This window comes from Calidris pugnax, unplaced genomic scaffold (genome assembly GCF_001431845.1).
Source record: "Calidris pugnax isolate Ruff unplaced genomic scaffold, ASM143184v1 scaffold156, whole genome shotgun sequence".
NCBI lineage: Eukaryota > Metazoa > Chordata > Aves > Charadriiformes > Scolopacidae > Calidris > Calidris pugnax.
Genome location: NW_015090889.1, coordinates 2864554 through 2936642, shown reverse-complemented (window position 1 = coordinate 2936642; position 72089 = coordinate 2864554). Strand labels below are relative to the sequence as shown.

The 72089-nt window shown below is 38.6% G+C and overlaps 1 protein-coding gene across 2 annotated transcripts; it reads left to right on the top strand.

The window, feature by feature from the left end:
• The first annotated feature begins 37006 nt into the window (after positions 1-37006).
• SYK (spleen tyrosine kinase) lies at positions 37007-71606 on the top strand. Of its 2 annotated transcripts, XM_014947566.1 has the most exons (14): positions 37007-37063; positions 39207-39661; positions 41103-41263; positions 47362-47500; positions 48980-49061; positions 49863-49912; positions 54608-54676; positions 61683-61773; positions 62130-62307; positions 63556-63765; positions 64210-64399; positions 65762-65902; positions 66139-66251; positions 69343-71606. In XM_014947566.1, the coding sequence occupies exons 2-14, from the start codon at positions 39248-39250 to the stop codon at positions 69413-69415; spliced, it is 1911 nt and encodes a 636-aa protein (XP_014803052.1). In that variant the 5' UTR covers positions 37007-37063; positions 39207-39247; the 3' UTR covers positions 69416-71606. The 2 variants fall into 2 exon arrangements, with proteins under 2 accessions (XP_014803052.1, XP_014803053.1); XM_014947567.1 differs by lacking the exon at positions 54608-54676.
• The last annotated feature ends 483 nt before the right edge of the window (positions 71607-72089 follow it).

Genomic DNA, 72089 nt, shown 5'->3' with positions numbered 1-72089 from the left:
TTCTGAAAGGAAGCTGCAAAGAGCCTTTAATCTAACTCAGCTTTTAAGAATGTTTTATGTTTGTCCAAGAAAGCAAGGTGACTCCTTAATATCAGTGGCAATGACTATCATTTATTCATTGTTTCCATCCCTTAGCAAGTTTGAAGAGGCCTCCTGAAATTTGTAGTTCTATTTTCACCTAGGACACCAGTGACAGCATCTGCACACAAGGCTCATGGTCCTGTCTTACTCAAAGTAGCACACATCTGTGCCAGACCAGGTTAACCAAGCTAACCGGATGTATCTTTCTTTAAGAAAAAAATTTTTTTATATATAATAAAAGCAACATTTGTGCTCTTTTTTTCAAGAGTCTCAGGCCATATATATTCACTCTCAAGCTCTTTTATTCATTCACAAATTCTGCTCCTAGCAGAAAATGATTCAGAGACTCTTAGGCTTCCCTCTGTTATTAAAATTAATATTTTATATGGCAATTTATATATTTTAAAAACAAGAATATTCAAGACCACAGAGGAACTAGCTCAAAGTCCTGTTTCCAACAGTGGCCAAAAGTAAATGATGAAGGACGACTTTATGAAAAGGGCAAACTTGCTGAATATTTTCCTGGCTGTGAAATACTCGAGTCTGAGGGACCTCCTGATTCATATATGATGTCTTTGAATAGAAAGATCTTTGCATGGAAAACCCTTCAGAGCATGGCTATTTGCCTCTTAATCTAGCACCAACTCTGAAGTCTAGAGCAATGTGTAGCAAGGCCTCCCACAGCTTAACTAGACACTGTGTGAAGAACTATGCTTTTGTTTTGAACTTGTCTGCTCAGTTTTAATTGGTGCCGTTACCCAGTCACTCTTATAGACCTCTATAAAATCTTTCCTGCTTGACTGTTTCCTAGGCTGAAGAGGCTTAGTGTTTTCCTATCTTGGTTATTGCTTTCAAAATAGAACCGTTCACTGCAGCAGCTATCACAGCGTAAAAGGTTGCCTTTAAAGTACAAATTAAATGCAAAGGTAAAGACTCAGAATAAAACAGTGAAGTGCCAATGTAGAAAGTTTTTCTACAACAGTCATATGACACAAGATTATTCTTAGCCAAAGCTGCTTTTCCCCTGAAGTGATACAGCAATGTATGAAAAAAATCATAAGGTCTGCGTTTGCCCCTCTACCTGACCTACCTCACCATGACAGAGAAAATGTCACAATAAACTTGCCTCAGAATCCATTTTTCATGCTTTCTACTTTACCTTGTGATTTTTTAGCCTGGGATCCTCCTGAACTCCAGCTATGAAACAAGTAGGATGTTCTTTCTATTTTTCACATGGTGTCCATCACCATAACACCAGGGAAACTGATTTAGGATACAATGTTGTCCCACACACACCCCACACGCTTGCACTCAACAAGCACCAAATATTTTCCCTTCATTTATGGCAAAAGATATGTGACAGTGGAAATTTTTCTTCTAAATGCATGGAAGTTTCATATTCTAGACTACTCATTCACAACAATGTCTTTTGTGATAGAGTTTCCAGTCAGTAGATCATTTTCTCAAAAACATCCCTCTTAGATGTGGAATGTGAATTTATTTTCTGATGTGAAAAAAACCAAAATCTCCAAAGACAGGTTCTGTCTGGTGAATGAAAACCAAGAAATGTAACTAAAAGGCAGATCGTGTACTTGTACAGAAGCATCTACATGCAAACTAGCCTTAGATAATTTTCATGAGCTCAATATAAACAGATGCAAAACCAAAAGTCTAAAGATACTACATAAAAGCTGTGGAAAAATGAAATTGCTCCAAAGTGCCCAAGGAAAAACATAAGGCACAACTTACTCTACAGGCCCTACAAAAATTATATTATAGATGTGGAACATAAACTATATAATATAATATAGAGAGAGCATGAAATAAAATTTTCTATCTAGAATGGCTAAACAATTGTGCAAAAAAAGTGCCTTTTTCTTTATTCTTTCAGTGAAAAAAGTGTGTCATTTTGTAAAACTGAAACAAAATGTTACCTTTCATATGTATTTAACACAAAATTGTAGTTCTCCACTGTGATGCACTACATATAGTGATTATTGTCCAGGTTTTTGAAAACCCTAATTTTTTCCTATGTGTTAATGCTCAGATCAGATTATATCACATATCATATCCCTAAAAACATGGATGAGAAAGACTTTGCATTGTTGGACATATAACTGAAGAAGAAAAGCTGAAAAAGAAGCAGAAACTGAATCCAAAATCATTGTGGTGATACATCAACTGCAGGCAAATGTGGGCAATTACATTTTTATAGATCACTCAGCAGCCTGGTTTACCAAACATGATTTCGGCTATCAAGACTGTTAGTCATATTAACAGAATGCTGGTGCTAATCTCGCTGCACTTTACACCAGGAACCAGGATTTTGTGAGGGTCAGAGACAGTGCCATTTACAAATCCCTAGACACACACTTGGTCAGGTCAAGCTGAGCTCTCTATGCTGAGTGTTGTCAGCAGCAGAGCCAAAAGCAAGATGAGTGAAAAGAATATGTTGGAATTCTCATAAATGGGAAGACAAAATAAAGGAATAGAAACTTTTAATATGCTGCTGAGCCCTAAAGCACCAGCAGCAATCTGGAGGCAGTGAGGTGAGGAGCACTGCCGGTTTTCTCTGTTGAGGCCTGCTTACAGCGAGATTGCAAACTACTTGCCTCTCCTTTAATACTGTATTAATCGAGCACTAAGTGAGGGACTGAGCTCTGACATCACTTAATGGCACTGCTTGCAATAGCTCTGTGAACCTGGCATGTGAACTACCTCCCAGTGCATGCACCTGTCCTGGCAGAATGGAGGAAATGGACCAAATAATCTGGTAACTAACCACAGATTTATTCCACCACGGATGTGACACTATAACAGCACAGAGATCTCTGGCAATTCCTCTGAAGCATCGGAGGAAATGCTCTTCCTGCAAGACAGGATCATAAAATCAGAGATACATAGAACCATAGAAACATTTTGGTTTGAAGAGACCTTTAAGGTCATCAAGTCCAACTGTTACCAAGTTACCAAATGTCAAACGCAGTAACAAACTCTCTAAGCATCCTGAAAATCAAAGTATTTGACATGACTTAAATGACATCAAATGGATAAGTAGGGCACAGAGGAAAACATGTGCCTCTGTGACACTGCTCAGAAAAGTGCAGACAGATGGAGGAAGAAAAGGAAGGGAGGGTTTTCAGTGGACTTTTCCCACTCATATTGGTGTTCAATATGATATCTTAGTTCTGCTAAAGCTTACTAAAGGCCTACTAAGTTTTGTTCAGTATTGAAATCTGATGTGTTAGGAAGCATTGTTTATTTTAAAAGCATTACTTATGGTTTTCCATAAGTATGTCCTGTATTATGGAGCTCTGAATACAGCTTTTGATAGCAAATTAATTTACCTTTTGACCAGTTTAGAGTGGTAAGACATGGATTAAGTAAATGAACTGTATTTGCAGGAGTAATATTTTACAGTAATATTGAGAACAAGTTGTTACAATATGCTGTAACTGCCTAAAAATGAATCAGGTCCTATACCCAAATTTTTCCACAGAAATCTCACTATGTGCCCTGTTTGAATACTAGCTTATGCTTACTTCCAAAGAAAACTATTCAAAGGAATAAAACAAATTTACTTCAGGCAGGTGCTTTCCCACTGCCAGGAAAGATGGAGACTCTTCCAAGCCACTCCACCTTGAAGGGTTCTTCAGTGACGATAGCATTGTAAATACAATAGTATGTATGAAACCATTGCAGACATCTGATTATGGAAGTATTTTTTCAGGCCAGCTGAAAAAGAATTGTTGAAGTTTTAGTCTTTGCTTCACATCTTTAGAATAGCAGCCATCACCATCTCTCCCTGAAGGGATGTTACATAAAAGGCAGTGTCCTAATGGATACAGCAGAGCATGCTCTATGTTCACTGAGGAGATTAGGGACTACTAATACAAGCTCTAAGAAACATCAATTGTCCTGTATCCATAAAAGCTGCCTTCTAGGTTCCAGTTTGGGTATTATATTGATTTCTAAAAAATGGGAAATGCTATTTAAGACATTGTATCAAAAGCAGTGATTCCCAAAATAAGTTATGACCTCAATAGGACCTGTGGCATGTAACAGTAGAGGGATGAACTAAACAAAAATAAACTTGCAGAAGTGAGAATCCTAAAAGGAGTTGTAAATCAGGAGGCGGAACCAAAAATTGAGGTCACATTCAGAACTGAGAATCGAGGATGTGTTGACTCTTGACCCAGTTCACCTTTATGGATAATATATGCAAGTATTTGTTATGAACTCGCCAAGATCTTACAGGAGCATTTTACAACGCTGCTTTAGAGCTTACCACTTAACCTGGCACTCTGCTGATTATTTGAAATTATTGATTATTGGCTATCATGCTGTGTATGATTATACTCTGAATAGGAGTCTTCCCCTGTAATCCAGAAGCAGCAATACTCAGTGTCATGTTTTAACCCCAGTCAGCAACTAAGCACCACACAGCCGCTTGCTCACTCCCCCTGCAGTGTGGATGGGGAAGAATCGGAAGGATAAAAGCAAGAAAACTCATGGCTTGAGATAAAAACAGTGTAGTAGCTGTGGTAGCTAACTTACTGATGTTTTACAGCAGTTTTTTACTCATTCTGACTTGTTCTAATTAACAGACTATTAAAATACACGGACAACTTTCTCTCCAAATATTTTGGAAGACAGTTTTCCTGACTGATCTTCCTATTCATGTTAAAAAATATACAAAAAATAATTATAATAATAGAAAGAAGACAGAATAGAGGCTTGTCACACTCATACTTGCAAAATCTTTTGTTGTTGACACACCTCTCAGCTAAGACATCAAGACTTTTTGGTGTCAAAATAAACTCATCTGACTTCACGTATAATTCTATTTACCTTCATTTGGATTGCAAAAAATGTAACCCAAAGCAGAAGTTAGTATTTTGTTTTTAGACAATACAAACTAGTTTGGGCATTGAAGAGATTAATGAGTTTCTTTTTTAAAAAGGAAGTTGCATGTTTGTCTTCACAACTATACCAATATTAAGGAAAATGCATTGTACAATATTTAACATCTATGATGTCTTTACAGATAAATTGTGTGATAGACACACACTTTGATATAAATAGTGTGATAACCCTTAACTTTACGTAAGTATATAAATGTCCCTAATAATTTGTAAGAATGCATATAGTCAATAGAAAATGAGATTTATTTAATTATTTATGAATGTTCTCACATTTCACTGAAAGAAATTCTAACATATGTTGAGCTCATTAATTCAAGTAAGCTACAGTCTTCTCATCTTAATCACAGTCCTTCTCTAACAACAATTAACGAGAAATCTCCTGTTTACTTGAAAAAATAATTTCTGAGTTGTTAGGAACTTTATTTGTTTTATGAGAGCAAATATTTGTCTATAGTATGTTATTCCATGAGAAGGAAAATAGCTTGCATTTTTTGCTCCTCTATTTTTGTCCCTTTCCTTATCCATTTATACATAAAAATCCTATTTTTGTCCCTTTCCTTATCCATTTATATGTAAAAATCTAAGTAAGTTAGGACACAATTTTAGAAACTAATGAAACAGAAGCTTATGTGTCAAAATGTATGTCCAGTATCTACCTTGCTATTCTTCCAACTGTGTGATCTAGCAGTATAGGTTGCTAACCCTATAACTGAGATGACTCCACATGTTAGGCTTCAGTTAGGCCTTCATTAAGCCAGTTTCAATGAAGAAAGGATCACAGCTCTCAGATGGCATGCCACTCCTGTAACTTCAGCCATTCAGAAGTTAGACGTCTTGCCTAAACTGTCTTCACAGTTTAAAGAGAGAGTGAGGTACACAGATGATGAGTTGTTCTGCTTACATTAAATGCTTACTTTGCTATATAATTAATCAACTTTCAGCACTGCCTCTCTCCTTTGTTGGATTCTAGATGACTGACCTATACTAAAAATACATACCAGCTAGATCTGAAAGAAACCTGAAATTAGACGGGATGACTCTCACCCTTTCTATGTGTTGTAGATTAACATAGAATCTTCATGAAGAGTATAAACTGTATAATGTAAATTTACATCCTAGCACATCATGAACTATTTTCCACAAGTAGGCTACCTCCAAGCATGACACACTCATTCTGTCACACTGCCTCTCTCCTTTGTTGGATTCTAGATATCTGAAAGATATCTGAAATTAGACGGGATGACTCTCATCCTTTCTATGTGTTGTAGATTAACACAGAATCTTCATGCAGAGTATAAACTGTATAGTGTAAATTTACATCCTAGCACATCACAAACTATTTACCTCAAGAAGGCTACCTCCAAGCATGACACATTCATTCTGTCGCCTGGAATATGGTCCCTACAGACTCATCTTTTCACTTGGGCATTTTACTTCAAAATATTGAGCTATTCTGGTGTTGGATGGGGTTCATCTTTCTGAATGAGGGAAGAGGGATTTCACTCATGAGCTAGTGAGGTTCATTGACCAAGGTTTAAACTAGACTTGTTTGCAAAGGAGAATATTATCTGGCTTCCCTGTCACAAGCCAAAGTATGATGCTCCAAGTTCTGAGGGGTGGGTTGCTAGTGAACGCCCTTAACCTGTTGCTCTGAGATGTGCTGGGTGAGCTGCAGGACACTCGAAGTCTTATGGAGATGAACCAGGGGCTCCTGAGGCTATAGGAACTGGGGAGTCACAGATAAAACACCTCAAACGAAGGCCACCTGAAGAGTAGCATGAAGGAAATGCAGCCATTCCAGCCAGTAACTCAGCTTCACTGGGTACCCAGCTAAATTGCCTTTATGTAAATGCACATAGCATGGGAAACAAGCTCTTCAGGACTCCAGGTCTCTGATCTTACTGGCATCACAAAGAAATGGTGGGACGGCTCTTATGACTGGATTGTTGGAATGGAGGGATACAGGTCTTATGGAGATGAACCAGGGGCTCCTGAGGCTATAGGAACTGGGGAGTCACAGATAAAACACCTCAAACGAAGGCCACCTGAAGAGTAGCATGAAGGAAATGCAGCCATTCCAGCCAGTAACTCAGCTTCACTGGGCACCCAGCTAAATTGCCTTTATGTAAATGCACATAGCATGGGAAACAAGCTCTTCAGGACTCCAGGTCTCTGATCTTACTGGCATCACAAAGAAATGGTGGGACGGCTCTTATGACTGGATTGTTGGAATGGAGGGATACAGACTATTCAGGAAGGACAGGCTGGGGAGACAAGAAGGGGGTGTTGCCCTCTGTGTCAATGACCAGTGGGACTGCATGGAGCTGCATCTGCGGATGGATGAAGAGTCAATGATACAGACTATTCAGGAAGGACAGGCTGGGGAGACGAGAAGGGGGTGTTGCCCTCTGTGTCAATGCCCAGTGGGAGTGCATGGAGCTGCACCTGCGGATGGATGAAGAGTCAACGGAGAGCTTATGGGTCAAGATCAAAGGGAACACAGGGGCAGATGATGTTACAGTAGGGGTCTGCTACAGACCACCAGACCAGAACGATGTATGAAGAGTCAACGGAGAGCTTATGGGTCAAGATCAAAGGGAACACAGGGGCAGATGATGTTACAGTAGGGGTCTGCTACAGACCACCAGACCAGAACGATGTAGCGGATGAGGCCCTCTATAGACAGATAGGAGTAGCGTCATGTTCACAGACCCTGGTCCTCATGGGGGACTTCAACCACCCCAGTATCTGTTAGAGGGACAGCACAGCAGAGCACAAGAAATCTAGGAAGTTCTTGGAATGTGTCAACAACAGCTTTCTTCTTCAAATGGTAGAGAAGCCAATGAGGAAAGAGCCATACTGGATCTTGACCTTAGCAACAATGGAGCGCCGGTGGGGAATGTGAAGCCCAAGGGTAGCCTTGGCTGCAGTAATCATGAAATGGTAGAATTCAAGATCCTTAGGGCAGTGAGCTTATTACCCTGAACTTCTGGCATTTTGAGGGACCTGCTTGACAGGTTAACACGGGGAAAAGTACCAGAGGGGAGAGGGGCCCGCGAAAGCTGGTTAGTATTCAAGGATCACCTCCTCCAAGTTCAGGAGCAGTGCATCCCAAGAAAGAAGTCAGGCAGGCAGAAGGAGGCCTGCACAGATGAACAAGGAGCTTCTGGACAAGCTCAAAAGCAAAAAGGAGTCCTAGAGAGGGTGAAAGCAAGGATGGGTAGACTGGGAGGAATACAGAGAAACTGTCCAAGTGGCCAGGAACCAGATTAGGCAAGCTAAAGCCCATGCAATCTGCAACCTCAATCAGCTTCAAATTGTTATCTTCTACTGACTTATAAATGCTTTGTGTGAAATGAGGTGCAGTTTTCAATATTACTGTCAATGGGCAGGTATCTGGGTATCTAAGGTGTTTTACTTTTTATCACATCAGGCATCACTGGTGCCACCAGAATGTCCAAGAAGTGAATGTTATTAGGCAACAAAATAATCCTGCTGTTCCTTCCTGAAGTAAACTTGTTCATATGGTCTGTTGAACATATTATTGAAACTCTATGTAGAATTCACATTTAAATCCACTTTGGCCAAACAATCTGTGCATAAACTGTTATCTTTGGACTACTAATCTGAGTAATTGGAAAGGAACCAATGCAAAAAATGTCAGTGATATCACAGTGATCAGAGAGTCAAAAATTCTGGCTTTACCTTTTACGAAAATCAACCATCAAAGTCCATTAGCTGTAGCCTTTACTGACCTTTAGCTTCTTTTTATATGAAACATCCTAATGAATACAGTAAGGCAAACCGAAACCACAGTGAATGGTCAGACTATAGCTTAACTGTTGAGAAGCTGTACAAGTACAGCTTCATCTTTCAAATCTCCTTTTTCACAGAGATTCAGCTAAGGACAGCAGAACAGCTGTTGCTGAAAGATATGATGGTAATAGAAGAAATTTGCCAAAAAAAAGATGTGTTACCAGTGTACAGTTGTAGAGATTTTTCCAGCTTATTTTATGCAATTTATATCTTCCTGAATAACAGTTACCAAAATATCATCTTGGGAGCAGTTTCTAGCCTATACCTTTTTAGTGAAATGAGATTTTTATTTGAACTTCTGAACCCACGAAGGCCAAAAGCTTACTCAATGTGCAGTCTGGAAACAACTAAGGATTGTGAATATTTGCCTATGGCTGGGGCTAGGAGTTTCAGCTGCCTGCTGAAAACATAAAGCAAACTATTGTGGATCTCTATTAATCTCAGTTTCACCAGAGAAGTAAAATTTAATACATTCCCTTGTACAGACTTGTAGAAAACCAGACCTGGAAGGAACATTGAGCGAACTTCCATGTCAGGCTTCTTTCCCAACACAGGATTGTATGAGGTATATATTGAAGATTTGTTTCTGAAGATTTTATGATACTGTGATTACACAACCTGCTCACACTACTTACTCCAGTTACTTGCTGCCCTCCTTATTAGAATGATTTTCCTCATTTCTATCCTGGATGTCTTTGGTTGCAGTGTAAGCATATTATTTTTGCCCTAGCTACTTTTCAGAGACAGAGAGGACTCATTATTTCTTTCCTTCTTCCATAGCCCTTTTGGTATATAAAGATCACCATCATGTCTTCTGTTCAGTATTCTTCACTTTAACAGTCCCACAGGGCGTGGTTCCTGGACCTCTTACCAGTTCCGCAGACTGGACTGGACTATCTCTGAATCTTTTTGCTCTAGCAGTTTCCCTATACGTTTCTGTAAATGCATGTGCCCACAACTGAAAAGAGCACTCCAACCACAACTTTAGTAATGCTTCCTAGAGAAGAAGGAGAATTTCACGTTTTGCTGGCTGTTCTCCTCCTCCCAAATTCCACTACAATGGTTGGGTTGATTTGTAGTAACATGATACTTTTAATTCACATTGATCTTGTTATAAATTGTACCTGCTCAACAACTTTCAGAAGGACTGTTATCTCCAGCTGACTCTTTTCCTTCATTTGTGCTATTGATACTCCTTCTTATATGTAGTTCCTTGTATTTATTTCTGTTAAATTCTGGATTAATTTTCCTGAACTTTTCTCCAATTTGTTTTCCATTTTGAATTCTAGTACTGTTTTCCAACAGTGCCTCTCAGTTTCATTTCACCCACAATTTTATTAAGCACACTATGTATTCAGACATAACTGAATAAATATTCTGTGCAGAAAAATTACAATATTATGATGTGTGTTCTACTTTGTCATTTGAGTAAAAGCCTGCACCACTGTGTAACTCCATACTCAACTACACCTCTCTGAGTGTCTATGGTTAAGACTGTAGAAGTTGTTCCACTGCTATTAGGGAAGTTTGGACCATCCTATGGCTTTTTATGATCTTTTCCGTGCAAACTACGTTTTTATTTTAGCTGCCACATTTTATAGATAAAATAACAGCAGACAGAGATTTGTTGCAGTGAATTGCACTGTTGTACCATATAGCTTTCTGCCTCACAGGCATTTTCAAGGTAATTTTTTTCTCACACCAGAGAACAGTGAAAAGGCAGTTCGATGTTATTGCCTGTTACTGTAACTGAGTAGCACTTATGGTGAGGTCAGAATGACATTCAAGGAGTCCTCCTCATCACAGCAGCTGACTTTTCTTGATTGATGTTTATTTTTTCTAAATCATCAATTATTTGCATAGCTAAATATTATATATCTCAGACTGACTGAAGTGTGGATTTAAAAAGAAATTTTAGACCCCAAGGTCTAACTAACCCACTATTTTTGGCATCCAACAGCGAACTTCGTATTAGGTAATCTTACACTGTCATTCATTAAGAATGTACAGGTGGACATGGCAGTAATTACTAGTACTGGACTGGCAGTCCAGAAGAAAAATGTTTTTTAACTGATTTACAGAACAGACATAGATTCAGCTTGGTGACACTATTCAACTACTGTGTCTTAGGTAAAATTCAGCTCAATTGCTTTTAGCGTCCAGTGTATGTAGACCCCAGTGCCCATCATTCTCTGTTTTATCCAAGACTACCAACTGGGTTATCAGTTAAATACCTTAGCGGACGTAATGATTTTCGTTATGCAGATATTCCATTTTTTTCAAGTAGATGAAGACATCTATATAAATCACCAGTAATTATCCATCTGTTTCATGTTACCCGTATTTATCTGATATATACGTTGGCTTTCTTCAGTTTGCACTCCTGGGATGAAACTGTTCAGCTGATCACATGGTTTACAGGTTTTCTTAACAACACTTAACAAGAAAAGCTTTCAAGAACAGTTCTAAAAGAGGAAAGAACATTTTAATAAAAGAAAATAATATTAAACAGTTGTTTAGCTCTTTCTCACTTTCTAGTCCAGAAGTCATCTCTGAATATTTTTAGCCTTTGGGAAACAGGAGTACAATCAAAAAATAGAAGGCAAGTGCTGTAGATGGAGTTGTAGCACTATATAGAGATGAGTTACATGACCTTTACAGAAGGCCATGATGTCAGCTGCTTATAACTTCACCAGACCATGACCTCTAAGAGTGATTTTTTGCACAGTCTATTGTCTGCATTAAATGGAATCTTAAAAGTCAGAATTGAAGTCACATACTCCACTGTATGCATGCTGTACAGTACACAATCACTAATTGTATAAACACAAGCTAATTTTCCACAAGAACCCTGCTTCATTCAGTTCATAAGGGGTTTGCAGTTATTAATTCAGTTCATTCATAAGGGGGCTGGCAGTTACTTAATAAGTGACTCATTAATATTTCATTTTGTTTAATGCCTGTCTACAATCAAAAATATTCAGTAAGCTATAATCTTAGAATCATAGAATGGTTAGAGTTGGAAAGGACCTTAGAGATCATCAAGTTCCAAGCCCATTGCCACGGGCAGGGACACCTCCACTAGAGCAGGTTGCTCAAAGCCCCATCCAGCCTGGCCTTGAACACTTCCCAGGATGGGGCATCCGCAACTTCCCCGGGCAACCCGCTCCAGTGCGTCACCACCCTCACAGTGGGTGGTGAAAAAAGAATTTCTTCCTAATATCTAATCTAAATCTCCCCTCTTCCAATTTAAAACCATTACCCCTTCTCCTGTCACTACACTTCCTGACAAAGAGTCCCTCTCTGGCTCTCCTGTAGGCTCCCTCCAGATATTGGTAGGCTGGAATGAGGTCTCCGCGGAGCCTTATCTTCTCCAGGCTGAACAACCCCAGCTCTCTCAGCTTGTCTTCACAGGAGAGGTGCTCCATCCCATCTTTGTAGTCCTCCGCTGGACCCATTCCAACAGGTCCATGTCCTTCCTGTGTTGACGACTCCAAAGTTGGACACAGTACTCCAGGTGGGGTATCACGAGCACAGAGCAGAGGGGCAGACACACCTCCCGTGACCTGCTGGCCACACTTTTCTTGAAGCAGCCCAGGATGCAATTGGCTTTCTGGGCTGCCAGTGCACATTGCCAACTCCTGTTGAATTTCTCATCCACCAACACCCTCAAGTCCTTCTCCTCAGAGCTGCTTTCCAGCCATTCTCCGCCCAACCTGTATTTGTGCCTGGGATTGCCATTACCCAGGTGCAGGACTACAGGTGCACTTGGCTTGGTTGAACTTCATGCGGTTTGCACCAGCCCACCTCTCAAGTCTGTCCAGGTCCCTCTGGATGGCATCCCTTCCCTCCAGTGTGTCGACCATGCCACTGAGCTTGGTGTCGTCAGCAAATTTGCTGAGGGTGCACTCTATCCCACAGTCCGTGTCTCCAACAAAGATGTTGAACAGCACTGGTCCCAGTACTGAGCCCTGAGGAACACCACCCATCACTAGCCGCCAACTGGACACTGAACTATTGAACACAACCTTTTGAGTGCGGCCATTCAGCCAGTTCCTTATCCACTGAGTGGTCCATCAATCGAAGCCATGAGTTTCCAATTTTGAGACCAGGATGTCATGCAGAACAGTGTCAAATGCTTTGCATAAGTCCAGGTAGATGATGTCTGTTGCTCTGCCCTTGTCCACCAAGTCTGTGGCAGTATCATAAAAGGCCACCAAATTTGTCAGGCATGATTTGCCCTTGGTGAGGCCATGTTGGTTGTTTCCAATTACCCCCTTATTTTCTGTGTGCCTTAGCAGAGATTCCAGGAGGGTCTGGTCCATGATCTTGTGAGGCACAGAGGTGAGACTGATTGGCCTATAGTTCCCTGGGTCTTCTTTCTTTCCTTTTTTGAATATTAGGGTTACATTCCCCTTTTTTCAGTCAGTGGAAACTTCACCAGATTGCCATGATTTCTCAAATATGATGGAAAGCGGCTTAGCAACTTCGTCCACCAGCTCCCTCAGGACCCGTGGATGGATTTCGTCAGGTCCCATGGATTTATGCACCTTCAGGTTCCTTAAGAGGTCTCGAACTTGATCTTCTCTTACTGTGGGCAGTTCTTCATTCGCAGAGCCCCTGCTTTTGCCTTCTGCTACTTGGGTAGTATGGTTAGAGCCCTTGCCGGTGAAGACTGAGGCAAAAAAGTCATTCAGTAGCTCAGCCTTATCCATATCCTGGGTGGCCAGGTCGCCTGTTTCCTTCCGGAGAGGGCCCACAACTTCCCTAGTCTTTATCCCTGACATATCTATAGAAGTTTTTCTTATTGTTTTTATGTCCCTGGATAGATCTAGTTCTGCCTGGGCTTTCGCTTGCCTGATCTGGTTTCTATAATCCAGGCTGGCAGGGCTTCACCTGTCCTCCCAACCTCCTGTGCAGGCATTCACAGCCACCCTCCCAGGATGGGGCGGAAGGAGTACAGGGAGATGGGAGGAAAGGCCTTTCTCTATGAAAGTACAGGAAGGTAACACACCGAAAGGCCCTCTCAGCTGTAGTGAAGAGTATCCACAGAGGAGGCTCAGTACAGAATTACTATCCTTTAAAATTCCATGTATATATAAGGTATTGCACCCCTTTTACAGGCAAACTCTCATTCATTGAATAATGTCCAGTTCAGCTAAAAATAACACAGAAATCCCATCAGCAGAATTCATCTCTACCCAACCTGATCCACTGCCAGAACTAGTCTACTGGTCTTTTACTGTATTCTTTTTATACGTGTGTCTATGCATACCAGGTACATTTTCTCACATACTGATTCCTTAGGTAAGGTTTCTTGACATTTTTCTTTTTAGCTTTTATTTTCAACTTGTTCTTATCCACATACCTCAAAATTATTATTTTTCATCTTTAGTTTTACACCTATAGGGCTGGGTATTTGCCATATAAATTCCTGAAATGTCATATTTATCTGTGGTGTTATATTATTATTAATATTATTGTTAATAATAATTAGAAAAAATAAATCAGAAGCTTATTTTGTGCACTCAGATTATGAAGCTTTGTAGAACTTCTGAATGAGATGTTTATTGATTTGGTACAATAAAAAATAGATTTGATGCTCTGTTATAACATTTTGGTTTTACTTTATTGTCATTACAAAATAAATTATCTTCTCTAGTTGGTTTAATGCAGCACATGGTGCTACCAAGGAGACAGAAGTTCAAAAGTAGTAGCACTTGCAATATGTATTAATGTAGTGCACAGTTGTTCAAAACACCATGCTGTGCTTTCATTGACATTTACCCCACTGAAAAATACGAAAGCCCATTTTTTCATTTTACAATAGTTACAACAAATGAAGATTATACATGTATTGTGGCTATGTATAAAGAGAGACACCACAAGCAAAAAGACAGTGCTGGGAACTCCAAATGTCCACGTGTGTGTGGATGTAGAAAGTCATAAAAAGTAAATCAGCTATCCCTAGAGGCATAGACTCTACCACTGCATTCTAGCATTACATACACATACAGATGAACTCTTACTATGTTCAAAACAATGCTCATCACAGATTTCTAAGCGTTGAAATATGGATGAACTGAGATGAGTTAATGGAAACTTAGAAATAAATAGCTACAACAATATACATGTCGTAAACTAAGGCACATGGAGTTTTAAAAAATATTTGCACAGGGTTAGCCTCAAAGTTGACCAAAATCTGTCATAAAAAATGCTGACTCCATGCAATCAAAATCACTGCAAAAGTCCACTGTTTCTTTGAAAACATTTTACGAAGAAACCTGGAGGTATCTTTGGGATGTCCTGAGTCCTGACCTCCCATTTTCTCTCCTGATCAGTTGCCTGGTGTCCTCCTGAAATACCCAACTGGTGGTCTCAGCAACACGTGTGGCTCCTTAGCTCAACAGACAACTGGGAACACCTCTCTCAGTTTACTATTCATCCATTTTTCAAGGCTTAAAAGATGTATGAATTAAGTTGGGAAAGCAATAGCCGTTTGGCTGTAACTGCTGCAGTCCATGTAGAAAGAATAATAATTCATTAAGATAAAATAAAGTGGTATGTTTCAAAAAAGTAAGGGAAAAAGTAACCAGAATGTTCTTCTAGCTGGATTTCTAAAGGCCTGGATATGTGGTCTGAATAAAAGTAAGGTCCCCAGTGAGAATACAGTACATCTCACAAATGCAATGAAAACACTGCCTCTTTAAATTAGAGTCCAAGGACAACTGATACATAAGAAATATTTCTCTAACCTTTAATCTTGCAATCACAGTCTCCATCCATCAGCACCTCTTTATGAACCTTTTTTTGTCTGGCTAGTGAGATTGATAAAAAGAGAAACCACCATGGAGCTGACTTTAATTTCTTTGAAAAACTGCAAGATGGAGAATAACTGAATACAATCAAAGGCAATGGTATCTGTTTATAGTGTTTTTGTATAAACCTGGTGGGATTCAATGATTTCTGTTTTCCATGGTCTGTATCTTCCACCCTTGCAACCATGTCATTTAGAGGTCAGATACAGACTTTGCCGTGGCAGCCTGAGCTCTGCACTGCTGTATGACTTGCACGAGATGAATCAGACTAGGGACAAGGGACCAAGCATTAAGCTCTCTGAGTGTTTCAGTGAGACTCCAACAGCCCAGCCTGGATCAAAATATTATTTGGGTATCTGGAGCTGTTGGAAGTCTTTTGCATGCATCTGCCTTTAAACTTTTTCCGTTGCATAGCTGTCTCCAGTCTCAAAGTTTGGCTTCCCCCTTTATAACATTAAGACAGTAAGTACAGCATTCACACATGAGCCTTCAAGATTTGTTCTTGAAAAATGTTAAATACAGAAAAGTAGTTATTGCTCAACACCCCATCAAACATCATATCTTGCTACACAGGAGAGGCTAAACAAACCTGCTTCTTTTAAATAACTCCGAATTTCAAAACTGTTTGAATTTAATTTTTTATGCCTCCTGCATCACAGTTTTAGAAATTAAAAAAAGAAAAAAGAGACTAACAACTAAAGAACAAGCTTTCAATAGTTAGCATATAGCATGCTTTACTCCTTTACCACTCACGTTATTAGAAGTGCTGCAGTTGAGACACATCTGAAAAGTCATCATTCATCTGTGGTTAAGATTGCTGGACATAATTAAGTGCTTTTACTTCCACCCCTAATGAGGGCTGCCTGCAGTATAGTGGCTGACTAAGACCCTCCAGTGCTACTCTTTATTCGTTTTTCTTTTTCACTCAGGCATCATTTCCACGTTTTAAAAATAATCTAGATAAATGTTCATTTTTCATATAAAGCTCATGTATTAAGCTTCTCATTGCAGCTTCTTAAGAGTTTTATTTCATTTGAACATCGCTAGTAATAATATATATTATAGTCATAAAGGATTGTTTTGACAGCAACATCTACTAGACATGGAGAAGTCATATAAAATCAATGTAAATAAGATTAAAATCAAGTTAACTTCTGCTTTCTGTTTTAAAGCTATGAGATCCTCAGCAGTTTCAGTTCTCAAGAAGTTACAAATGTTTTTGTATGTGCACTTGCATCATCTATGGCAGAAACTCGCTTGAGAGAATTTTTCCCATGCTCACATTCTGAAAGGAAGATAAAAGAGATCTTTCAGCTGTCCTGTATTCATGATTCATTCTAACCTTTTTTAAATTATTTTTCCATCTGGAGTCTCATTTTTAATTTAAAGGGGATGTTGTTCCTGGGTTGCCTCCTAGAACTCTAATGGTTTTGTATGGCCATGTGCTGTTTCCACCCTTGTGCAGGCCAGCTGGACCCTATCTCTAGTGTCACAGAGGAAAAAAAAAACTATCATGATTCTCATTTAATTTTTCTCTCATGGCTTTGCATAGTTCTAAAGGCAAGTATGTTTTTAAAGGCATGTTTGAGTTTAAACTGATTTAGTTCAAGATAGAACATTAAAGATTGTTTTAAGACATTTAAGATACGCACACGTGTGCAAACATATACACATACAGAGAAAAAACTGTTATTAGACTCTACCAAATTTTGCGTTTATTTTATATCTTTCTTACAGTACGGATTAAATGAAAAAGAAGAAAATCAGCCTCAAATTTAAGGGTTAGTAACCTCTTATCGTGAATTCCTTCTGCTTTTTGGCAGAAAATCTGTCTTCCTGATGACATGCATTTTTATAGCTGTTAGAAGAACAGTTTCCTTCTGGTAAAATCCTATTGTATGTCTACAATTAGGAAATAAGTATCAGTATAAATGGCATATCCATTTGAACAGCCATAATTCTGCTCCTCCTATAGACTAGAACGCATGCCGACATTCTTGCAATCCAATGAGAAAGGGATTCCCAAATCAATTCTACACCAGAAAAGACATTGGTGTTCAAAGTGTTCAGAACAATTAACATATCTTTTTTTCAGCTTTAGGATTTTTTTATTCAGAGACAGGCTGTGGAAAAGTTATGTCAGTGCTAAATTAAGTCTCAGAAAACAAAATATGATGGTAAATTGAAAAGTGCTGCTCATGCAGCTTTAAGATATTCCTTGGGTTACAACATGTCAGGTATACTGCTTCAGTATGAATGCCCCAGCTACCTTGCAGAAGCAAACAAACTAAAACTAAATTATGCATGAGGACTCTGATATTAAGGAAGTATTTATTCTGACTGTAATTGCAGGAAAGTAGGTTATGAAAACTGATAGTTAATATTTTGCATTATAAAAAGTATAATATTTTATATCCTGATGGATTTACAGTGAATCCTGAGTTAGAGATGCACATGCTGTTTGGTTGGAAGAATATATTCGATTGGAATGCAAGGTCAGCTCAGATTTGACAGGACTCATTAGTTCAGGTGCAGTGATGTGGAAATGCATCATACCTCTTCCAGCACTAATCCAGAAATAGTACGTCTGCTTTTTGTGCATCAGTCAGAGTCTGTGACAATTATAAACTGGCTTCATGAAGAGACAGACCGCGTGTCTCCACAACCTGTTCTCACAAAGAAGAGTACTTCTTGCTATTGAGAACACACTTTCTGCTTTCTCAGGAAGCAATGTGGGTCTCTGAGCACTATGGATGACAGCTAATTCAGTTTCTAGAAGGATTTAACTGATTAAGTGTACAAGCAAAGATGCAGACCGTGCCAGCACTGCATCTAAACAAACATGAGATCCTAGACCACAGTGAAAAGATAGCGACTGGCCATATAGGGAAGTGCTGATAAATGTTACAGACAGAATAAAACTACAGCTGGATCCAAGCTGACTCTTGCTCACTCTCTCTCATGTCTGCTCCCCAATCCTTGAGATTAGAGAAGGGCTCATTAACAAAGACATGACTTAAGACACCCAACTAAGAAGTCTTTCTGGAGGATGGAATTTGGGAAAAATACTGTAGAAATGTCCCATAAGCTTGGTTTATACTGAATTAGCTTCATACTTTTTGTAAACATGTATATAAATACATAAATAATACTATTTAAATACTTTGCACTTTTAAAGTCCAACGATGTTTCAGTTGAAAATAAAAAATTAAGAGTTTTGTATGCCACTAGTAGACTTACACTGGTAGCATTTCCATTTCTACATACTCTTAAGGATTTGTAGTTTTAGTCCATTTGTCTTTATTCACTGATGTCCTAGATTAAGCATAAATGTGGTTGCTTTCATTATCCACACAAATATATAACAGTCTTAGAAAGAAATTTTAGACATGTAAATATCAACGCATATGACCAGAAGGCGTGACAGCTAATAATACCCTATGTCTCACCCAATGCTGTCCCTGTTAACAATGTCCACCCAGTAGCACTGTGCTCTTATATTCCTAGGATGACCACGAGGAATGCCTATCCATGCACCAATCATTACAGTATATGAGAGGATGGAAAGGTGGATTACCCCATATTTTAACTGATCCCCCAACCAGGGGGAATCCCAAATGGAACAGGACCAAGAAATTGTGTTCTTCATCCTCTAGCATGCCAGTACACAACCAGTAATGACAAAAAAGGCTTCTATAGGTGGCATGACTTAACGTCAATGCAGCCCTCATCTCTGACATACTGGCTTCCAGTGCGGCTCGTTTGCCAATTGAGACAGTCCCAGATGGCTCTCAGGAAGCTACAGATCGAGCATTTTACCCACTGAAATGGAAATGGTGCAGAAACAGAATGGTCCCACATAGCTGCACAATCTTCTGACAGTTAGAAGTCATTATGTGAATATGTGATTAAGCGATTATGTATTCTCTCTCTTTTTTTTCCCCATATCTTTATGATGGTTCTCATCTGAAGCACAGTTTACCCATTCTTTTGCTAATAACTTCTAAAACTCTTCTTAAGAATTTTGCCCAACACTTCTTAAAAATCTGACTGTCAGCTCCTTGTTACCCACTTCCTTGGTTATTTTCTGTGCTACAATCAGGCAATTCTTTTAAAGCACAATTTAATAGCCATGGGCATGTGGTATATGAAGTCATAAAGACTGGACTGGCCAAGCCTATATCTTCACTTTAATGTATTTTATAAAGTCATATAATTTCAGAAAATACCTTTTCAAAGCTAATCTACAATCTTAGTCTGCATTGTCACCCATAAATTTAAAAATGTAGATATCATACCTCCTCAGATTATGATATTTCACGTGTAATTAATATATTCTGAAAATACGCTTAATTCCTAGTGAGCAGAACTATCAACAGTTTTATAACAGACATACATAATAAGTGTGATCAATTTTTAGTTTAAAGGTAAAAATAGAGGTGAACAGTGAGAAATGTGGCTATTTCATGCAAAATTATGGCGCTTAAATTGTTATAGGTAAATATATATATAAAATACTGAAGATACTACATTTAGTGTGGGTTGATACAGAAAATACCTTGATGGTTCTGAATTTTCTATTTCTATTTTCTATTACTCTCAACTTCATAAAGCAAAGAATATTCCTCCTGACATTCCTAGTCAAAGCAGTAAATTCATATATAACCAAAATACTCATAATTTAGACTAGATTCTCACAATGAACAGGCAGGTCAATTAATTTGCTGCACATCTTGCCCAGTTTATTTCTGTGTAATTATACTCAGATTTCCCTAGAGATTTCCATGACTGTTTTCCACTTAAATTCAGTTATAAGTAAAAATACAAACAGCTTGTATTTTAATGTATGAAACATCTTCAGGCCTGGTTCTTATGTAAAATAGAGATCTTTGCTACTTGTTGGTTAACAGAAAGAGGCCAAAAGTTATGAGATTATGGTCCTTACTTTTTGAAGCTCCGTTCTTCCTGACTGTAATACAGGACATTTATTTTTTGTCACAACATTGCTTTCAGGCTATTGGCTTTTGATTTTCTCTAAATGTTTACCTCTGTTGTGCTAACACTGAATCACTGTCAAATTAAAATGAAGTAGAAAATAAATAATCTCAAATGCCATGTATTTTTGTTCAAACCATGACTTAATTCAACGAACTGTGAACAAATTTTATAGTCCTTAGGCAAAATTAATCACTTCTGTATCCTTCTGTTTGTGCAGATGCAGAGTCCCATCTTGCTGATGTTTATTGCTTCTATCACAGAAACCCCTAACTTTTAGTTTAGGTATGGTCAAGTATCAAGAATTTGAACCTCAGATGAGACTATCTGTCTGTGGTGTTGTGTATTTTGTTTCTATGCATTTTAGAGTATTTAACATTTAATCAGACAGCAAAGCATCAGCCTACCTTACAGCATTCCCTACTCCAGAAACAGAAACAGCATTTTAAAAAATGCTCTGTTTCAGCCTGTGATTACTTTAAGAGTAAGCTGCAGCAGTACCCTTTGTGCTACAGCAGAATTCCACTATGCAAACCATGTCTGCAAAAGCACATCTGCAAATTCCACTACACCTGTAAACACAAACCATCTAAAAATTCCCTCTGAAGAATAAAATAAATAATAATGCTTCATTGTGATAGCTTAGCTGAAGAAAGGTCTCTTTCAACATACCTACTTGGATTTTCTGTTAACCATCTGTTCCCTGTAACAATGAAGACAGATAGTGGGAAAGCAACAAAATAGATTCTTCATAACTCCAAATTTCTGAAGTTTGAAGAGGCTCAGTTACATGACTGCTTTTTAGAAATTGTATTGGTCCTACAGTCAGAATATTAAAGAAATTTGATTTGGGAATGTTCTTATGTATCAACTCTATTGTGATTCATAATAGGATAAAAAATAGGTTTAATTTGACATCAACCGGTGGCTTAAATTTAATCATTACCAACAAGAATACTCCTCTGTTTCTATGAGTTATGTCCGGTGAGTTCAAGAACAATCCAAATTGCTTTCACTATACCAAAAAAACTGGCAGATGGAACCACCAGAGCAGCTGACGACTGTAACAGTGTCATGGTATGTGAGAAATTATTTGGGTGTTTTGTAGAAATCTGGGCTTCATCTAAAATAAAAGTCCAACTTCAGGATTGAAGTTTTACCAGAAAGACACACGGCATTTTACCCAGGCTCCATCTCTCTGCTTTTATACTGGCATTGATTGGGGTGGCAGTCAGTCATGTAGTTCTAAAGCCTCCCACCACAATAGATGTACCCTGGCCTGAAGCAAACTGTCGTGCCTCCTGAAGGGAGAGGTCTTTCAAATCATACTGCAATAATGAAAGCATTTAAATTCCCTCAGATACTCCCTGAAAGTATGGAAGATTACAAAGTTGGTTACTGTAGTTACTGTACAGTGCAGCTAGTGGGAGGCTATGTACAAACTATTGTTTTTTACTGTAGGCATTCATATTGGGCAGGAGATTCCACAAGTTTACTGAATCTTTCCAGAAACCCCAAATATATTCCGATCAAATTCTGCCAGACAAAAAAGAGGAATTATTTTACTTTGCTGATTACTTGTCAGTCACTCATCACAGAAAAGCTTCAGAATGATAACACGTACGTTAAGATAGGATAATATGGAACATTTCACGGAACAGTAAATAATGTACTCCACTGTTGTGAGTCCCTTACCAAAAGTGACTATAGGAGAACTCCATAAGACAATTATTTGTATTAAATCTTGCATGAAATGAAAGAAAAAGGAAACTGTGGATGACATCAAAAATATTTACTTCCCCTAGTGGATTTCCCCTTTGCTGCTGTTATGGGCTGGCCCAGGCCAGCAACCAAGCACCCACGCAGCCAGCGGTTGATTCCCCCTGCCCAGCAGGACTGAGAACAGAATAGGAAGATCAAAACCAAGAAAAGTCACGTGTCAAGAAAAAGACACACAGATGCTTTAAATAGGTGAAGGAAACGAAATAAAACCTACAACCCAAGCGATACATGGGTCGTCACTCCCACAAGACCGTGATGCCCAGCAAGTGGTGGCCACATTGGAAGACACCCCCACCCCTCCACCCATCTTCATCTATCCCCAGTTTTGACTTCTGAGTACGGTATGGCATAGCCCCTTGGTCAGCTGGGGGCAGCTGTCCCTTCTTAACTTCTTGTCCACCTCTAGGTTACGTGCTGGGGACAGACATAGAGTGGGAAATGGAGAAAGCCGCAATGTTGTGCGAACCGTGTCCAGGAATACTTAAATTACTAGTGTGTTATCAATATTGTTCTAGCCAAAATCCAAGACACAGCACGATATCACCTGCTATGAAGAAAGTTAATTCCACCCCAGCCAGGTCTAGTACAACTGCTCATGTATAATCTGAAGCCATGCAGTGTTGATGGTTTTTTGACTGATTTAAGATGAGACTTCTCCTTAAAAACCAAATCATAGTCCAGTAATGATTTTCCAAATGCTATTCCCTGCAGATTATGCTCTATTCATACTTGGGTATTTACAGGAAAAGAACTGTGCCATCAAAACACATCCAAGAATTAGATTTTCTAAATTCTTCTCTTTTCTCTAACATGTAGGCAATGCCAGTAAGAAACGCATTGCTACTATAGCAATTACCAAAAGTCTCACTGAAATAGAGCAAAACCTGAGAACTTTTAAACCGGTATGAATTATGACATTTTTTTGTACTTTGGCAGGTCCATTAACTGTAAGGGGTGTATGGTCTGTACTGCCATGAGGAAAGACAGCCAGTGTTTCCCCACCGAAAATAATGACTGTACCCCACGTTAGTGCTAGCATTCATTTATTATGGGAAAGAAGGAAGTGGACTTTACCACCCACTCCACTGCCCGTCACGGGATATGATGCTGTGTCACGCAGCACAGTCGCAGCTGAAGGAGACCGGCCCACTCAGGCCCAGCCGAGGCCCCTCCTGCCACTCGTCAGCTCTGGATGACCCGCAGCAGGAGCAGTTTGTCCCTGGACAGTCCCTTTTGGCTGTATGGCCATGTTGGGGGGCGTCTGCAGCAGAAATTAATTCTCTGTTACGTAGCATGCAGAGGAGGCCTTCAAGAGGGACCTTCCTTCACCTCAGCGTTTAGGCACACTGGAATCTCCCCCACACCTGGAGTTGTTCCGAAAAGTACTTTTGATTGAAATATGGGGTGTTCTGGAGTGGAATATAACAGGAAAGGGAGATACCGTGCTATGGTAGGTCCTTGGGTTGCTCCACAAGGAAACTCTCCAACAGTCAGTTTGACACCAAAGAACACAGAAAGTACCAAAAGACACACAACTTCAACATTCACCCAAAGTGTGCCTGCTCCTTTTTTGCTCGTGAGAAGCCCACATTCGGTACACTTTGATCCTCCATCCCAAGCACGGTGCTGAACAGCGTCGCGTCCATCGCCCCTGCAAGGCGGGGACGCTGGATCTCAACCGCCGGGTAGGGAGGAGATCAGGAGGTCCCACTGAAGGCCACCCCAGGCGGCATCGAGGGGACCCACACCACGGGGTCGGGTCCAGAGGGGACGGGCGCTCCCCCCGGCAGCGCTCCGTGCCCTGCCGCACCGCCGGTGCCAGCCGCCCCCTCGGCGGGGCTGCCACCCGAGAGAGGGAACCGGGGCACGGCGGCTGCGCCCGCCGGGGAGGGGGGAGCGCGCACCGACACTCCGTTGAGGAAGTGGCCGCAGCTGCGAGAGAAAACGAGGAAGCGGCGGCCACCGCGGCGCTCCGCGGGGTCTCCGGCTGCTGGGAAGCGCGGGGGAACCGGCGGAAGGAGGAGCCGGGCGTGCCCGCTGGGTGGGTGACACCGCGGAGCGCTGAGGCGCGGAGGCTCCGCGGGGAGGGGAGAGCGGCGGGCAGGGGCGGCGGGACCGCGGCAGCGCTCGGGTCCGGTCGGGTCCCGTCGGGTCCGGTCGGGAGGGAGGGAGCGACCGGCTGAAATCGCGCCAGCTGGAAAAACACGCGTGGAACCTCCCCGGTATTCACGGTGTTTCTGAAAATAAATACCAGCAGCCCAGCGTTTGAGGAACTTAAATCTAGAATTTAAATACACACACACAAAAATAATAAAAGATATTTCATTATATCTCGGTACGTTATTGTGGTGATAGGTTTTAAACGAAGCAAAGTATACACAATGGCAGGGCTTCTGTCTGAGTGGTGCATCGTATGTCAAAGATTTGATGCCAGACCAAATGTCTTTTAAAATGTGTTTCTTCCATATGAAACTTACCTGTTTTGATTCCAAGAAAACAACTGTTGTGAATTACTGGAAGTGCTGAAAGTGGTTGAATGCTATGAGGCTGGTGCCATTGCTCTTCATCTCGTGTTCTACCAGGATTATTCGTTTTCTTCTTTAGCACTGTATAAACTTTGTGCTGCAGTTAGCTAGATGGGTTTGAAGTGATGTTACTTGGATAGCAATGCTGTTGTTAGGTGGTACTGACTGCAGTAGAAGAGCAGCAATTGGCATCCCAGTATGGCCAAATTAGATGATGTATTGTGAAATACTTACATTTTAAGACAAAAATAGTAATTTTAAAGGAATTAGCCCTTCATATTTTTTTTAAAAAATGTTCTTTTCTGTTAGGCTTCTTTCATGCTCTTTTTATCCACAGAACCTTAGGTCTCATGAGCCCTTGGGTTGAATCTGCAGCCTAATCCATGGGCACAGCCATCCGGTACAGAGCTGGTATCAGTACATGAAGCTGTGTATTTTTACTGGCTTGTAGGCCATAATCTGCAGCAGCATAGAGTACATTGAGGCGGTCCACTTAGAGGAACTGTGACTTCTTTTTTTTTTTTTTTTTTCATCCCTCTGTTGAGCCTTTAGCACAGACAAATAAGGAAGTTTGAACGTTCATTATATTCTGACAGTTATCCTGTGGGGGAGAAAGATTAGAGTGTGGTGAAGACGTAATCATTTCAACTATAGGGTTTGGAATCAGTTAGGATGCTCAAAAATGGATGAAATAGGTAAAAGTAAGTAATTCCTTCAGTTTTTACATTCACTTGAAATAACTGCAAAATCCCAAGAGCACTACAGTTGAAGTGTTCTTGTTTTTACTTATGTTAAAAAAAAATAACATTCTGTCAAAGCAAAGGCTAACTGTGCAGCTCTCCCATTTGCATGATGGTGTGATTCTGATAAGAGCAGAATTTGATCTGAAGTTGCAGGAAGACAAACACTGAAATTTATTTTTAGAAGCAGGTAGTGGGTTATGTTGAGCACAAAATAACAGTTTAGAAGATCAATGGTAATATTCTAAGCTCTTAGGCATCTTTGAAGATACTGATGACCAAAAAAAATAATGATGAAGGGGCATTTCCTTAGTCTTCTATCCTTTCTTTGGTTGCTATGTCAGAGGCTTTGGAAGTTGGAGAAATCACTTCTGAAGTGTATGTTGTGTTCAGAGGTCATGGTCTCCCAATCATAATTATTTTTTGCAAATTATACTTCTTTTTTCCTTCCAAATGGTTTTCCAACACTCAGTATTTAGCAGAAAGCAACGAGTCAGTTGTCATTGCTGGTTTGAGTATCTTGACTGTAAGAAATTTTGTGTCTGAATCCACTGAAGATACTAGGTACTGTCATCCTTTTTCCAGCTTTATAGACTTTTGGATCAGTGCCTCAAGATCTGTTGTGTGCTCATTAGACAGGCTGTGCCAGAATCTTCTTTCAGTTGCCTGTATTTAGTTCCAGAATAATAGAGCTGAAAAAGGGAACATGTCTGTTTTAATATCATAATTACAAGGAATGCAACACTTGTCTTCAAATGTGAGTAATGATTACAGAAAGATCTTTCCAATGAGCTGTTTAAAATTACTTCTTTTTTACTTTAAGGTAAACACATGCTTAAGTGAGTTATTCTTCTGGGCCTTGAGTACTTATACCATACAAGGTGCCTATTTAAAAGCTGAAGAAGGTCTTGCAGGTGTTTGTGAACGTGAGTAGTAAGCTTTAGTCATAAGAATGAAAACTTATCACTTTGCAAGGATTTGCAGGATCAACTTCTTTATTTCAAATTTAGGGAAAAAAATAGCATTTTATTACAGGGAAACAGTTTCCAATTTAACAGTAGTTTTGCTTGCATTTGGCAAAAGAAGAAAATCTTGGGGGAGCAGGTGATGATAGCTGTCTCTGTCTCAGCTGGCATTTCTAGAAATGTTTTTACAGAGAAACATTCCTAATATTTGCACCACTCCTACAGAAAAATGTTATTAATTTCTGCAGTTTAATTTAAGCACTTTGATCGCTGTTATGAGAAAAAGAAGCCCTGGGCTTTGCAGGGTCATTCTCTTGTTCTTGTATGCAGTATAAAATAATACAATACACAATTATTAATATTTATTTTGGGCACAGTATAAATAATTTGATCTCAAAGTTGTTGGTTAGTATTTGCATTGTCCTCCTTTGATTGAAGGTTGCAGCAGCACAGTTACATCACTGATGTTGTCTAGTTTTTAATTTCATGACATGGTAACGTGGCGGCTTAAAATTAAGCAGAAGAAAATCTTTTGCCGCTGACTTCTGCATTGCTTGTCAGGGTGATGGGGAAACATCAGCATTGCAAGCGCAAGCAGCGTGAAGAAGCCTACGTGCTCCTGCATCAAAAGAAATGATTCCAGGATCCGCTGAAATAAATAATTGATAAATATTCATAATGTTTGACACAAAATATCACCTGCCTCAAAGAAATAGAACAAAATGTAGTTTGTCTTTACATTCCAAAGTTAAAATTAGGTTGGTTACAACTTCCTGTCCCTGTACATACAGTGACTAAATGGCTACTTCTTTAAACGTAGCTGTTGTAAAAAGGAAAGAAAGAGGAAAAGTATTTTTGAGACTCACAGGGATCCTAATGTTCTAAGAAGACTTTAGTATATGCAAAATACCACAAGCCTTCCCTTTGTAACAGGTATCAGAGCAAACAATTAGAAATTAACAAGTATTACAACCTAAATATAAGTATGTAGGAGTATGATACAGATAGTTTGTGCAGTTTCACTCAGATTGTAATTACCTGATGCTGGAATGTATTGGTTTGATCAGCTAGGATTACTCCGTCATTTCTCCAGCTTTGTCCGAATTTGCTTTGGGACAGTGTTCTTCAGAACAGATATGGGATGCCAGCTGTCCTGAATGGACAATATGTCCAACAATATGTCCACAGCCTTTTATTTCTTTTAAAATGCAAAGAGGCAATGAAGGAATCTTTCATCACTGATGCTTAGTAGAGATAAGATGTGAGATGCTAAAAGCTTTTGTAAAGAAGTAGGGATGGTGGCACTGAAGTATTTAAATCCAGCCAAGTAAATCCATGAGGCAACTCCTGTGCTGGGGATGGAATCACAAGTGGGGTTAGAGATAGCTAGAGAAAACACAGGCAGGAAGTGTTACTGTAGAATATGCACCAAGGAAATGGGCATACAATTGCCTGACTATTTTAACATCATAAAGTAAAAAAAAAAAAAAAAAAAAAATGCCTTTCCCCCTCCCCCCCCCCCCCCCCCCCCCGCATTTGACAGCCATGCCTAATAATTCTTTCTGGTGTGGTTTTTCTTTTTCTTGATGTCTTTATGTGAATATGAAGCCAGAGTGAAAGGCTTTGAAAAAAAAAAAAAAAAAAAAAAAAGTGCCTTTCCTCCTCTCCCCCTACCCCCCCCAAATGCTTAGAAATCCCTATCTTGTGCCACAGATTCAGTAAAATGAGTAAAAGGATCAGGGGTCTTCATTAAATACATCAACCAAAGCCTACCCCTCCTCTCTTGGATAGTCTTTCTCTTATTTTTTCCCCCTGTTTAGATAAAACAATGAAGGAAGTGAGAAAAGGAAAGAACTGCAAAACTTTTGAGACCACAGCCTCTAGAACGTGTAGAAGCCAGTGTACTGTCTCTTAGCTAAAGGCAGTGTGACTGAGAGCATCTGTGGGATGTTAGAGCTAAAATGTTCAACTGCGTGTTGCTGCTGACAACTGAGTGTGTACTTCTGCTATTAAAAATTCTAGTGCTGATTTCAAAATTGGATGTAAAAATTTCAGAGGAATTAAGCTCAGTTTAAAAAAATGCCTTAATTTTTTTTAGAAACTAGTTTTCTTGGTGTTTTTTTTTTTTTTTGTGGGGTTGCCTGAAAAATTGATTACTTAATCTAGATGGGAAAACTGAGGTTTGAAACCTGCTAAAAAGACAATATCCACCCCCCCCCATCCCCTCCTACCTCCCAACCTGCAAACTGTTTTAAAATACATTTCAGGAAAACTTCAACTGAAAAATCCTTGTTGTAGTAGAACACAGAAAAGGAAGCTAGTAATTGTACAAAGCACTTGTTTACGGATAAGTTTCTACTCTGGTAAAGTCATCCCAAATTAGATAAATGTAATACAGTAAAGAAGTTCACTCTGTGAAAAAAGTGGAAGAAACAAACCTAAGATTTTTGCAAGATTAAAATATCCAATATCTGAAATATAGGGAATGTGAGTGAAGGAAGCAGCAATAATTTTGTCATCTTTGTCATAAAGGGTTACATTTTACTGCGGCATTTCAAAGCATAAATATTAATTGCACAGTATTTTGCTTAAAAGTTAGTAAAGCAAGCTTAAGGATGCTTAAGTAAGGATTATTTTTGTAAAACAGGCAATGGGATTAGATATCTTTCAAATCAGTGGGATGGAGCACCTCTCCTATGAAGACAGGCTGAGGGAGCTGGGATTGTTCAGCCTGGAGAAGAGAAGGCTCCGGGGAGACCTTATAGCAGCCTTTCAATACCTGAAGGGGCCTATAGAACAGCTGGGGAGGGACCCTTTGCCAGGAAGTGTAGTGATAGGACAAGGGGAAACGGTTTTAAATTGGAAGAAAAAAGATTCAGATTAGATCTCAGGAAGAAATTCTTTACTGTGAGGGTGGTGAGACACTGGAACAGGTTGCCCAGGGAAGTTGTGGATGCCCCATCCCTGGCAGTGTTCAAGGCCAGGCTGGATGGGGCTTTGAGCAACCTGCTCTAGTGGGAGGTGTCCCTGCCCATGGCAGGGGGGCTGGAACTCGATGATCTTTGAGGTCCCTTCCAACCCTAACCATTCTATGATTCTATGATTTTACAAGTTTCTGAGAATGATTACTTATTTAAAGTGAGTATCAAGAGGAAGAGTGCTGCTCTGAACAGTTCTGATAAAGCACAGAGCAGGACATCCCAGAATCAGAGTGGGCATTGAGGGAAGCTTTGAATGACTAACAGTCACTGTAGGCTATTGAGTGTCCTCAGTTGTCATGTGCAATTGGGAAGAAATCTCGTGCTGCCTTACGTGAGCTGAACTCTGTGACAGTCTTCATCTAGTGGATGCAACAAAGATCTGGTCCACAGGCACTGCTGTGCATAGAAGTGCAGGAAAAAATCCAGTTATGGGAAGACTGAACTCAAACCCACTGGAGCCTGCTTTCTACAAAGCAGTGTTATGGTAGGGGAGTGGTGTCACTGGTATGAAATCCAGTTGTGTCTGACTCCCAGGGGACAAGTTTCATCAAATGGAGGCAGCTTTTTGGTATCCTTGTATAGCAGCGATTACCACTGGACCACTTAGCATTATAATCCTTGATGCCATGCAGAGGATGACAGAACATAAGAAAAGGTGCCTGACTTTGAGCTATTTTTTCCCAGACTGGCAGTTTGTCATGCAAGAGCTAGGGAAATTCTGTCTGTTGGCCCAGAACGTCCTGGGGCCAGGTGCATCCTCTGTCTGCCCAGAGTGATAAACGGGCCTTGCCAAGAGCATTTCACTGGTCCAGGTGCAGCAAATAGGCTTCATCTGTGGGAGGGGAGAAGGCTTGTACCTTTCTCTGTGTCACATTTCTGGAACATTCTCATGTTTTACATGAGAGGTGAGGTTACAGTTAATCTAAGTGGTTGTTTGCTGTCTAAAAGGGATTCCTGGCTGCTAAGTTACAGTTTGGTCCCTTCTTGACAGCAATAAGAAGTAAGATTTAGCTGTGCTGCTTGTTCTGAAGATACAGAGTGGTATGGGGAGCGAACACTGACTTAGTCTTTTCTGGACCACAGATTCAGTGATGAGCTAATTGCTATGAGGAGCTTTTTTGTTATGCAGTCTGCCATTCTGATGTATGTGTCCTCACAAAAGCTAGGAAGGAAGAACTGGCTCCATTACTGGAGGGTGCTATTTTTGGAGGGAAGCCTTCCTTTGATCTAGCTCCTAATTATAAAACTATTACATAGATTTTAAGAAACTGATCCTGAATTTTGGAAGTCTGGCTGTGTGAATTAGTATCACATCTTCCTTTCAAAAAAAAAAGTCTTGTCCTTTCTTCCATATGTCTATGGGTGTGAACTCTTTCTGAGTGTAATTGCCAGCAAGAGATGAGCCATTGTCAGATACAGTGCCTCTATAGCAGAACACCAATCTTGCTATATCCTCCTACCAGGAGCTTTTTAAAGAATAAATTAACATGGCACAGTTTTTATAGACACTAGAAAGTGGCACTGAGAAGTCTTGATCAGCTTTGTAGAAACTTGACTATTCTAGGAGTATGAAAAACAAGTTATTTTTGTTCCTGCAGTAATTACTTTATATAAAGCAGGATACTGCAAACTGTTTCAGATGACGGATAACCTTGGCCTGAAAGAGGGCCTGCCTAATTTTCACTCCAACTCACAATGAGGCTGGTCCGTTGAGGCATCCATTCAGCAACAGGTTTTAGTGACCCTAGAGACAAAGCAATACATTTCAGAGAAATGAATGAGATATAATGGGATCCAAATGTTCTTGGTTTGTTGTTCACTTAAGAATATCTGATTGCTAATATTCTAATGTCTGTGGCTGAGAAACTGACATGACTATGTACATGTGGTAGTTTAGGCCAGATTGGCCAACGACAGATGACAGATGCTCTCCCTCACCTCTTGCTCCGAGGAGAGGAAGGAGAGAGAGAAAGATATTTATGAGCTTAGGAGTAACTAGACTACTTTAATGAAATATCAATGATAAAATAAAAAGGAAATAATGAAATAGATACAATAGATACAAAAAACATATCAAGCTCCCAGGATGATGTCACCGGTAGGCACTGGGGAAGTCCCAGACTGGACTCAATGATGGATGGGAACTGTATTCCAGATCTGGGGTTAGGAACAGACAGATTGGGATCAAAGGCAGACAAACAGAAAGGGTCCTCCTCGGACGTCAGCCACTGAAGAAAGAGAGTTGACCCTTTGATCCCGCAGCTTTTATACTGAGCATGGGGCAGATGAGATGGAATACCCTGTTGGTCAGGTTTGGGTCACCTGTCCTGTCTGCTCCTCCTCTCTAGTACAACCGGTCTATGCTCTTCCATTACTGACTGTACAGCAGGGCAAACAACAAAATTGAGCTGACCTTGGTTGTTATAGCAATAAGTATAAGCAAGACCCTCTCTGCATACTGTTCCTTGGCACAAATTGCAAACATTGGTCTTATCATTCTAAAAGTAAGCAGCTTTCTCCACAATATGCTGTTAATTTCAGAGAGTTAGAACAGACCTAGCTAAGAAGTAAAATTACTGAATGGAAAATGGGTTCTGTTCTGCCTCAAGCCAGGACACTACATTTGTAGCCACTAGACCTGGAACAAAGTAGAGACAGACAAAGCTGCACAAAGAAGGGGAGTTCATACCCTCATAATAGCTTTGGAAATGTCAGCATGCAACAACTAAACAGCTAGTTTAAAAAAGTTAAATGACAATACTTATTGGAAACAATAGGCAAACGTGTCTTTTGGGTCTGCTCCCTAGTAAAACCAGAGTGGTGTTTATCCCAAATTTTGAATGAAACGTGTGGCATTTTATTTCAGTCTTGTTACAGCTTTCAAAACTTCAAGACTGCTGTAAAAAGTTCAGTTTCTGCTGGCATATCTTTGATTTTCAAGATGGAGCTCTTACTTTTCTTATATCTTCAATTTTATATTAGTGAATTCCATTTAGGACTGATGATGCTTTAGTTCTTAGAGATGTCTTGTTTATCAGAAATTTTGCTAAAATACCACAAGGAATTAAAAACAAAGTTGTAGATCGTGCATCTATCCACACTTGGGACTGGTCCTTCTGAATGAAGCCTGTCTTTCTCAGTTCTCATGGTAATAAAAATCCACAGTATCGCCAGCTCTGTCCCAGTGATAGTTTGGTGTATCTTGGTTTTACTGTGCTATCTGGTTTGTAACGGCTTTGTTATAGCCACCTTTGTAAAATTCGGCTGTAAAACTAAGAATACATTCCACCTGAAAACATGCTATGCTGACATACTTAATATCACTTTATCTTTGAACCTGAAAATATCCAGGCCATTGGGTCGGCAGTTCCATCTATTTACAGTGATTCTCCTTGCAAGTAGGCTGATAATATTTTAGTTTGCTCTTCACATGTTTTCACTGACTTTATAAATCCATTTTGCAGCTCGCCCTGTGCAGCCACAGTAGCCTTTGTGGTACATATAGAGGAATTTTACTTTTTACTGCATTTCTGGAAAGGCACTAAAGTTGAAACAAAATCAGAGAGGAACTTTATGTTATGTAGCTCAGCACAGTAGTTTCTGAAGTATTTGGAAATAATTTTGGGCTCTCTGAGAAATAATTCTGTAATTGCACCCCAACCCCTGCTTTTTTGTGGTCAGCATTGGGAAGAAACAATTATCCCTGTACTTTTCTGAAATGACTGCAGAGCCCACAGCTGGTGTTGGTCAAGGTCGGTCTGTGCCCAGGGAAGTTTGTTCACACCTTGTCACAGCAGGGAAAATGGGAGATGAGAGAGGATCTGGCTGGAGTATCTTGAATGCTTTCATTAGGGTGTTAGCTTGTTCCCAGTGCTTCCACGTTTTATACAGTAGTTTAATAGGTACCAATCGCAGTAAAGCTCTTTGCCCAAAAGGGAACAGGCTTCCATACAAATGATGCCATTGGTTTTAAGGCAGAAATGCTTGCTTGGACAAGAGACATCATTAGCCAGAGGCAATGGTTCCATATTGACAGCGTAAGAGTACCCTGGAAGAGGAGGCACAGGAACGTGCCTGGTAGAGCATGGTGAGGATGTGTAAGGAAGTGTTGATATTTTTCTGTCATTGGGGCTTTTTTTTCTCTTTCTGAAGGGAATAAAAATATTTTTCCCGTTTTTCTTAGATATATGTGAAAATCATGGGGTTTCTCTACTGCCAGGGTAAATTTTAATTCTAATCCACAAATGCCTTGCCTTTTTTTTTTCCCAGTAGTTTCTGAGCTTTTTAAAAGATCAAAGCAGAAAAACATTCTTAGAGGAAAAATATAACATGTGGAAGGGTTGCCAAAGACAGGAAGACAGAGGAGTCTCAAAAACAAGGTGTTGTGGAAGAGACAACAATAGATACCTAACATCAGTGAAGAATGTTTTTTTAGTGATCAATGCCCCTCCATGATTTAAGTACAGAAGCTTATATAGGAAACCCCTGAAAAACATGTGAACACTGTGGTGCTTTTTCTAAGCATCTGTTTGTCTTATAATAGGTCAGTAGTAGTGTTGCCAAGTCAAGTAGTATTTCCTCAGGAAATATTTCAATAGCCAGAGTAGTCTATCAGAATGTCAGATGCAATTTAGAATAAATGAGAGCATTTCTGACATGTTTCAGTGGAGACAAAAACATCTATCTGTTTTCAGTGTAGATAAAAATGACCCTGGAAAGAAAATCCAACGAAAAATATTTCTAAAACCACGTTTTTTTGAAACTAATAATAATTTTAGTTGTGTTTGTGATTTTTTTCAGTTCTTTGGATCAATAACTGTTTGAGGCAAGAGGGGAGATAAATGGTGTTTTCTTAACCTAGTGAAGCAGCAATACCACCTGTTCAGCAGGTAGTTTTTTGTACTAATGTGGCCAAAATGCTGAGAATTTACATGAAGAAGGACAAACACTGTTATCTCTTAAGCTGAGAAAGGTGCTAGCAAGGTCATTAACTTTCAGAATCATGAGAACTCACAAAACCTGCCACAGGTTGGACAATTCCCAAACTGATGGTGTTTTTAGGTCCAGGCTGTGAACTCACCAGGAGAAAGTCTTCTGGGTCCAAAGCTACCATATTCCCTATTTGTTACCAAGCAATTTTAATTAAGCTACAGTTCTCTTACAGACTATGTCTATTTTAAAAATCCTAGCAGGAGCACTTTATCCTAAAAGCATTGTAAGAAATCAGAAATATCTGAAAGAAAGAAAATGCTTCTGAAGCTCAATTGCTACAAAGCAAGTTATGGAACTTGGCACCCAAGACAGGTATGTCTGATAAGTGCTACGGAGAGAGACCAGTGTTGAAGAAATAATAAAAGTGAAATTTATTTAAAAACGGAGAGATACGCTTTGTGTATCCATCAGCATTGCCTGTGAATGTGTGTGGAATAACAGAAAAGCCTTCAGAGATGAAAGAAGGCATGTTTTAGAGTCTGAAGTTCAGGGGAAAAAATAGTGTAGCATAATGTTTAGATGATTGGTGAAAGGATGCAGAGATCAGACACTGATTGCATTAGGAAAACTTCTCAAGAGAAGTTGGAGAAAACACATGGAGAAGGAGGCCCAAGCACGAGTGATGGAAAGGTTGCTATAGGCTGAAAGCTGGTTGAGACACAGTAGGTGGGGGCAGAGACATACTGCCTTTGACATCAGTACACAGCCAGGGCACTACCCTGAGTAAGATCAGCATACTGGAACACCTTGGTGATCCCATATATATCACATTTCCCTTTGAGACAGTACTACACACATGTCTTTCAGTATGATGAATGGGACATTGTCACTGTCTACAAAAGTTGTAAAAATCACCAGTGTTACCAGCGGAATTGTGTAAGATTTCTAGCTCAGAAAGTTCACCGTAGTGTCCCAATCAAATTCTAGTTTCAGTTGAGAAAACGGTATTCTTCTTCATTTCCTTCCCTAATGACTTATTTTTAAACATTTACTGTGTTCTTCCTTTGTTTCTGCATAATTTTCTCATAAAATTCCTTTCCTAAGTTCTGGATAGAAAATAATGTTCGTGTTTATGCAGCAAGCTAAAGAGGACATTTAAAGGTAATCTATGAATCAAATTAAGACCACCATTCATCTGCCAAAATAGAGTAGAAGGTGATTTTAAAGATGAAGAAATGAGAATACAGCAATTGTTTAAATCAATTTTATTTGTAGAAAATACTGTTAAAATGTAAATATCTGATTAAATGTGAAATAATACACTGATGGTAATTCTGTCAGAATTTACATCAGTTTGGAGAACACTATTGAATTTATACTAGACCCTGGAAGTACCAAGATATTTCATACATTACGTGAAGTCACCATCAAATGTATATTTCTAATTCTACGCATGCTTAATTCCTTTCAGCTTTTAGGTGTGTAAAGTAAAGTGGAAATGTAAAAAAGAATGTCCTAGAATGGAGAATTCTAGTGCTTGTTCACAGGGGCACACATCTCGATTCCAAAAACCTTATTTAAACAAGAACTTTAGAAAAGGTGCATATTGTCATTATTTAAGCATTATTTTTCTGTGTATAACCAAAACTTCTGTTCAAGTTACAAGTTGGTTACTTGAAATGCCATCCTGTGCTAGAACAAATTGTTACAGTCAGCATAGTTTCATCATTTCATCAGTGAGCCTTTCTTATGTCTTTTGCATGCAAAAGACACTAGCTCTAAACTTTACTCCTTTACTTTCATGCATTCCTCACAGAACGCGACTTTGACAAACAAAGGAAGGGAAAAAAATAACTGTTCAAATAAAGAGCTTGTTCAGAGCAGTGTTTCACCATTATGTGGCTTTTGATCTTTTGTCACACTTCAGTCCTTTTACTCATTAAGTAGTTAGTGGGTAAATTCATCAAGCAGCTGTCCCGAGGTCACCTTACACATTCCTTTTTGGTCTCTGTAGAAAGATTCGTACTCCTATTTATAATTTTTTATGTTACAGTCAGTATCTTGGTAACACTATGCTCACTGCTATGCAAACCTTATAAAACAGTTATTCTCCCTTTATCATTGTCTAAATATGACAGATGAAGGAGAAGCAAGGTAAGGGTAGCGGTATGGTCAGCTCAAATTCTTTCTAACACTTTCCAGGTGAGTTTTCCTGAGTTTCGCTCCTCTGTTTTGCAAGAATTTTCCACTTTCCTACATGCATAAAATGTGTGGTATACTAAACTCTTGCATTATGTCTGGAGTTCCCTCTATTTGCAGCATTGATGAGGAAGCTACCTGAGGGGAAGCGGGTACCTAATTTTCCTATGTATTTGCATAATATTTTTTTAATTTCATGTAAGATAACCATGATATTTGCTTGCATTTGCAGCTTCCTTAAAAGTAAATTTTAATGGCTGTGGGGAGAGTTGCACTTTAGGCCGTCTTCTACTGTTACACTCAGGTAACCAGCTGTACTTCCTTCAGCCCTCTCAAGGGTAAAGCCTTAAATTCAGCCCTTTAGGGACTTAACCTCCATCTTACAGCCTCACATTTGTAGCTGTGCTGACTTGACAAGCTCAGCATTGTTTGTCCCTTGGAGGAATTTAGAGTAGGAGAAAAATGTGAATCAAAATACATTTTTTATCTACTCTATTACTGATCCTGGAAGGATATTAAACTCCCAAAAGGAAGGCAAGATTTTGAAAGTCCAACCAAAAGAACAGGCATCTCAAATTCAGAAATTCTTCAAAAATAGATAAGAAGTTTTTAACTATTATCTAATGTTTTCTGTCTGTATGCGGCTCCTTGCATGTCCATGGACATGTCCATCAGTCCAAACACTTCCTAACACACTGAATATTCCTCATATATTAGACATGGTAGAGAAACCTCGCCCGAAATCCAGCAGCTTTAACCTGTTTTGCACAAGCAAATCAGGCTTTTGTTGTCTGACACAGTTTTAAATAAATCGCTTGTGAAATCGAAGAGATCATAAGGATCCTGCTGCTGTAATTTCAGTGATAATTGAGAAATCTCCATATTTTGTAAACTTTTTATAGTAGGCCCTCTTGTTTATTTGAGCTTTGAACTTCTCCATTTTACATTCTGAAGAATTAAGAGCTAGTCCCTCCTCACTGCCACTGCCATTTCATATAAATTGCCACCAGTGGACTTTTTTTTTCTTTCTGTTTTAGGAACTATAACTCGTAAAAAGGGACAAAGTTTTTAAATGTATCCATCACAGGAAGGCATTAGGTGTAGTGTAGTAATATCCTTTTAAAAAAATGAAGAAAATATACTTTTTCCCTTGGCCTTTAGCCAACATGTTGACTATAAACTCATAGGATTATGAGAAAATAAAATCAGATGTGGGAGTTGTGACTGATCTGTGAAATGCAGATTTCTGTAGAAGCAAGTTTTCATAAATTCAGATAATGTAACCTGGCCCATTCCAGATAAAATTTCAGATAGCAGAGTGAAAACGATCGTCAGCTGAAATCATGCAGCGCTTATCCAGCTAGAGTAGATGAATATTGAGCATTGGCAGTGGAAGCTTCTAGTATTCCTCCCAAAATATTGCCTTAATATTTTTCATAATTTAATTACAAACTTTTAATTGATGTTAAGGGCTGTAGCCTTGCCTTTTTGTAAGAAGTGATAAAACTTGAGAAAGAACTTGAAGTTTTACCTATAGTTGTTGCCTGTTTAGTTTTATACATAAATATTAGCTCTCCCTGGAATGCTGTGGGCTTTTGGTTTAACTTCTGTAGGGAGTGGAAGGATTAAGACACCTGCGTATGAGCTGGCTCATGTTCGTGGACTTGCTGATCTGTTATATTTTTTGAAAAATGTATCAAATAATAACATATAATAATATAATCTCTTAAGATATATATTAACTGTATATGAGACTATTTTTATTGTTAAATTAAGAATAAAGGAATTTAAGCCATTTATGTTAAATTCACTATTATTCTTCAGACATGCTGAACTTGATTCTCCTCTGTGGCGGGGTTGGTAGTGCGCCTTTATGTTACTTCAATATAAGCTGTTTGAAATTAAAAATGTTCAAAAAGACACTACCATTTTTCTTTCTTTTTCCATTAAAAACCCATTGTTAAATCTCTGTGGAGAGGAATATCAACTATTTTAATATAGGACTTTTGTCCATACTCAGTCCATGTACTGGCATAAGCTAATCTTATAAGCAAAACTGGAATGAAAAACTCTTCTCCCTGAATCTTTCTTACCTAGTTATTTCCTTTTATTGGGAAATACCTACAGGCCAGTACAAAAGGATTGATAGAGGCATTCAGGCAAGTGAAAATGTCAGGACTTCTATATGGCTAGGCAAAGGAACAGAGAAGAAAAGAGTTAAAGGAAACTTGTGCAGTTACAGGAGATTTTCGTATTAATGTATAGCAGGGAAAAACTTTCTATTTGGATTTAGAAAGACAACTTCTAATAAGATAAAAAGCAAAAATGTAATCTGCATGCCAAAATCTTTTTTTAAATGAATTACTGACATATTACATGGACTGCCATGTTACTGGTTTATTCTGTTTTTTTCAAGTGATACTCATGTCTCTGTCTTTGTTTTTCAGATATAGAATACTAAGTTTGCCACTTGGAAAAGCAAAAAAGCATGGCTTCCAACGCAACAAACCCTGCTAACCATTTGCCATACTTCTTTGGCAATATTACACGTGAAGAAGCCGAAGAGTATCTGATTCAAGGAGGAGTGAGTGATGGACTGTACTTGCTCCGCCAAAGCCGGAATTACCTGGGGGGCTTTGCCTTGTCCTTGGCTCACGGAAGGAAGGTTCATCATTATACAATTGAGAGGGAGCTGAGTGGCTCATATGCTATTGCAGGAGGCAAGTCACATGCCAGTCCTGCTGAACTCATTAGCTATCACTCAGAGGAAGAAGATGGCCTTATCTGTCTACTGAGAAAACCTTTCAACCGACCACCAGGCGTTGAACCCAAAACAGGACCCTTTGAAGATTTAAAAGAGAATCTCATCAGAGAGTATGTCAAACAAACCTGGAATTTGCAGGTACATCCAGGCTGATGTTGCCATAAAGTGGTCTTTGAGAAAAAGAGATTGCAGTGTTTCTTTCCAGCTGTTGCTGCTGCTAGGTAGTATCTTTTTATAATGGAATCAGAGCTGTTTGAGTTTTGAATAGTGGGGGTTTTTCCCACCTGTATGCAGTCACTTGGCCATAAGTGTGGTTTTCCTGAAATTTTACAAAACTCAAGACTTATTTGGGCTAGCATAGCCTTATGTACCCCTGCATTAACCTGTGTCATCAGATTTCCACAAGCACCGATAATTAGTAGCAAGATACAGACATGGTTTGTTTGATTGCTTTTGATTCTGAATTTTTATGGATTGAAGTGCAGGGAGTCATAGTGATGTGGTGACTTGTTTTACATCCTCTCCTCTTACCTGGCATTGTTTCTATAATGTTTTTTTATACTATGTCCAAAACAGAACTTGGACTCTTAACTGCACAGCACTGTCTATACATCTCCAGTACTGCACGTGTCAAGCAGGAATGTTCCATGCTGAAGAAGACAGGCTGAATTTTGCCTTCAAATGACTGTGAAGAAGCCAATCTTAACATGGGAAAACTAATGTTGGAGGCTGTAACAGGAATATTATTTTACCTTGGGATGCCATTAGTTACCATTATGAACTCATGGAGTTAAACTAAGTTTGGTACTAATCTCTTTTGGTACTAATCTCTTTTGGCTTTCTGTGTTCTGCTCTGTAAAATATGTGGAGCAATGCCCAAACTGGGAGAGCCTGAAACTTATACTATATTTACTACAAATGCTGAGACTTGCAGTTTTTTCTGATGAGTCTGAACCCAATCTAGAAGGAAGTTGATGAACTGAAGTTGAAAACTGATTAAACTTAGGGGTATTGCTCTCAGATTCTTGGCCAAATTTAGAAGTGATAGATTGTAGATGGGTGTAGAGGTGTCTAGGTTATACCTAAAATATTAACATAGTTCACTCTAAAATTGGGACTGTCCTGTTTGGGGAAAATTTGCATTGATGTCTTCAACATAGACGTGCTGCAACAATGCTAAGTGTGTTCAGTTTATTTCATTAAACTATGATAGGATATGTAATATGGAGGTATGTTATGACATCTCAGGGCGACAATAAGTATATTTAGCTATGTCTCATTAACATGTAAATATGATGGAATTTTCAGTTGAAATACTGGTATATTAAGGGCTTAATTTACTGGTTATTTTTCCTTATGTTTTTCAGAGGTAGAGGAAGAATCCCAGCTTTTGATGTTTAGATTACCATATGTTAGTTTCTGGTTTAATGTCTGTGTAGCAACCAGATTTTTTCTTCGCATACAACAAATATGTGGAGATTTTGGATGCCCCAAAAGCTACCCAATACTGTGAGCCTACCTTTTATGTTTTTATTGCAGAAGTCAGTTTGACTATCGTGCTGTGTTTTTACCACTCTAGGGGCATGCTCTTGAACAAGCTATCATTAGTCAAAAGCCTCAGCTGGAGAAGTTGATTGCCACTACAGCGCATGAGAAGATGCCGTGGTTCCATGGGAGGATCTCTCGGGAAGAGTCAGAACACCGTATCCTCCTTGGGTCAAGAAATAATGGAAAATTTCTGTGAGTGCTTTTTCTGTGGTATGTTGTTTGCCATCAGTGTTACTACACAGTTCCCTTGAATGAATCTCAAATGAGAGTATGTCCAAAAAGGTGGCTCATTCACAGTGAGAGAGCTTAGTCCAGCTTGATGTATGTGACATAATCATTCTTGTACTAAGCAGGTGTCTCCAAGGTTAGATTTTGACTTAGCTAAAGATGAGAAACTGCAGCAAATGTGTGGGTCAATATTTTTTAATCAAGTGCTAGGTTTAATACTAAAGGAAGCATCAGAGAAACTCAGTATCAAGAAAAATTCATTGAACTTTGTTTTGTAACTGATCAGTAGTACGAAGTGACTGTAGTACGTTAACCTTGGTCCACCAAGCTGCTATTACATTCATCCTCCTCAACAGAGGGGGAGAAAACAGGATAGAAAAGCTTGTGGGTCAAGATGAAGACAGGGAGATCACATGCCCTCTCATGGGCAAAATAGACTCCACTTTGGGAGAAGTAATTTAATTTATTCTCAATTAAAATTAAATTAAAATTAAAATAGTATGTTGAGCTTGCATCCCTCTTATTCAGGACAACACTGTTTACTTCTGCACCTGTAGGTTCCTTTCTGATGCATTATAATTTTTCTTGCACGTATGCCTATCTGGCAGGTTTAAAGCTCAGTAGCCACTTAGCTGCCATTTACATTTCTGCTCACAGTTAAGAGACAGGGCGAGATCTTCATCTGCCCCATAATTCAGCAGCCAGAGCAGCAAGAGAAATAATGCGTTGTTCATGTGTATCAGAAATCGGTTATTTTTCCCTCTAGAGCTCTTCTAGCTCTCAGATCCATAGACCTAGATAGAGGGCTATAGTAAATAACAAAAGAACTCTAATTGAGAAAGATTTTTCTGGTTTCTGCAGGGGTTTGCCTAACATGGCCTTGCTCAGCAGGTGTTGAGAAATAAACCACTCCTATTTGGTAGCTAACTGAAAGAGTAGCAGCAAAACTGTTGAGTGCTAGAGTGATGCACTGTTTTACATTCCAGGCACGGGCATCACATGCTTTTTCCTTACCCAACAGCAGCGCATACCAGAATCTTCTGTAGGTCTGTGGGCTGTGAATTTGCGCTTGTGAATGTAGGGACTGGTTTTCTCACATTGGTTGAGACACTGATAGCTGATTGAAAGGGAAAACTTGGAAACGTTCAATGTCTAAGAGAACTTTGCTTGTTGAGTTAGGAATTGCAGCATGACTCATCTAAGCTACTGCAAAAGTTCTGAGCTAACTGTGGGTGTTTTACTAGGGAGTTTTCAAATGTCTTTTTAAATTTTTTGTCATGACTCAAAAGTCAGTGAAATAAGTACGTATGTGTGTGCTATAGAGTTTGTTTTCAAAGCCAACTATAGAAACAATATCATGAAATGATGTGAAATAGGAAGCAGTGCCCACATTTTCCATGAAGAACACTCGTGAAAGATTGCCACTTTAGCCACAAAATTTGGAGAAAACACTGTAGCAGTGGAATAGAAGGAAAATATGATACATCTAAAATGAACTGAAGAGCAACTGAAAATAAAGAGCTTTATTTAAGTCTCTGGCCCCTTTTAGCTTCATTAACACTACTTTTCATGCTGTGTTAGGATGCTGGTTCTTACCAGACTTCTGGTTTTTCATTCAACTTTGCCTGTTAGGGGGCCTAATTGTAGAATATGATGATCAATATTGTCTAGGTGGTCATAGATAATGCTATTAATATTATTAATAGTTTTATTGATATTTTAATAATATTTATAATGATGACACATCATAATATTATTGATAATTTTGTTAATATTAGCTATGTGAGTGCCTGCATGCGTGGACCAGTTGACAAATAAATTAAAATTTTCCTAACAGTGACAGACCAGCAGTATAAGAAATGTTAGTTTTCTCTGCAGTTTGACATAAGAAACAACTCTGGTACGTGTGTGGTAGCTCAAGAGCACATCTTGGTTTGTAACCACTAGTGACCACTTTAGTTGTATGAACCTGTGATCTTGCATGTGTGCTCAGAATCAGAAATTCTGAAGCTGAAGGGAGATAAACAATAGTCAGAAATGCTGTTAAACTTAAAAATGCAACATCAAAGAAATTGTGAGTGAAGGCATTGCATAATTGACAGTTTAGTGTCTATAAAAGATTTATATAGATTCATAGCCATATTAGTTCACATAAAATGTGAACAGTTGTGTAAAGAGAAAGTAAAGAGTAATTTTAGTATCATAAGAATGTCTTGAATAAGCAACAAGATATACTAAAAAGGACTATTAGAATGACTCACAGCACTACTTATCATGGCATCGCATTATATGTAGAGACTAAACTTTCTCTCATATATCACAATAGTTAACACTAGTAACATCATAAGAGACCCAAAAGTTGGTGTTTCCGATAGATGTAGCAGTATATATTTATATTAATCTCACTGTCTTCCTCTAGGAATTTACAACATCTGGAGTGCACACTGAGCTGGGTGTTTTACCTGACCTTGTGTTTAGCTATTGATTTTAATTTTCATGCAATCTATGTTTGACCTTGTAGAGTATTCTTTAAATAAATCTATCAGTATTATGTTTGTGTCCATAAATGGAACCATTATTGACATCAGACAAGGTGAAAACAATACTACTAAACATGACCTTAATTCTGGGATATTAATTAATGATGAATGAGACATATTGTAATATCAATTTATTTTTTTTTACCTTCAGGGATTTTTCCCTTTAGAAAGAAAGGGATCATTTGGCTTTTCACTTGGAAGTGGAAAAAAATGAGACACTGTTCTTTTTGCTTCCAAGGAAAATAGAAACTTTACCAAAGGAGAGAACGGATAGCTATTTACACAGTCTGTAATGACACTGCATATAGTTACTAGTTGCAATTTGGGTTACATTCACAAAACCATAACAAATGCTCAAACACAGATTGCATGGAAATTAAAATGAATAGCTAAACCTTCTTTACATTACATAACAATTTGAGCTCCTCAGATCCTTCTAAAATTGCTGTTTTAAAATGTGTAACATAGAAAATCTAGATACCTTAGTACTGCTCTAATATACCTATGAATTCAGATTTGCTCTCAGTAAAGTTGTTCATGTGTCTGATTGATCTCAGAGCATGAAAGGACAACATTGTTTTACGGATGCGTATTATGTTTTTCTTCTGTAGATCTGTGGTTCTCTGCAATGGTATGAAATGGAAGACCAGGCAATATTTCCCTGCTGGCTTCCTTCCTTGTGTTTTTTTTAAAAATACAGATTTTTAAAATGAAGATTTTTGTGTTGTTGTTATCAGTTTCTATTGAAGAACAGTAAATATTGTGTGTAATTTCAGAGCACATTGAAACAGATAGTGCATTTGGAATTTTGGATGTTTTTCTCAATGTTCTGAAAATTGTTACTTTTCATAGAAGGAAAGTTACATATATGAAGACAGCCCCCAGATCTGGTGTGATGACCCCAAGTAGTACTGGCAGCACCATCAAGAAGATGTGAAAACCTTGATTGCCATTTGAAGAGGTTCAGCTTACACCTTTTCAGTTTGAGCAGCCTTTTTCTTTGATTCCCTTTTTTATGGTAACTGTAAGGTACCGTGTACCCAGCTGGAGTTCTGGAGACTTAGCCTAAACCATTATCACAGTCAACAAAGTCAAAATGAAATTGTGAAACATCACCTGTGACAAATCTTGTCACGAGAGGCAGTACAAGTTTTTGGTTGGACTGTGATGGTAAGTTCTGTGAGAGCCCTTTTTGGACCAGTAAGGGATCTGGTTGCAAAAACTAAGACTTAGGCCACCATTTGGCTGTTGCTTCAACTTCTGCTCTTCAGAATTTTTGGAAGATAGCAGTACTTCCTGTTGTTGTGTTTTGTAGGGATCCAAATGTTGTTGGAGTTGACTGTCTACAGTTTAAAATAACACCTAGACCATAACCCCAAGAGAACGAGTGTCCCTCTGGACCTTGGTCAATCATAAGTGTTAGGGTGGAGATACTTTTCATATGCAATGATAGAACTGTCTGACAGAAGTTGCCGTGACTGTGAACTGCAGATGTCTTCAGAGATACGTAGCTGTTGGGTTGGGGGAATGAAGACCTCAGAAATGCAACTACAATCTTATAAACCTGAACTCTGCCTAAATCTTGCACTGGGGGGCTGTTTGGAACTGTGCTCTCATCCTTAGAAATCAGGAATCTTTTCTCCCATTGATGTCCATACTTTGAAGAAATGGTTTTTGATGCCTTTTGTGATTGAAACAACTCTTGCAAATGAGAATCACTTTCAGAAGAGCTAATTGTACTGGAGCCACCATTTCCTTATGTGAAACATGAAGGACATTTGTTACTGGGAAACAATCCATTGCCTTTTTATCATCTTCCTTGTGCTGTATTCTGAAGAGAAGTCTGAATGCAATGAAATACCATTCATTTGTGGTTTAGAAACAATGCCCTCTGTTCTGAAAATATTTTTCCAAGCCTTATTTTCTAAGAGCGAGTCAGAGAAAGACAAAGTAAAAGTCATTCTTCATTTTAGCAGAACCTGTTGCTTTCCACTGGTCAGTCAGCACAGGAAATCAGCATGCTGAGAAAATACCTGCATGTCATGAAAAACCACAATGTGTTTCAAGCTGTTTTAGAGACATTAGGCAAGTCACTTTGGTTTCAGAAAAAAACCTGACCCTACTTCCCTTTTCCTTTAGCCTGTGTCCTGCTCACATCTTAGACAACAAGAATCACTCTGCTTGAAAAAAATCATTGCATGACTAGTCCAGGCAAAACAGTTTGAGTTCAGCCTGGTGTGAGACAGATGAGGAGCAGAATTTAATGGTTGCCTCTGCAGTCTTCTGAGATACGATAGCAAGTACTAGTGTTGCACCAGTCAAGCTTCCCAACACATTAGTAAGCATATCCTGCTATATTTCTTTTCAAGGCTTTTGGAAAATTCACAGGAGAGTGAGTAGATTTCTACGCAGCCTGGGACAAGAAATGTTTCGGTGTTGCTAAGTCTGGGGTTTTGGTAGGAAAACCCCATTATACCACAGAATTTTAATCTAGCTCTATAGCTGTCTCACTATCAGCAGCAAGTGAATGCAGGCACCTCAAACTAAATGAAAAACCCTACTTTCTAAACTCAGAAACACTATACCAGCTATGATAGACCTAGTAGCAAATTCCTATCTACTTTGGGTCCAGTCAGCAGAAGATGTAAGTGTAAGCTGGCCTTGAGTACACGTAAAACAACTCTGCAGCACTTTACAGGCATCTCAGATGCTGCTTGCAGATATCCTGGAAGAAGGAGATCATCCTGGCTACCTATGAATTTTAGACAGTGTCTTTATATTACATTCCATGTTCCCTCCCTGGTGAACTTTAGACTAGATGTATACCCCAATACCATGTGAAATTTCATGTCAATTTTATGTGAAATCTGCAACAAAGCATTAGTGTATTTACAGAAATCGTAAGAATTGATGATTACAGAAGTGGATGATTGACTTTAAATTCCCAGCCAAACAACAAGTTGCTTCAGTGAACGGATTTTCCCTGTATTTGCATTGCATGCTGTTTTAGTATTTTTTATTCTGCCCTTACTGGCATCTCTTTATTCCAAAATAAGAGATATAAGAGAGAAATTTGCTTTAATGAAGGCACTTACCCGTTGTTTGGAATTCTAGGTCAGATGTAGAGGAGGTTGAAGTGTAGCTGCTTGTATAGGCTGGATCCTGGCCTGAGAGTTCCAGAGGCTTTGCAGACCTGCAGGGCACGAGCCTTCAAACTCTTCCTGGCTCAGAGAGCACTTTGTGCACTCCACAGTGTTCTGTAGCTGCCTGTCAAAGAGCTCCGCATAATGGATTTTCTGTCATTGTCTTGTTTGTTTACTTGTTTTTGGGGCACAGGGGGGGAACAGAAATAAATAAGTAGTAAATTAAAGGCTTAACAAAATGTCTTCAGAAGTTGCAGTGCTGATTTTGCTTTGTTTTTAATTCAAAAGCTTAAAGGAAAGAGTGATTTAAAAACAAATTTCAACCCAAATGCTCACTCCTAGTAATGGGTAACCCTGAAAATTTCAATTATTCCTACAGAATCCGAGAAAGGGACAGCAATGGTTCCTATGCCCTGTGTCTGCTGAATGATGGAAAAGTACTGCATTACCGTATTGACAGAGATAAGACAGGAAAGCTCTCCATACCAGAAGGAAAAAGATTTGACACCCTCTGGCAGGTCTGTTAAATTTAAATCTCTTGGATATCATGTATCCATATAACTGACTAAGGCAGTTTATTTTACTTTGCTGTGCGACACCAGTCTTTCGCTAAACAGCAGCATGTTTTGGCAGATTATTTGTCATATGTTTATGACTTCATGTGGTTTCTATACATCAAGAAAATATATGTTAATGTAGAAAGCTAAATAATTGTAGAGAGTTTAATCATTTTTAAATGTGACGTTGCAGCTTGGTCAAGTTCAAAATTGATGTATTTATTATTCAGTTAGCTGAACGTTCCCTAGAATGGAAGACTGTTTGCATTAGCAAGTAACCGTATTCAATAATAGCTATGCTAGTTATAGTCTTTTGCTAAGGTCCTTTATGACAGCAATAAACAGAATTCTAGGAAGCACAAAGGGAATGGTTTGGGATGCTGTACAAATACTGAATTCTTTAGCTTTGAAATTCTACCTTCAAGGCTGAAGAAACATAGTTTGCTGAGGGTTGCCACCAAAATATGTCTGAACCCTGGTAAAGATTAAGCAATTGAAGAATGCATAGTTGGCTCTGCCATAGTTGATAATAAAACTGAATACTGGTAAAATGACTGTGCAAATTGAAAAAGATAATGGGATTGAAAATCCTGCAGAAATCTCTTATGTCCTCTTGCTTAAAAATTCTATCAAAACAAGTATGAGTCACAAATCTGAGTATTTACTTGCATATGTTAATTCTTAGCCTTCCCAGTAAATGTCCTGCATTTTTCTTTCTTGGAGTCACTGGAAGTTTAAGAGTATTTATGCTGTCTGACAGATTTTTTTAATATGTTTGCAACCCTTTGACTCATAGCACCTCTCCTTTCTACCCAAATGCACCAAAGCACAAATAGCAGTAACGAACCTTTAATGAAAAGGCATGGAGAGGACAGGAACATGAATGGCCACAACTATTGGTGCTATTCATTTATTAACATCATTTATTAACATTAATTTAATGTTAATAAAATTAACATTTTATTAACAAGGGTGACTTGAGGTCCAAAGAAAGCATTGCATATTAGGACAATCTCTGTACTGTTATGCCCATCTTGAATAAAGAAACAAAAAACAAACAAATAAATGTAGCAGGTGGGAACTCAGAGGTATAAAAAGAACTGATTTGCTCAGAGTTACAAAGCCGGTTAGTAGCAGAACCAGTCGTGGAGTGCTGAGTGGTAGAAATCCAGCTCCTGGAACAGGTTCCAGGTTCATCCACAAGGTTGCTTCAGAAACTTGCGCCCCTGCTAAAGAGAAGTAAAGCTGAGGTAAGAACAAGTGCAGTAAAGATGTGCTGTATGTCTAGTTCATTTGCTGTAATATATACCTATTGTTGTATATATGCACGTAATTTTAGAGATTGTATATTTTTTTATTATGCCTCCCTTACCTTTTCATATCTTTTTCTCCTCTTTTTCTTTCCTTCTCTCTTTTTTTTCCCCCCTCTCATTCTGGTAGTTAGTTGAACATTACTCGTACAAACCAGATGGATTATTAAGGGTTCTTACCATTCCTTGTCCACAACTTGGCTCAGAAAATGGTGAGTTATTCCTATTATTTTGGTAAATAAATAGCTGTGCTAAAGATGATAAAGTGTGTATTTTTTCCACTTGCCATGTAGGTGGGTGCAAATTATGGTATATTAAAACTGGATTAAAAAATTTTAATTGTTAAATTTCCGGTTTTTCAAAGGAGTTAGGATATGCCAGACCATGCAGGATGGAGGCAGATATTTCAGCTTAAGGAAGGACACCGACTGCAGTTGTTGCTGGCTCTAAACTAATGTCAGATCAAAGATGTGATTTGCCACTCGAAGTGGCAGTGTGTGTTGCTTGGCCCATACACAGTGACAGGGTGGTTGTCCCAGCACTCCTCCATGGGTCCTCACTTCACGCTGAGGCCAGCACGACAGCAGTGCTGTTACAGGCATTCAGGTTGGGTGTAGTGAGAGGTGCACCCAGGAGGTGAGCTGCTGGCAGATGAGGGGAGAGTGGAGCAGAACAAGGGATTTGCTACACCTGATGCTGAAAATGGGGGTCAGAATGGCATTCCTTGATAACCCGAGGGGGAACACAGGGTAAGGGAGGTTGGTGTGTGGGGGGAGCGTTCTGAGGTTCAGTATGCTCTTCGGCCTGTTTCTTTTTTAATGTCACATTAAATACAGATGAGGCCATGTCTTCCCTCTTGCCCTGACTGATAAGGGAGAAGAGTTGCTTCTGCCTGGTCCTCAGTCTGCCTTGTGCTATTCCAGAAGCAGCGTTCGCTCTCTAAGGGAATTTTGTGTTCTTACAATGCACTTCTTACCTTGCTCAGTATCCTTCTACATTTCATTCTTTTACAGATAATGTTGTTTTTAACACTCGCTCTCCTCTTCCTGGAACTCCTTCTAAGGTAAGAGTAGGTGGTGATACAGCAGTAGCGTTCATTTGAGACGGCTTACAATCACGTACTGCTCTGGGAATCCTAGTGCTTGGAATTTGCGGTGAATTTGTTTTTTCCAGGGATATAAGGCGTAAGTTAAAAAGAATAAGCTTAACATATTCTAGCATGGCTACTGCTTTCATCAGTGTTTTGCATGAGCTATTCATCATTTAATTTTGTGAACTTGTTTTTTACATAAAATGTATGTGAAAATCAGTATTTTGCATATGCAAAATGCCTCATTGATGGTCAGTTCTGTAGTGACTGTATCAACGCTAGGAAGAAAGATACTACTTTGATTACATTGTCCATTTTGAGAATCTGCTGACTGAAGCAGAAATGGAGCTTCAATTTATTTTTGCATTTGGCATGTACAGTTAAGATCAGACTGTGCACAAGGGTTTGATTCCTTGAGCACTGAAATTAGAGGAAGTTCTTTCATCGGCTCCATGAAGAGTGAGCAGGCCCATCTGTGACTATAATTGCTTAAGTTCTTAAGAGTCATTGATTAGAGGAGCCACCTGAGGTATGATACGTAGCACTAACTCATTCAGCTGCAGTTGATCTCTTCTGAAATAGGGAGTTTAATTTAGTTGTTTCACTACTCCCTGGAGAGCTTAATCATCTAGATCATTACCTTGATGCAGTCCCACATTATAGAAAAAAATATTTTTGTTCAAATAGGCATTTGCACTTATTTCAGCCTTGAGTACCTGTGGGTCCATGGACAACCATTCTCATACAACCACTTTCTGAAAATCATGTTCTCTTTTAAATCATGGGAAATTATGCAACCAAAATTGGTGTTACAATTTTTTTTAAAATGTTGTCTTGACGTTTGGACTTAAGCCATTTACAAGGTTAACCATGAAGTTTATGCGCATGAGACCACCTATATATTATCCGGTATACACAGAGTTATAGTGGTGGAGCAAGACATTTGGTATGGCAATACTACATAGGTTTTAGTTTATCCATAGAAAATTTTGCAGTTTAAGTGCAAGTTAAAGTAAATTCAAAAAGTCTTACCTTGGGTATTTAACTTATCAAAATCAAAGAAATAGTAACAAAAAAAAAGTGTATCTGATAAAGATGACTGTTTAGGGCTATGCAGTGAAAGCAAATGGGTCAACCTCTTGTCTTTTCATCAGTGCATTGCAGTAATACCTCTCTAGCTGTTCATGGTACTTTACAGGTGAAAGATTCGGTCATGCTAACAGGGTGTGATTAATCGAAGAGCCAGCCAGTCACAAAGGTTCATTTTGTAGAATTCTGAAGCAAGACAGAGACACATACCCATCCATGTGTCACTTCTCGCTAAAAATGGTGGAATGACTTTCCACCAATATGTGCCAATACGGCTTTCATCTCAGAAGGGGCCTACATGATTAGTCAAGGCTATATTCCTTGCTTTTAGGTAGCCATAGTTAGGTAAGATTAATTTCAGGCTTGAACATGTACCTATCTAGCAATTAGCTGAATTAGATACGCTTGTTCACTTGCACATTTTACATACAACCATTACTATTTTCAGGATTGATCAGTAGTAGTTGTGTTTAAGACTTGTCATGATGGATAGAAGGAAAAGCACTGAAGAGATGAGTGAGATGCATTGAGTGCATATTTTGCAAATATTCTCCTAAAATATTGTTTAAAGCTACAATATGTTTGACATTCTGAACTTCCTAAAACTGAAATCTGAACTTTGTATTTTCTTTAGTTGTATAAAACAAGCCTGCTAAGCTACTTCCCTGTAGTATAAACATAAAAATTGAAAGTGGAAAACTTTAAAATAATATTACTATTCATGGAGCTCAAAGAATTTAGTTAATATTCCTAGGTTCTCATACATTAATATCTTTGTGCAAAAGCTGTAACGCACTAAAGACTATTCATGTAGCGTTTTTTATATGCAAAGCCTGAAATACAGTGAATTCAGATTGCAAAAACAAAAATGCATCCTTAAAAGAGAAAATGCATTCACAAAGTCTTGTGTAGAAGAAGGGCAATTTATCTTCACGCTATCTACACCAACATAATTAAGATTTCATTTTAAGAGTTTCTTACATTTCTGACGTTCTGCATCTTTTTTGTTTTACAAAATGGATTGCCAAAGGATGTGAATTGGGGTTGTGAATGTTTGAATTGGGACTCAAAATAATTGGGGGTGAATTGGAAAAACCTCCTGGAAAGAACAGGTTGTAGTTCAATAGAAATTAGTGCAAGATATTGTTCTTTTAATAGTCAGCTGTAGAATATAGGATGGGGAGGAGTGGAAGTTTTTCAGACAATGTTATGCCTGTAATGGATCAGAACAGGAACAAGGACCAGCAACCATCATGCTGGTAGAAGAAATGGAAACATCAAGAGTGTTTCCAGCTTGTTGAAGACTGGCAAAGTCTCAGCTAGAATACTTTCACCAGTTTTTGGCACTGCACCAAATAATGTTGTCCAACAGGAGATAATCCAGAGCAAGACACCAGGAATGATCATGACTTGTGAGAAAAGATGGATTAGAATAAAGAAGGAAAAAAGAGAGAACATTATTAACAGCTGAGGAAAGGAGGGGAGTGGCCTTTTCTGAGGGACAAGTCTAAAAGTGGTGTTCCCATCTAGACCAATTTTTCAATAATTTTTTTTTATTTTTCTATATGTATTAATGCCTGAAATACAATGGTGAGATTCCAAAGCCTTAGTGGAGAGCATGCCCAAATCTGAAGTTGCTTTGAGGCTAAGAGAGTGTATGACCACTGTAGAAAGATCTGCTGGATGATACGCAAGGCAGACTGTCCAACTAACTTAACTGCAAACTCTTGGTGTGTAAAAGCTTGGAGTAAAATTTACAACATAATGTCAGGGAAGGGATTTGTGTAGTATTTGCTAATGCTCCAAGAACAAAGAGTAACAAAGTGTCACTATTTTTTGTCCCCTTTTCTGTAATCTGGACATCTCCTTTTTAGTGATACTAATATGCTTCCTCTGCTGAAATCCTGTATTGAAGATAATTTCTACATGCAAAATATGGAGATTTACTCCTTCTTAATTATCTTCAACACACATATGGACTAGGACTTTTCTTGCCTTTCACCAGGGGCTCTATATCTAGATAAGGTGATTTTGAACCCTTTGACTTTGTAAATTACCTTTTTCTCCCTGCACATCATCCCAGTATGTATTTAAACCGGCACAGTAGCTTTTGATATGAGCCTAAAGTCAGTTGTTGTCATCAGAGTGAAGCTGCCAACTTTTGGCCGCTTCCCAAATTCTGCACTAAAACTTTTTTAGTATTTTCTTTGTTTAGCTACAGTTTATCAGATATTAATAAAATAGACTTAAACTTTATGAGTATAGCCTAACTTTAGACTAGTACTGTTGCTGTCCCTATTCCTCTTACCATGCTTTTGTATATCTAATAAAAACATTTGAGTTAAGCAGTATTACCATCAAGGCAGTAGAAGTGGCTGTTTGGTCAAGTGTTGGAAGCAACTCTTGTTGGAAAAGTACAATGAATCACGCTCAGCATGTGCAAAAGATCGGCTAACCTCTTAGAGAATGTATCTGTTGCAAAACTGTAACTAAGAAGTGCTTAAGGTTTCACTTATTCCCAATATGGAAGCAGAATTTTGTGAGGTAAAAGAAAATTATGCATTCAGTAAGCTTTTTCAATATGCAGTAGTGGCATTTTTATGTAACACAACTATAAGGACTGTTAAGCATCAAAAAAAGTTTCTGTTCTTCCAGCAGGAATAGGGACTGCGTGACTATCCTTGGTGTTTTAAAACAAAAGATACCTTTTTTATGTGAAATCATTTTTTTTTTTTAAAGAAAGCGAGGAAAAACAGCAATCCTATCAATTAGAAAAGCTATCTTTTCAGAAAAAAAAATGTCCAAATAAGTTATTATTTGAAAGTTCAGAACACCTAGCTGTAACTCAGTTCAAAGGCTGTTTACAGTGCCTGAGAACGTGGCTCAGATTATTATTTCAACCTCAGCATCAGCCTAAACACTTGGTCAATAAGTACTGCAATACAGTTTTTATTAGGTATGTATAATCTCTCAATGACACCTAAAAATGCTAATTAGTGATATTTAATTAAATTAATATATTATTGTAAAACATATTTGCATTTCTTTTAAAAGTATCTTTAATACAGAACATAATTGCACCTGTAAAATCTAAAGCCTGTTCATTTTTGTTAGGAATTAATATAAATTTTTGCTTCGATAGCCACAATGTTTGTTGTAAGACCATGGTATTCTTCAAATCTTGCTAGATACATTAGTCATACTTCAAGACTGCGAAGATATCAACTGATTTACATTGATAAAAATGTTGTGGGGTGGCAACAACTGGGTCCAACAACTGAGGCAGGAGAAACATACTGTGTAAAAAATCTGGGGAGAGGGCAATGTCCTTGAATTTAAAAACTGCTTTAATGTAAATCTACAGATTTAAGATGTTTTGAGAGTAATAGAGTTGAAATAAAATTTAGTACTAAGATTTTCTGCACTACATTTGTTTGATGGATCATATAAGTGCTTGCCAGCAAGCATAAGAGAAAGGTTGGAAGTGTTTTGATCTTGTATACTACGTCTGTTTTGTAAAATACCTTTACCTATTTTTCTGACACATTTACTGTTCCTCTTTGACATTGTGGTTTCTAGAGTTGGGCAGGAGGTGGAATTATCTCAAGACTCAAATCGTACACCTTTCCAAAGGCTGGCAGCAAAAAGGTGCCTCATATAGTCTTTTTAGGTTTTTGACTGAGTTAAAAGAACTTACACTTAATTAATTTCACTCTTTTCTTTTTCTCCCCTTTTGGCTTGCTGTTACTAAATGTGTGTCTTGGCTACTAACAATCACATAGTGAAGTATTTATAAGCTTTTTACTTCTTGTATAATTACTGCGTAGTTATGTCCTTCATTTTATAAATAAAGCAATGATTTTAAAGAAGTTTTTCAAATTGAGGGAATATTTTTAAGTAATTTCTCACATCCCAAAATATTAGTGGAGATTTCAACATGTGTACAAATAAAATGTGATTAAATGTTTTTCAAAAACCAGTCACTTAGAGTAGAACAAAATGATATTTATTCTCTGAACTATCATTCCTAAGGACAAAATTAGTTTGCTTACACAATGCTATTACTGAGCACATTTAGGGAACAATTTGATGAAAAGAGGCAGAAAATATATTCTGACAGAACCTGTGTGCACAAATCTTGTTATGCATTGATGTTAATTACATTTAAGCAAGTGTAAGATGTCACAAGACCAAGCAGAATGGGAAAGGTGATAAGATGTCAGGGAGTCAAGGGGAATACAGCCCTGTACTAATGAAGGTGTTGCTGCGTGGCCAAAAAATTATGCTGTCCAGTAACTGATGTAGTTGTGAAGCATGTAGTTATGAGCTTTGTTTGCATGCTGAGAATAACATGTGTGTCCCTGTTCCACTCATGAATCTCTGCTTCTGTTTATTTATTTATTTCCAGTTGCTCTTCAACAAAAATGAGCAGGCATAAAAAGCCCTAGAAGTACCCTACCATTCAGGGTGAAAAAATATGCTTGTATTTGATAATCCTGGTAAATAACAATTACTCATTTTTTATAACTTCTATAACAGTTCACTTCTATGTTGAAATACCAATAGCTGTTGTCATCTGTATACCCTTATAGGACCTATGTCTCATTTTAATGTGCTGTCACCTTGTACAAATATACATATAGTGTCAGGACATGTTCTAAAGTCATCTGAAAAAAATACCATACTATCACACATTAGACAGGAGAAGTATTTTGGTTTTGTTCTGAAGAGCAAGTTGTAGAGTCTGAATTCTCTAGACACGGCCTTGGTAGCTGCTTTCTGTTCACATGGTAAAACCCGTGCTTCTCCCTGGTTGCTCTCTGAAGTCAAATACCTGTTTCCTGCCTTCTGGGGAACATACACAGGGTACAGACTGAAGCATATTGGCAGAGAAATACCAGTCACTTAAGAAAAATGATTTCAGAAATCTCTTGTGATTACCATTTACATGTACTTAACCCTGAATGCTCAAACCCACTAATTTCATCATAGTGCTAAATTTTAGACTGAACAAAAGTCCTGCTCTGAGCATTCCCAAGATCTACCATCTATTAATGCCAACATGCAGAGTTTACTTTAGACCGGGTTAATTAGGCAGTTGCTTCTTCTACGTCAAAAACTTTCAGACAGTAAAACAGAAAAATTATGCAATTATATTTATTCAGTCTTGAAAATTACTAGATTATTTTTTTTATTTTCACAAATTGGTTATTTGGGTATAATTTTAGACTGGAACAAAATTTTTCAAGCTGTTTTACTCACTGATGTAAAATTGGCAATTTAGACCACAATTTAAGTGAACTCGTGCCACCTAGTGGAGACTAAGATGTGTTAGACAAAGATCATTGAGGATTTGGCTTAAAAGGTCTTTGTCATGCAATGTTTTGCTATTCAGTTTGGTTTAGCAAAATATAGTCTTGCATGTAAGTTTGCATTTTTGCAAATCAGAATTATTAACTTGAAAAGAAATCACACTTGCTCTACTGATTGCCTTCATAAATATATTCTTTACTATAAAATTCTAATCTATACAATAGAAACGAAACTTAGGGTAGTTATAGTCATTTCTTTCATATCTTAAAGCAAACAGTAGGTGGATTCTGTTCTCATTGCATCAACTAAACTCTTTCAAACCTGCTTAGGGGTTTTCCTGTTTAGGCCTTATCCATGAATAGAAAGTGGTATTCCTTTCACTAGAAAGATACCCTTGAGTCAATGCAAACTCTCTGCCTCCTGCTGTCCTCTCATTGTGGTTGTGGCTATATTATGATAAAACTGCCACACTACTATAGCCAGTCCCCAATAAGGGGAAGAATGACCCTTTTAGATTAGCTTAATTGTGGGTTCCTGAGAAGTTTAACCAATGAAAATTAAATCCTCGTGGAAGAAAAAAAAAACAAAAAAAACCAGGCCAGTCTTACAATAAATTCTTAATATGAAAGCATAAAGTGACAGCCTGCCCTGCAGTTTAAAAGTGTACGTACCACAAGGTGTCACATAGTATGTGCCATTTTTAACAGGCTCATGTAGTGGGATTCTGTTCTTGTGTTCCTTTTTACTGGACAAGCAAATCCACGGTCATTTTGCCCATTCTCTGCATCTTGTAAGAACACAAGGAGTAATCTCCTACCCTATACCATGGTTGTATTGAGACAAAGCTCCCTTTGTCAGAAAACAATCTGCAGAATTAAGCTTGCATTTTTTTAAAGTGTAGGTCAGAATGCACTCTGGATTTAGATGACAGTTAAACAAAAGGGAAATTTTTTTTGTCCTGTTACACAGACCACTGTACATGCAATGATACGTACCTTGTGCACCATTTCTAACCAGCTTTGCTTGGCTTCAAGGGAAAACTTCCAATCTTTCTGCTAGAAAATCGTATTTAAAGGCACACAGGGTGCTACGTGCTACAAATCCATAACTGGCAGGACTAAAGGAAATTGTTTGAGGTTTTCTGAGTGCTGCACAATATTCCCAAGTTACTGATATGAGCTGAAAATATGCCTGTGAAATACCAAGTTGCAGTTCAGCCGGAAATATTAATGAAAAAACTGTTGTTAAGCATTTTAATTAAACTGCAACAATGAGGAATATCATCCACACATACCTACATATGAATTAACTAAGCTAACACAAATTATATATAAGACATTATCACTCATCTTAAACATGAGCAATTCTCAGAGAAAGAGAACCTGCTTTGTTAGATTTGGTGTCCCTGTCATTTCCAGTTCACAGCTGTTGAGTTTTATTCACAAGCATGGGAGTGATGTACTCATTTTTTAAATGCAGTTCCTGAAAAAGCGTCCAATCCTTTTGGATTCTTCTGTTCTGTTCTTGAATTGCGAAGAACAAAAACCTCTCTATACATCTCATTTGAGGAATAAGCTATGTCACGGCCAGAGCTGTATTTTTACCAGCTGTTCTGCATTAGTGAATGAATTCTGGTTAGCCAGCCCAAAGTATGCAAGTTCATAGAATGAGACCCAGAATCAGGGATATTTAACTACCTGTCTAGTCTGCAACTAATAGTAGTCACAGGAGACCTTATACCCTCCAAGTTTTTTTTAAGTTTGCGGGGTTATTCAGTACTGGTTGAGTACTTCTCGAGTGTTTCTGCCCTGTTGTGCAACAGCAATCACATGAAGCTACTTATCAGACCTATACAAGGTATTGCAGTGTTTCCATTGTTCACTTAGTCTGCAGGGCTATATTGCCAGCAAAAAGGCATCATTTCTTCAATCAGTAAATTCAAGTTCATTTAAAATCTTGAGCTTATGATTTTCAAAGGCCTTTCCCAAAGTGTTTGTATCTCATTTCTTATAAGTTTGGGTTATGATGAGGAACACAATGTTTTGACTCATCTAAAAATGAGGAATATCTGCTGAAGATGTACCTTTTGGTGGGCTGAATTTATATACATCATTATGTGATACCAACTACAGAAACTACCCAGCACCTAACTGTTTGTTTCAGATATTCCCATCACAGTTTTTGGTGCACAGTTGATGTACTCCCCACAGTGAACAGAGGACAATTGATTGTCCTATAAAAGCTTTCAAAAAGCAAGGGTGTCCCAGAGCAATGCAGTCTCTTCTAGACGTCATTTTCTGAACACTTTGCATTTCTATCAGAAAGATTATTTTAAGGTTAAAGTACACAGAAGACATCCTTTGAAACTGTGTTTCTACTGTTCCTAAGTATTTTAGAACTTTCCTTCCAGTATCCTAGAGACTGCCACTGAAGACTCAGCATCTCAGTCCTTTTTTTTTGGCAGTCACTGTATTTTTCTCCTTTTTTTCCCCTGCTCCTTTTCGTACCCCTTTGCCAAGAAGTGTTAACCAGAGGCTTCCACAAAATCCATGCAATATGGCAATTTGCACCTGCTTCCTTTGTACTTGTATCTGTCTAGTAACAGGTATGAATGTCAGTCCATATTGCTTTGTATCCACTAAGTTAATTGATTCCAATTACCTTTTGGAATGTACAATGATCTCCTTTTTAAAGTATAAATATAGTTAACTTAGGAAGCAAGAATACATCCAGAAAGCTATCCAGTACAACTATAATAAATTTTTAGTAGTAACACTGAATGGGTCATAGTAACTAGCAGTAAGATGAAAAACCCTAAGAAGTCTTTAGGTGTTCTGAAGTAATACAAGAGGTACAAAATGCACAAACTAAAATCACCATGGTCTCAGTAACTATAAATCCATCTGATTTGTTTTTGCTTTGCAAAAGATGAGTAATATTGACTGAATGTAAGCATTTCCCTATACACCATGACATAGTGTAGGGAAGTGTCATAAGTATTCACAGTGAAACTGCCAGCCTATCACTTAAGAGATTTAGAACTGAGTTCTGGTCTTAGTGGAGTTTTTTCAGTCAGTGAATGGCTTGTGTGTGAAATAGAGTGGTAGAGGTCTTGGAAATAAGTTCTCAACTTGCAGACCTGACAAGGTGTGCAAGGGTAGAAAAACAAAACTAGAGCTGAGGGTCTTGTGTTATACTGTTCATTTAATAAAATCATAGAATGGTCTAGGTTGGGAAGAACCTTAAAAATCATCTAGTTCCAACCCTCACCAGGTTACTCAAAGTCACAGCCAACCTGGCCTTGAACACTTCTTGGGGATGGACCTTCTACAACTTCTCTGGGAAAACTGTTCCAGTGTCTCAACCACCCTCACAGTAAAGAATTTCTTTCTAGTATCTAATCTAAATCTCCCCTCTTTCAGTTTAAAACCATTACCCCTCGTCCTATCAGTACATTCCCTGATGAAGAGTCCCTCCCCATCTGTCCTGTAGGCCCCCTTCAGGTACTGGAAGGCCTCTATAAGGTCTTCCCAGAGCCTTCTCTTCTCCAGGCTGAACAACCCCAACTCTCTCAGCCTGTCTTCACAGGAGAGGCGCTCCGGCCCTCTGATTATCCTCGTGGCTCTCTGCTGGACGCGTTCCAACAGGTCCATGTCCTTCCTGTGCTGAGGACTCCAGAGCTGGATGCAGTACTCCAGATGGGGTCTCACCAGAGCAGAGTTAGAGGTGTAGAATCACCTCCCTCAACCTGCTGGCCATGCTTCTTTTGATGCAGCCCAGGGTGCAGTTGGCTTTCTGGGCTGCCAGTGGGCACTTCCAGCTCGTAGTGAAAACTGCACCACCCTCATAGTGAACCATTTCTTCCTAATATCTAACCTAAATCCACACTCTTCCAGTTTGAAGCCATTATATTTGTCTCCTTGTTCTTGAGATTGGCAGGTCACTTTGGTCTCTGACCTGTCTCGGAACCATGTCAGGGCTCTTGTGTCTTGCCGTGACAGCAAATTGCCTTTCAACACCATTCCATAAGACAGCAGTTACTATGCCTGATGCCACTATGCTCATCCCACTAGGTCAAGATCTTGCCGAGTGTTGGCCTCATACTTATGATCTGTTGTAAAATCTGTGTAGTGAAACCTCTTCTGCTTCATCCAACTGGGCAGATCACTTCATTACAATTTAGAGGTCTGTACCAACCAGGCCAGACATTTTCCCTACAATATCTGGTTTCCGGTTGGTGAAATTTCTATTGTACCTAATAATTCACTCCTGGACATTTTTCAAGCTCTGTTTCAGGCAGAAACTTATGCCACTGAAAGCTTCAGTTATTAAAAATAAGAATTATGTACTCAAATATTTCCAAAATAGTCCTGTTCAGTGTTTTGCAAGTACAGTATACCTTTGTTTCCTATTCAAGCTGAGCAAACTCATGTTGGTTTTAGAACACTCTCTTAGGAGGGTGAGATCACTCATGAGTAGAGGAAAATTTCTACATAGAGAAAGAAAAGGGACTAAACTGCAGAAAGACGTTCTTTAATTCCCTGTTTCTGACAGTTCACAGACAGAAGAGAGCAGATTATAAATTTCGCTCATATATAGTTTGTTGTATCAGACTTATCCTTTAGCCAAGGAGCTCCAGAATGCACAGTGTTTGTGCTGGGATGGTTTGTGCACTCCATAGTATTCCTCTGACAGAGTAAAAGCAGAGGGACTGTATTTAAACCAAGTGTACAAGTAAGAATTAGGTCATTATCTCCCTCTTCAGACCAGGCAGACTGGCCTAGTATCTGGTCCATGAGTTTTCTCCATGACATTACAGGAGCCTATTAAAATAATTACTTTTTACCCCAGTTTCTTCCAAGTGGAATTACTCTATAACATCCACAATAGATACAGGGAAGTTTCTTTTGTTTTCCTTTGTGCTAGGAATTTCTCTATGGCCTGGATATGGAGAGAGAGAACTTGCAGAGGGAGGAAGGACAGATTGAAGAGAAATCCTTATGACTACTTGTGTTACAAAGCAGATTTGAAAAGAGCATGTAAATTTAGTGTCTGCAGAATAAGATTTGTGCATGACCCATTCCAGCCAATTCTCTCAGATCAAATGCTCTGAAATATTTGCAATAACTTTTTATGCTTCAGCAGTGTATGTTTCATTTGGCCTGCATATTTACTCAAGCAATAACCTTCAGAATGAAATAAACTTTTTTGGATCCCTTTCTTACTTTCTGATTCTCATCTATGTGTCTCTTTCAATCATTATGCTACAATCCTTGGGGGAAAAATGCTTTTAACTTATCTCTTCATTGTTTGACATTAAAACTCTATTTGTGTGCCACAGCTTCAGCCAACTATTGGCCACTCACCTGATGAAGCACCTTTTAATCCTTATGTGCTGCAAAGGAATAGAGGTCTTACAGGAGCAGAAAAAGGTAGGCAGTGTAATTTATGTCATTAATACAATTTTCTTCTTTATGCCAGAGAACTTTCCTCAACCCATATTTCTTTTCTCTTGCTTATATTTTGCACTGTGTTGTGTATTGGTATAGCCACTGTCATAGCTCAAGCCTGTTAGCTGAAACTGCCAGATGTCACCATCCGTAATAATAGTCACTCTTTTTTGGGGAGTTCTAAAGTGCCTGTAGCTGGACCACGTGTGGTTTCTTTATAATGCCCTCATAAGTGAAACAGACTGATGATCTTGAACATAGAAAGGGTGAATATATAGTAACTGTGGCAGCAAAAATGTCTCATGTAATGTCTAATTTTCTCATTGATTGAACCGCAGGTGATCAGAGAGAGGCCTTACCCATGGATACTGAGGTCTATGAAAGTCCATACGCTGATCCAGATGAAATGAAACCAAAAAATGTCACTCTTGACAGGAAATTGTTAACCTTGGAGGAAGGAGAACTTGGCTCTGGTAACTTTGGTACTGTAAAGAAAGGGTTCTATAAGATGAAAAAGTAAGTGTTTCCTTCTGTTTTCATGGAGTCTAATATGTAAAAGCTCTAGCCTTTATTTTTCAGAGCAGCAGTAAGCTTTGCATGTCATTTGGGGTGACAGACTGTACCTAAGTAATTTGGGTTAATATTCACTGGTTTCTCTCTTTGTATATACAGTCATTTTCTATACAATAGTTTTCTTTTCCTCTGTTTCCCAACACCTCTGCCTCCAACATAGTCACCTCCCAGCCATTATTTTTGTCTGTGAAGTGGGGAGGTACCCCTTCTGACTATTTTCTCTCGGTCAGGGCTAATAGAGTGGGAAATCTGCTGCCTTCCTCCATATTTTGTATAAGCAGTCATGCTACTGAGTATTTCCCATCTGCACAACCTGTCTTTGAGAAATAGTGTAGAGTTTACCTGTAGCAAAGAGAGTTTATCCTAAAATAAGTATGATAAATAGCTGTTTCCTGAAGCTGCGATGTTGATTTTCAAGAAGACAGAACATGCTGTGACCTCTTTTTTCATGTAATTGCAGTAAGAACAGACTCTGTTTATACTGGCAAAAGTGGGAGTACCTGACTGTTCATGCATTTTCACAGTAAAATATTATCAGTATGTTATTTAAACACATGGGCTAATTATGTATACACTTTCACCACTGGAAGCTGGAGGCATTTCTTTAACCAAAGGTTTCAGAGCCAGGAAGGATTTTTCTTTTTCCAGTACCGTCTGAGGGGATTTAAAGGACTCTGGTCCAAGCTTAAGTATTTGCTAATCTTGTTTCACACTTGAGCTCTGTTGATCTCATCAGTCATTCTTTCAGTAGCTGCATGAGCTGAATGTTGCAGGAGTAAGCTTAGTTTCTCAGGATTTCAGAGCACTGTCTTGGGGCCTTGCAATGCTGCGTATTCTAGTCTCACGCCCTTAGAAAGGCCTTTATAGCTTTCCTTGCCAGAAAAGCTTTATGACATTCTTGCCAGAATGGGTAAGAAAATTTTGTCCAGTACATTTGTTTTCAGGCTTGTTAAGATATTTTTACGACTATTTAACATTTTCTGAGGTGCTTTCCATTCTCTTTTGCTTAGCTGTCTTCTGAGCATTTAATAGATACTTGTGTTACAGTCGTGTTTTCCCCCCCCCCCGAATGTCAATTTTGTCTTTTGTCACAGTTTGTGCGATGTGCACACAAATATTAGATGAAGATTGTATGCATTATGGACACAGATTTTTCAGCAACTAATCCCACAACTGGATTCCTTTCTGCAGGGGTGCCAAGCCAGTGGCTGTAAAAATTCTTAAGAATGAGAGTAATGATCCAGCCATAAAGGATGAATTACTGAGAGAAGCAAATGTAATGCAGCAACTGGATAACCCATATATTGTCCGAATGATAGGCATATGTGAAGCCGAGGCCTGGATGTTAGTAATGGAAATGGCTGAACTTGGGCCATTGAACAAATTTTTGCAAAAAAATAGGTATGTAAGCTTTTGATTCCATTTCATAGGATTTATCCAAAGGGAATAGAGGGGGTTTTTGTGGTTTTCTATATTTTTTTCCTAAGGGTAATTTTAAACTGTCATGTTGTTAATGTAATAATTAATAATTGTAGTTACTCTTCACTGTGACATGATTATCGTTTACATGTATCCTAACTGTCAAAAATTTCTGGTAAGTTAGTGCATTTTGTATTAAAGAAAGAATTTTCATATGTCCTTCAATTGCTCATTTGTTGATGTGATCACATATCGTATTGCTCAGGACATTCTTATGTTGCCTGTAATTGAAGCTTAGTTAAACATAAGTGAACCAGATTCCTAGTATGACATGGGGAAGTTCATAATAAAGATTTGTATTTGAACTCTATGAAAAGTCATGAAAATTAACGTCTGGCCTCTTAATAATTCCATTATGATTTTCAGACATGTCACAGAGAAGAATATAACAGAGCTGGTGCATCAGGTTTCCATGGGGATGAAGTACCTGGAGGAGAATAACTTCGTTCATAGGGATCTGGCTGCAAGGAATGTGCTGTTAGTCACCCAACATTATGCCAAAATTAGCGACTTTGGACTTTCTAAAGCTCTCAGTGCTGATGAAAATTATTACAAGGTAAGGTTTGCACAAGCATGAAAGCTGTATAGTAACATATCTTCATACGGTTATTTTTCAGCTGAAGTGTACTTGTTTTTAAAAGTAGAAAATTAGAAATTATATGTATCATGCATTATTTTATAGCCTGATATTAGGTCACTGATTTTCAACATGTGTGATCAACATCAAGAGATGTGTAGGGAGGAAAAAGTTCCCTTCATGTATTTGCTTACGTCTTTCATTTACTTGTGGTAAACTTGTCATTAGAAGGTTGAAATTCATGCTGGAAGTGAGATACCTCCTTATATAAAAGGAGGAATATGTCTTTGTTGCAGATGTGAACTTTTATGTACTTAAGTTTTCACCATGTCCAAGGAAAATTTAGTCTAGTACACTATATTGTTGTCTAACAGAACAGAATTTGGGAAGCTTTTTGAAAGAATATCATTTGTAAACAATCATTTGATCTAAGCAGAATTTGTTTAGCTCGGTTTAAAATTCATTTGATGTCTGTACAGCTAAAAGGATTGAGATAACTGCCGCATTTATTAACGTAAAAACATCCATGGGAGACAAAGTCTCTAATCATGTCTACAGCTTTTTTCTGATATATTGCTCTTGCAGTTCAAATTATTTCTTTCTTCTGCCTGTTCCTTTTCATCAAGTGTTTAAAACTAATAAGCCAGACCATGAAATGCTGAAGACAAAGAGCAAGCACATATTCCCTTTTGGGGACCTTCCTATGGGAATAGTAACTGCTGCCAGAAAAGACAGTAACATCTTAAATCACTGCCACTAGCTAGCCAGAGCTGCTTGTCAGAGGTGTGAGAATTGGTATCAAAGGCCCATTTCCTTTAAAACTCTACAGAATGCAGTGGGGTTATTTCACTAAATCTAGCAGTTGGATTGTCACAGCACAGTGTTATGGCATAATTTAATCAAACTGCAGTTTGCCACAAGGCAGTCACTGTACCTTGAAGTGGAACATCACCTTCAAGTAATAATGAGACTCAGTGTAGCTGGGTGTATATCTCTTCCCCACTGTGGAGAACCTAGATGAAAAGTTTTACTTTTAAAGGGCAACTTTAACTTAAATGCCACTAAAAACATGACTTCAGGTCATCTAGCTAAACTTTTTTTTTACCATAGATCTAATTTCAGTGCATTATTTTGAAAGTGGAAAATTAGGACCAATCTTGTAAGTTTTGAAGAAGCTGCTGCCCATTATCTCTAATGCCAACTGCATCAGAAATGTTATGGTACTTAGTACAAATGTGTGCAGATCGAAGTTAACTTGGCTTATATGAATTCTGATGTTGTTTACTACTTAACTGCTGTCTCTAGCCTGCTTTTTTCCCTTTCTGTTATGACTTATTTTAGGCACAAAGTCATGGAAAATGGCCAGTCAAGTGGTATGCTCCAGAATGCATGAATTTCTACAAATTTTCTAGCAAAAGTGATGTCTGGAGCTTTGGGGTTTTAATGTGGGAAGCTTTCTCTTATGGGCAAAAGCCATATAAGGTGAGTATTTCTATCTGGCATTTTTTTTCCTGTAAAAATTCAGAGCAAATTTTAACCATCTTCTCCTGTCTAAAAAGGGTATTGCGGGCCAAAGCAGGCTGTAGCACTCCATCTGTTGCAACAAATGAGTCAAAAGGTAGCCCAAAAATCAGCTCCAGGCCTCTATTTGTTTTATACTAGCAAGTGTGGTGTAATCATTCACAACTCAGATGACTGTTCTGGTCACCCTGTTACAGGGAATGAAGGGTGGTGAAGTTGCACTGATGATTGAAAGAGGAGAACGAATGGAACGTCCTGAAGTCTGTCCAACAGAAGTCTACGATCTAATGAAATTGTGTTGGACATACAAGTAAGTGTGATGTGATGCTTTCTCTTTTAATATAAGTATTTTTAATCTAATTAGTTAATGATCAGAAAGGGGTATGTGTGAAAGGGTATTTCAAAATACATCATTTCAGCTGGTCTTTAGTTTACAAGCAACCTCCAAACTATGAATTCAGTTGCACTTTCAAGTGAAAATTATTGAGTGTACTACAAGAAGATGATTGTGTGCAGCTCATTTTGCTGGAATGCTTATATACAAAAAATAAGGTATCAGAAAAAACAAGTAATTCCACAAAAAGGTCAGTCTCATGTATTTTGAAAAGAAAGTTTGAAATTGAGCAAATATTTTTGTTTCATTTTGGATTGTATTTTGTTTAATTTTCACTTCCAAGACTTTACTGAAATTTCAAAGTCATATAGTCAAATTATTCATTCCATTCCTCAATAATTAATTGTTTGGACCTATTTTTCTCTCATTTCTGAGTATACTCAGATTGGATCCCACACCGACTTCTTATTAATAAAAGGGAAAATATCTTTTCAGATCATACTTAATAGATCAGAAACAGTTTTTCTGATCAATAACAAATCAGTTAGACATCATAGAATCATAGAATGGTAAGAGTTGGAAGGGACCTTAAAGAAAATCGAGTTCCAACTTCCCTGCCACGGGCAAGGACACCTCCCACTACAGCAGGTTGCTCAAGGCCCCATCCTTAAAGCCCCAACCAACCTTGAACACTTCCAGGGATGGAACCTTAAAAATCATCTAGTTCCAACCCCTCACCAGGTTACTCAAAGTCACAGCCAACCTGGCCTTAAACACTTCTTGGGGATGGACCCTCTACAGCTTCTCTGGGAAAACTGTTCCAGTGTCTCAACCACCCTCACAGTAAAGAATTTCTTTCTAGTATCTAATCTAAATCTCCCCTCTTTCAGTTTAAAACCATTACCCCTCGTCCTATCAGTACATTCCCTGATGAAGAGTCCCTCCCCATCTGTCCTGTAGGCCCCCTTCAGGTACTGGAAGGCCTCTATAAGGTCTTCCCAGAGCCTTCTCTTCTCCAGGCTGAACAACCCCAGCTCTCTCAGCCTGTCTTCACAGGAGAGGCGCTCCGGCCCTCTGATTATCCTCGTGGCTCTCTGCTGGACGCGTTCCAACAGGTCCATGTCCTTCCTATGCTGAGGACTCCAGAGCTGGATGCAGTACTCCAGATGGGGTCTCACCAGAGCAGAATTAGAGGTGTAGAATCACCTCCCTCAACCTGCTGGCCATGCTTCTTTTGATGCAGCCCAGGATGCAGTTGGCTTTCTTGGGCTGCCAGCACACACTGCCAGCTCATGTTGAGCCTATAATCCAAGAACACTCCTAAATCCTTCTCGGGGCTGCTTTCCAGCCATTCTTCGCCCAACCTATATTTGTGCTTGGGATTGCCATGACCTAGTTGCAGGACCCTGCACTTGGCTTGGTCGAACTTCATGAGTTTTTCCATGGGGCCAGCTCTCAAGTCTGTCCAGGTCCCTCTGGATGGCATCCCTTCCCTCCAATGTGGTGACCACACCACACAGCTTAGTGTCGTCTGCAAACCTGCTGAGTGTGCACTCAATCCATGTCGTCAACAAAGCAGTTAAACAGCACTGGTCCCAGTAGCCAGCACTGTTCCCTGAGGAACACCACTTGTCACTGGTTGCCACTTGGACATTGAACCATTGACTGCAACCCTTTTGAGTGTGGCCATCCAGCCAGTTCCTGATCCACCGAGTGGTCCATCCATCAAATCCGTAACTTTCCAATTTTGAGACCAGGATGTCATGCAGGACAGTGTCAAATGCCTTGCATAAGTCCAGGTAGATGCTCTGTCCGCCTAATCTTTGGCAATACCATAAAAAGCCACGAAATTGGTCAGGCATGACTTGCCCTTGGTGAAGCCATGTTGATTGTCACCAATTTTCCATGTGCCTTAGCAGAGATTCCAGGAGGGTCTGGTCCACGATCTTGCGAGGCACAGAGGTGAGACTGACTGGCCTGTAGTTTCCCGGGTCTTCTTTTTTTTCCTTTTTGAAGATGGGGGTTATGTTTCCCCTTTTCCAGTCAGCAGGAACTTCACCAGATTGCCAGGACTTTTCAAATATAATGGAAAGTGTCTTAGCAACTTAATTTACGAAATACAGAGAAGAAAAAAAAGAGAAAGCCTACCCGATATTCTTTTTAATTAGGAAATTGCAAAAAGTATTAAAAATGTTTTATGATTTGTCATTTTAAACTATTACATTGAAGTTACTTTTAGATGTAAGAAGGTGTCCATAAAGCACCCAAAGTCTGCTGTAATGTCACTTATTCTTCCAATTCACTATCTGGAGAATATGTGTCCAGCAAAGGTCTCTGGATTCCATTTAAGGAGCTGTGGCACTTCACTTTTAGGTATTATCTTTGTTAGTTTTATTGTACCTAGTGCTCTATAAAGGATGTCGAGCCATAAAATAATTTCTGCTTTTTGGTTTTGGTTTCACTCAAAGAATACCATAATAGTTCTAGAGAGAAAGGGATATTTTTTATTATTTATTTTTTTTTTTTTAGGATTAACGAGCATATTGTAACACATGCTCAAATAAAAAAAATTAAAAAGAAGGCTCAAGTCAGGCAGTGTAACTGTCTGAATATGTGAGGTATTATTGTAAGGGCTTGTTGTCAGTTTAATTGTGTTCTCCCATATCAACAGAGTTGCAGGTATAGAGGAAAGAAAGACAGCCATATCTTTCCTTCTCTCAGTTGTGCTAAGTGACTCTGTATGACTCTATTACCTGTTATAAGGCAGATATTGCATTGTAAATATTCTTCTATTTAGGTTATTACTGAAGTAGAAAATGAAATTGAGGTGACTTACCATTTCTTTCTTGCAGTACTTTCACCAACCACAAAGTAATAGACATGATGCACTGACTGGATGATTTGTAGTAACTTGCCATTTGGTATGAATTTCTAGCATCATTTTGGTAGCCTTAAAATATTGTGAGCAGCTTTGAATGAGCTATCGCTGAGGTGAACTCCCAAATGTTACAAAGCCCTTTTACCGCTGTCTCCTTCTTACATGTTGATACTTGTTGTTTTTCCACAGTGTTGATGACCGACCAGGATTTGTTGTGGTTGAGCTGAGATTACGTAACTATTATTACGACATTTCCCACTAACAGCATGAAGAACAGCAGCTTGACTCCAGCCAGCACTCTCTGAGAAACAGTTTAGTTTCTGAAGCCGAGACTTTGATTTTTGTACTGCAGCTTTCACCCTGCAAACCTCAGAGCTAAGCCCTGTGTCTGTAGGGTTACCTTTTCTTGCCTTCTGTGCAACATGCAGCCCCAAAATAGAGTGTTGAAAGTGGAGAGGCCCCAAAGCAAGCAGCAAGGACATCAGAGCAGATGCTTATACTTTTGCTACATTCCATTTCACTTCAGTTACAGCTTTATTAGCATTACATTTTGTGGTCATGTTAAATCTATATAATGTTTTTCAGCCCTCTTCCACTCTTGTATTTGAATGCAGATTGGGATTTAGATTCTTGTTATTAGTATTCTTAGCCCTCAAATATATTAAGAGTTGTTCCAGCCTTCACTCTCGCCAAGGAAGAATAGCATAAATATTTCTTACTCTGAAGGAAATTCACTATGAAAGTGTGACAGTCACTTTGGCTGACAGCATGTTTTTTACCCCCAAGCCCCTTTAAAACCAAATCATATTCTTCTCAGTAGTAATGTAGGCAGAGGGGAACTGGGAGATGGGAATTTCTAACATCATCGTCTCCTTTAAATGTGACCAACTTCTCTCATTCCACTTCCTGTGGAAGCCCAGGTGTCCCTCAGGGAGTTGTTTGTTTTTTTTTTTCCTGGTGAAACCTGGGAACTCACGGACTTGCTATCATCTTGGAACAAAGTGTATCAGCACCTGAGACAATGATTCTGCTGCGTTCCTGAAAAGACAGCTGTACAGTGAAAGGTGACAGAACAGCACCTTTCTTTCTTTGTGCTGTTTCAACATTCTCCAGAGATATCTTTTCCACGTGTCTCTTCGGGTATAGCAAAGCTCCTTGTGTTGTGTTTTGAACAGCAATCCTCTCCGGCTTTTTTAAAACCTTTCTTGAAAAGCATTTGTGAGTATTCACCACACCTTATCGCCTCTAAAGCAAAATTTCACTCCTAACTCAAATATTTTAAAACAGGCATATGAACATCAAGTTCACTTTTTTTCACCCCTAAATGTTAGTATTTGTCTTGTTATTAATCCTTGTGAGCATCTCAGGAAAAGGTGTTTGTCTTATCACTCTTTTGTAATGCACTGTGCATCTCCATTAATATGCAACTATAGCAATGGTAATAACAAGTAATGTAATCACCTTCTGATTCTATTTTTACTCTTGTGCTTTGTTTGCCAATCTGATTTTAAATATTATTGATATTAAAATTTCTATCACTTATTCTTACAAGCAGCTAGGCAGAAAAGTAATGGCATTTACATATATCTCAGGAGTCTACATGCATTGCATCTACTAGTTATGGAGATTTTAGAAGAATGTGAAGAGTAGGATTTACAGTTAGATATATTTATTGCATATAGCTCATTAGAACATACGTGTTTGATTGTTGTGAGAACACGGTATTCTTAGAGATGCAGTGATATTTTTTCCTCTAGCAAAAAACTGTGTGGGCAATTGCAGTGAGAAAGTGTGAAATAATTTTCATAAGAGAGATGACTATAAATTAATGTAGGAGTTACTGTATTATTTTTTTTTTTCTTTTTACTAATGGTATGGTCTGTTTTTCAAAAAATACCTGGTGGTTTTTGGTAGTTTAATCTCAGGTGTCCAGTGCAGGACTTCAGGAAGCACACGCTACTGCAAGATACTGAGTGCAATGGACCATGTTTCACACGTAACCAATATTGAAGATGACTTATTTTTTCGTTTGTTTTTAAGAAACATTTTTCTACAAGAACATCTTGTGTAGAAGTTAGCCATAGTTATATGTAGCTGTTTTGTCGCTTTAGTCCTTTTGTAGAGAAATTGAAACCTCTACATGTGCAATTTGTACATTCATGGGGATATTAGTAATAAACAAATTGCACAAATCTCTACTAGCCAGTAGGTGACAGTACTCAATTTCCCTGACATACATGTATCTCTGTCTATCTCTCTCTCACTTAAAAAGTGTTATCTGATACAACAAAAGTGGAGGGATATTTCTTTCCCTCTATTCTGAGTGAATGTCATTTTTTGGTGTTACTCAATTATTTTTAACTTCACTATTATGTAATAAAAGTTTACAATAGGAATATAAAGTATTGTGAAATATAAAATATTGGATTAGGTTTTCAAATTGAAATTAAAGATGCTGTTTTACAAAATATGTTGTTTTAACAAGAATCTTTAATATTTAAGTACTTTCTAAAAAATGCTGATGCTGTGCAGAGCATGTATATTTACTGAATTACTGTGATTGTTGTGGAAATTGAAATTTGCCTGTTGGCACTGAAAGGTAACTGACACATCAAATTATGCCTCTGAAGCCTGGACCATTTTAAGAGCTACTCAAGACTAATAGGAAAATGTCCCAAAGTATGCATGTTTTTATTGCACCTAAGCCTTTCCAAGATGCTGCTTTTCAACAAAACTGTGCTGGATCTGGAAGGTTAGACATGTCAGGAGTCAGTGCAGCTTATCAGCTGTCCAAGGATTTCTGGGCTACTTGTATCAACTATGCAGGATTTTAGTCACATTATACTACACGGACCCTCCCTCAAAGGTGGAAACAACTGTTCTAGGTATTCTGAAATAACAACAGAGAGATCTTAATCTTTCATTTAGCTTTTTCT

What these genes read in the sequence shown, in the direction of transcription:
- SYK (XM_014947566.1), top strand. Translation starts at nt 39,248, where the DNA reads ATGGCTTCCAACGCAACAAACCCTGCTAACCATTTGCCATACTTCTTT. An exon ending in GATTTGACACCCTCTGGCAG is followed by an intron (nt 47,501 to 48,979) that starts GTCTGTTAAATT and finishes TCATTCTGGTAG; the next exon opens with TTAGTTGAACATTACTCGTA. An exon ending in AAATTTTTGCAAAAAAATAG is followed by an intron (nt 63,766 to 64,209) that starts GTATGTAAGCTT and finishes TATGATTTTCAG; the next exon opens with ACATGTCACAGAGAAGAATA.